Source organism: Capra hircus, chromosome 27 (assembly GCF_001704415.2).
Source record: "Capra hircus breed San Clemente chromosome 27, ASM170441v1, whole genome shotgun sequence".
Lineage (NCBI taxonomy): Eukaryota > Metazoa > Chordata > Mammalia > Artiodactyla > Bovidae > Capra > Capra hircus.
Genome location: NC_030834.1, coordinates 39678509 through 39750597, shown reverse-complemented (window position 1 = coordinate 39750597; position 72089 = coordinate 39678509). Strand labels below are relative to the sequence as shown.

At 41.7% G+C, this 72089-nt stretch overlaps 1 pseudogene; it reads left to right on the top strand.

The window, feature by feature from the left end:
- On the top strand, positions 18661 to 68052 carry LOC102170022 (annotated as a pseudogene).

Below are 72089 nucleotides of genomic sequence, written 5' to 3'. Positions count from 1 at the left end.
CACTCACATAACACAGCATTACTCTGTAATAAAAAATGGGTGAGCAAACAATAACATGACATGTGTGACATCTTAAATCATATGGCTTATCAAAATCAGACAATCTGGAAAGGGTACTTTACTGTGTGACTCCACTTATAGGACATTCTGGAAAAGGTGAAGGTATAGAAAGAGGACCGGCAGTGGCTTCCACAGGAGTAGCAGAGGTGGGGGAGGCTCAATAGATGAAGCCAGGAACTATTTCAGGGCCGTGAAACTGTTTCACATGATGCCTGTCACTGAGAATAGACGACATCATGCAGTTGTCAAAACCCATATATCTTTATAACCAAACATTATCTTAATGAATGCAAATTTAAAAACCATCAGGAGATAAGAGAATCCTGGGGAGGAATGCAGAACGTGAAAAGACACTCTAACTACACCATACATGTACGAAACACCTGCAGGAAAGGGGAAGGAGAAGATGTTCACCTACATTAACTCTGGGAAGGAGTACAGTACGTAAAACTGAAAGGCATGGGACATAAACAGCATGTTATAGTCACTAATATTGTACCCCAAGTGGTTACAGCTAACAGTTCTCATGTTGCTATACATGTACACTGGAATTGATTAATCAATTAAATGGATGGCAGAAAATGGGAGGCAGGCTCCTCACTTTTAGAGTGGGAGCTTACAGGTAAACAAGGAAATACGGTTACAACAATGCAGGTGGTGGTGTATTAGAGTTGGAGAAATCTGTGAATTCGTGCGGTGCTTAATAGGGATACAGATAGTTACACAGAGAAATATTGATAAATGAATAAACAAATATATATATACACATATATATTAATGGGCACATATATGTTTCTAAGTTGAAAGTGAAAGTGAGTCACTCAGTCGTGTCCGACTCTGCGACCGCATGGAATGTAGCCCACCAGGCTCCTCTGTCCACGGGATTTTCCAGGCAAGAGGACTGGAGTGGGCTGCCAGTTCCTTCTCTAAGTTGAGGGGACCTAAAATCTATGACACCCCAGAAGTAATGAGCACACCCAGTCCCCAGGCTTTGTTTACTAACACCTACTCTAATAAAGTGAACCAGGGCTCCTTGGATAATTGACTGATTCTTAGACGGGTGCAGGAAATACACATGGTGAATCTTGAGATTGTCTAGTGCTAGAAAGCAAAGGAGTACCAGCTTACATACACAGTGAAGAGACACAGGATTCAACTGCAAGAATTCCCGACAACCAAAGATGGAATGATTTGAGAAACGAACAAATAAATAAAACACAGTGGTACGACTATAACCAATAGTGTAAAATATATCAATTCACCAAGGAGTCTGTATTTGTATAAATAAATGAACTAATTAATTAAAATAGAGAAGAGACAAATCTCTCATGCAGTACAATTTCAAATAATTTGTATTTGAAATATAAATTATACTCTGCAATTAGGAAGATGACCATAACTCCTTAGGTTGTGTGTCGTAACTTCTTCCCAGGAATGTGGGACAGAAGTCAGTGGAGGAGGAACTTTACAGCAGAGAAACCTTCCAAGTGCTGCCTCACACAGTGACCAAGTTCAACATCTACAGTGAGGATTCAGGCTGACAGTTCACCCCGATACAACAAGATGAAAAGGGCACGTTACCTCCGTGACCTTCCTCCCAAATACCCACAACCCCAGTCACGTGATGAAAAAAGCGCCAGACAAGTCTCAGATGATGGAGCACCTCATCATCATTAGAACTGGTTCTCAAATGGGCAAGGGCCCCCAAAGCAAAGCAAGTCTGAGAAACTGCCTCAGACAAGAGGTGTCTCAGTGGGGGCAGGACAAGCATATTCACTACTTTCATGGGATCCTGGGACAGAAGGAGTACATTAGACAAAAACTGAAGAAGGTGCAATAAAATATAGGCATTAGTTAGTAACACTGCATCATTATTGGCTCACTGATTGGAGCAAATGATTGATTAGAACCAATCATTGATTTGAAGCAATGGAAGGTATTAGAGGGGAAACTGGACGATGGGTACATGGGAACTCTGTGTGCCGTGGAATTTTCCTATAAATCTAAAACTGTTCCAAAATAAAATGCTTATTTAATGACATAATTCCAAGTGATTTTTTTCTATCAAAAACACCAATACCAACTGGTAAACAGTAAACACTTCTCAGCCTTTGCTTCTCAGCTTTTGGCTAAAATCTAGTGTAGCATGGGGGCTTCCCCTGTGGCGCTAGGAGACTTGGGTTTAATCCCTGGGTCTGGAAGATCCCCTGGAGGAGGAAACGGCAACCCACTCCAGGATTCTTGCCAGGAGAATCCCATGGACAGAGGAGCCTGGGGGGCGACAGTCCATGGGATCACAAAGAGTCAGACACGACTGCATGAGTAACACACTTCTACATTAAGAATTGTATCGGTCTGTGACAAGTGAATTTCACACACACACACACACACACACACACACACACAGAGTTATCTCAGTAACTGGTGTGTTGTTCAGCTGACCAGGGCATGAATCATGTTATTCTCTCACCTGGAAAACCACAGTGACATCTGATCCTGCCAAAATCCTCCAGTCTCCCGTCTTCCAAAGCACACACAGTCAGAGACATCTATAGCCCCCTCTCCTTTAGCTTTCCCTCTAATGGGTTCCTCGATACTCTGCAAGGGCACTCCGGACCAAGCTGTGATAAACCCCTCAAAGACTGTGAAAGTGTTAGTTGCTTAGTCGTATCTGACTCTTTTTAACCCAATGGACTGGAGTCCACCAGACTCCTCTGTCTGTGGAATTCTCAGGCATGAATAGTGGAGTGAGATGCCATTCCCTTCTCCAGGGGATCTTCCCAACCCAGGGATCGAACCTGGGTGTCCTATAGTGCATACAAATTATTTATCCTCTGGGCCATCAGGAAAGCTTATTACTCCTATTACTGAGATCAAACGACTGAACATTTAACAGCTTTAATCTCCTGGACTGGATTGAATTCATCTTCAAGAAATATTCCGGAAAAGACAAAGCTAAAAGAGAGAGAAAAAAATAATTGGCTGACCTCTTGCGCTCACGTGGGTAACTTCCAGAGACTGTGGGGGACGTATACCTTAACATTCTTGCTTCTGAATCAGTTCTAGCAACTGACTCTCCTGAACTGTCACAGGAGGAAACAAAGCATCCTCTTTTTGGTAAGTTTCCGTGAATCACTGAATGAAACACGTAACTGATTTACACTCTGCGCATCACCTCTTCTAACCACAAGGACACCGCGCAGCCCCTTGGCAGCCACCCACAGGTTTCTGCTTATGTTATGTCTTCTGACCAGAACACAGCGACTTAGCCTGTTCACCTGACAAACACCTCATGCCTTAAGTCTCAGCTGAACCAAGATTTCCTTGAATTACAGCTTTCCACAACCTCCTCCTTAGCCAAGTGGAGATGCTCACTTGTTGGCCTACTACAATTAATTTCAGGAATATGTTTGACGATCTTCCCTACTAGGCTAAAAGTATATAAAGATCACGGGATGCTGTCTAATGTAAGACAGATCAGAAGCACTAGAAAGTGCACTGGCTTAACTAATGAAGGAAGGAGATACAGGACGGATGGGTGTATGCATGTGCTGCAGTTCTTTCGGTTTGTTTTCTCCCTATTCAAATATTATTGATAATACATTATCCATTAATCACCTTCAACAGCAGAAAATGAAATGAAGGGATTGCTACTTGAGCCCTCATATTAAATGTATCTAGTATTTACCCTTGTTAACCGCACACACACAGACACACACATGCACACAAGCTTATGCTGAACTACCAATAAACAAAATGGATGTGCACTTGCCCTTACTTGTTGAGAAAAAAATGCCAGTATCTGAGAGAGGATGGCATGCAATCAAACCTGTCTTCTTGGGTCCAAAACAATTCTATCTACTTGCTAATTCATCCATCACAGGGAGGAAAAAATTCTGTCATATTTAATCTGTATATCCTCTAAATATAGACATGTGATTTTGAGTAATGCATCTATCTCAGTAAACTGCCATTAGAACCAATAACGTGAACGTCTTATGGAGTTTATTAAATGTGATGCTTTGCACGCTTCAGGTCCCAGGCTCACAAAGCTTTGAGAACAATAACTCCTAAATCAAGTAAAAAGGAAGATATTTTCAGCAACTGTCTCATTTATTTTATAATATCTGTTTCAAAAAGAAGCAAGTCCCAACTTAGAAGAATTTGAAGTTAGATTTTTTTACATTGTGATTTGATCTGTTTGTTCAAAATGTTACTACTGTCTAGCATTTTAAAATAAATATTTTATACAGTATACCTATCATATTCCACCTTAATTAAAAATAAAAATTACAACTGACCAAAAGCAATTTCTACTGAAATGGTTACAATTTTTAAAAATACCATTTATTTAAAAAGTCATTGACTCCTAATATTAATACCATTTCTTCACTTAAGCAGATTCTGAAATCTGAAAGACTTTCTGAAACTATGTGAAAATAGGAATAAAGTTGGGATTTAATTAACCTTGATGTCATTTTCACTGTTTTAAAAGGATATCTTTCATGAAAATTTAGATATTATTAAGCTATCTTATCAGTCTCTAGAATGATTAACTTTGAATGATCTCTACCTTTGGTTCTGTTAAATAATCAAAATATAATGAGGTATGACAGATATTTTTAAATTCCTGTAATTTTAATACATGGCTCATCAAATCTGACAGCAACACGGTTTGGCAAGAGATACACCTTCCCACTGTGATGTGTTATTATTGATAACTGTTTAATATTTTGTCCAATGCATTATAACATGTAACACTGACATAGCAATAATAACACCTAAGAGTTACGTAAGGTCCCCAGAAACCAACTGCAAAAGGGACAGGCAATCTCAATGCAGACGCCGCTTTGGACTGAGAAGGCCTGACAAAGCGACGCTGACTTCCCAGAAGCAGAAGTGAGCACGCCGGGAGCCAGCAGAGCCCACGAGGGTGGAATTCACAAATGCCTCTGATGGGATGCCAACCTGGCACCTCCTAGGGGTGGCTCAATTGCAAACCCAAAGAAAGTTCCCACAACAAAAATCCTCTTCCAGCAGAGAAGCAAGAACAGCAGTGAAGCAACTTACTTCAGAAACAATTGCATCTATCGTTTTGAATGTGAGTTTTAGGTCTTAAGCAGCTAACCATGTCTCACGTGCGAGAATTCAGAATAACTGCACAAGCACACTCGGCCTGTATGGACTGCTTTCAAGCCAGAATATCCAAGTATGCTGAGCTCAGTAAAGACTAAAACAATACGGCTGACATCTACAAACAAATAAATGCATAACTCTTAAAAAACAATCTATTTTCTTAAAGTATAAAGAACCATTTTTTAAAAGTAACTAAAAAAAAAACAACTCTACACTGATAATATAGTGATTAGTGAAAAGTGTCGTTATCAAAAAAGTTTAGTACAGCAATCCCTTTAAAGCCCCTAAAGTATAGAAATTCCTTTAAAAACGTCAGTGTGCTTGTTTGTGGAGGTCTATCTGCGGTAATTCTGTAAGAAAGTGCATCATATGTGTTCATAGTTATTGCCGCTGGCTGGTGAAATTAATATTGAATTTGTTTTCTTGTTTTTGCCTAGCTGTATCTTGATTGTTTCTATTTATGAAGTACTATGTATATAATTATACTTTAAACAAGTAAAACCACATAAAATACTATATAAAATTTTTTAAATAAATAAGGACTGTTTTTAACAGACCGTATCTTTGCATTATTTTTGCATTTAAGTAACTGAGTTAAAGATCTCTAGCATATTAAAAAGAATTCATTTGAATCAGTTCTGATGAGATGGGTGAAACTGGAGCCAATTATACAGAGTGAAGTAAGCCAGAAAGAAAAACACCAATACAGTATACTAACACATATATATGGAATTTAGGAAGATGGCAATGACGACCCTGTATGCAAGACAGGAAAAAAGACACAGATGTGTATAACGGACTTTTGGACTCAGAGGGAGAGGGAGAGGGTGGGATGATTTGGGAGAATGGGAATTCTAACATGTATACTGTCATGTAAGAATTGAATCGCCAGTCCATGTCTGACGTAGGGTGCAGCTTGCTTGGGGCAGGTGCATGGGGATGACCCAGAGAGATGTTGTGGGGAGGGAGGTGGGAGGGGGGTTCATGTTTGGGAACGCATGTAAGAATTAAAGATTTTAAAATTTAAAATAAAAAAAAAATAAAAAAAAATAAAATTACTTTTTGATACTCAAAGTTTAAATTATGTAAGATTTCTCTGGGGATGACGGATTGAGATAGATTTTTTTAAGTGGACACTGTCTTTATAATAATCAAAAATTTACACTTTAAGAGCTAATTGTTTTTGCTACAAATTTGAATGGAAATCTGTCCCAACACAATAGTACCTGTCCATTGCTAACCCAAATTATACAAACGTGATTCTTTATCCTCATTACAGGCATTATTCCTCTGTATTATAATTCAGTGATACCCCAAAGGCAAGCAAGGAGAGTGTATGAGGCATTTGTAACGTGACTACACTAAGTAAAATAAAGACTGCCATTTGGCCAGTAACAGGGACAGAGTCAGTGCCTTTCGCAGACCTCCATGAGCTGCTCCCCATATCTTGGACTTCCTTACAGTGTCTGTGTCCCAGAGATACGTGCACTAGCTCTTGGAAAGTGTGCATGGCCAAAAGATTTGAGAATAATTTATGCTGACATGATATCACACAACTGTCACAAGAACTGCCAGAAATGATGCAGACACACACATATCTAACTCACACAGACACAGAGAGGAAAATTATCCCTTCTCTCCATACATTGAGAAAAAAGGAATTTTCACATTCAGTCCTCAAAATAGAGCATCCAATTATCCCCTTTCCTAAAGAGAGACGTAGCTACTCAAAGTCCAGGATTTCTATTCTAATCTTCTCCAGAGCCCCACCATTTTGCAACACAAAAGACCTCATGGCTGTCAATTCTAAGAGAGAAGGGAAGCCCCTTACCTTGACTTAAAGGTGATTTATCAACCAAGAAAATAAAGGTGACTACCTGTGTGTGTAGCATCAAGACCACCCACGGTCTCTAATTGACTTATCTCCTACTAAAATCTAGCCAGCCCAAGCAATGCTGAACTTTAGGATTAAACAACATGAAATCTACAAGGATGCTTAAAGTAGCTTGTCAATTAGTGATTTTTTTTCTACCTCTCCAGTAGTAATGTACAGATGTGAGAGCTGGACTGTAAAGAAGTCTTGAGCATCAAAGAATCGATGCTTTCAACCTATGCTGCTGGAGAAGATTCTTTGAGAGTCCCTTGGACTGCAAGGAGATCAAACCGGTCAATCCTAAGGAAATCAAGCACGAATACTCATTGGAAGGACTGATGATGAAGCTGAAGCTCCAATACTCTGGCCAGTTGATGCGAAGAGCCAACTCACTGGAAAAGTCCCTGATACTGGGGAAAATTGAGAACAAAAGGAGAAGGGGGCAACAGAGGATGAGATGGTTAGATAGCATCATCAACTCAACAGATGAGTTTGAGCAGACTCCGAGAGATAGTGAAGGACAGAGGAGCCTGGCAAGCTGCAGTCCATGGGGTTGCAAAGAGTAGGACACAGCTTAGCAACTGACAACAGCAACACAGTAATAAAGGAAAAAAATCCAAAGTATAAAGTCGAATATAAAGGACTCTTGGCACTGGTACTGGCCAATTATTTAATCACAATTTTGTGAATTAACCAAATAAATAGATTGGAGTGTTGAAGGTCAGTTTCTCTTCCTTCTGTAGATATAAGCATGGCTGAACAGACAGAAAGGCAGGTAGGACTGGAAGAAACAATAAATTCTATGGATACATTAGCCATCATGCCCTTGAAAACTTTAGAGGTGGGTACATTCCAAAGAGTGATTTTGAATATTAATTATAACCTTTATTAAAATTTTTTAAATTGCATTAATTTTATTCTTACTTCATCAACTGATGTGTAATAGTAGAGTTGCATTTAAGTAAAGCATTTTCTAAATTTATTGAGGAAGGACAAGCTACAGATCTCATTACCTTATTATACTCGTCTTTCCACAATCAAAACATCAACTCCACGAAGCCTGCAATTCACCCTGACATAGATACGAAAGAAATGTCTTCAAAATGCTTAGCATAAGCCTCTCTAAATCCTTCTTAATTAACGTCTGATTTCTATCCTGAGCCCCAAAATTATTAAATTACTTAAATAAAAGATAATAAGACTTTTTGGGGATTAAAGCTGTTCTTCGTATTCTTGCCCTAGTTACTAGCCTTCAAGATCATCAATTTATGATTCTGTCTTGAGAGGAAATGCTGTTAAGTCCACAAACAGAGGGTGAACATAGATTCTGGTTGGTCAGAGGCAGTCTCATCTTTTCTTTGGGATTTTGGTGCGGGCTTCATCTAGTACATCCTCTTCTTCTCAAAACGACCTGATTAGAATGATAAACCACATGGCCACTTTAACATATATGGTAGGGTTCCTAGGTGAAATTTGGCGAAAGTTTATTGGTCACGGAGATGAGTCATGGAGTTACGGCTCTTCCTAATTTAGGGACAAACGGTGCGTCAACAAAATCGAGGGCCACAGTAATAGACTTAAATCTTACAAGACAAGCTGGTTCCCGTCACTACGTGACGACCCTGTTTCCCAGTTTCCTTATATAGTAAGAGAATAGGTTGATCTAAAAACACCCCAAACGAACTTGCACATTTCATATGGAATGATTCTAGAGACCCTTTCAAGATAAGTGTAGCCTGGGAACATCTTGGGCAAAATACTAATTAAACTGAGCTTTTTCTCCTTGAAAATAAACTTCTAGGATAATTTCAGAAATATTACTAATTTGTATTTTATTCTCTTCATATCTTGCTTCAGAGAAAGGGACACTTGCTCTATTAGAAGGTAGCCTAATAAAACCAGGCTTCTCTGATGATTACCTGAGGCAGGAGGGGAACTTAGCTCAGAACAATTACCCATTTTAAATGGGCCTAACTCCATCTTTCTGTATCTCAGATTTCTAATTTGACACAAAATGCTATCTAAATTGCTTAACAAAAATTTTAACTACAAAAAATTTCCTTTCATTAGTATTTTTCCTACCAAAATTCAAAATCTCAAACTGATCAAAACCTACTTTTCGAAACTTTTAAATGTATCTTCTACCAAGCCAAATTCCATATAGATGTGCAAAGGTGATCAAGACCACATTAGTCTTTAAGGGATGTTGGGTGAGTGATATCATAATATTAGCAACTCGCAAATACTTTTTATAAATATTAATATAAATTATGCAATTTCTATTGTAATAGACAAAATAGAAATTATGTTTCTCTTGAAAACTATAGATCTACTAAAATTTCCAAGGACTTTGATATAATACTACTTAAAAGAAGTACTGGACTTATAAAGACTTAAAAGTAAGAACAGAAACCATAAAATTCCTAGAAGGGAACACAGATGTAAGACTCTTCAACATAAATCATAGCAACATTTTTTGTATTTGTCTCCTATGGCAAAAAATAAATTAAGCAAAAATTTTAACTAGGATGTAATTAAATTTAAATGCTCTTACACAACAAAGTACACCCCTGACAAAGTGAAACAATACTTACTGAATGGGAGAAAATATTTGCACATGATGTGACCCATACATACACTCTATTTGTAAACTGCTGTGTATCCAGAAATTTTTTATCTAATTCCTTCTAGTTTTTTAAGAACTTATCTCTTAATATTTTGCTATTTATATTTAATTGCAAAATCAGATAATCATGTTCCCTGCAAATTATTAAATTTGTCTCTTTGTTCTCTTTTTTCATTTTTCTACTCTGTAATTCATGTCCATGTCTTATTACTTTGCCTAGAACTTCTGGTTCTATGTTGAACATTCTTTCCTTGTGCTTGGTGTTGAAAATATTCTTGAAAAATTTTTAGAAATATTGAGTCTAAAATGATTGTACTACACAGGCCCCTTGCTATAGGATACTGTTGTGGTCTCTGTAACATTAATGAAACTGCTTTTCATTTTTAATTTCTGAGAACCTTTATCATGGATAACGAATCAAATACTTTTTCAGCAGGCATTGAGAGGGCTGTCATTCCCTAATTCAACTGATGTGGTAAATTACATTATAGTATTTTTTGATGTATTTTGATGTAATTTTTCAAGGCACCTATTCATAATCTTGATATTTTCTATTAAAAAAAAATTTCTATCAGTTTTAAGTTTATTGTCACAGGTAACTCTGCTTTTCTTTAACACTCTGAAATTCCATAAGAAAGAAGAATAAGGTCTAACAATATAACATAAGAATCTCAACAGATTATCGTGTGTTTAGTATTTGGAAACTCTTGTCTAGATCACCCCTCTTTTTATTGATGAGCTATTACAGCTTTTTAAATTATCAAATTTCGTCACTGGGCAACAAGTGAGCCGTGGAGGAACACAGTCCCCAGTGCTCAAGAAGAAAGGCCCTGTAATCACCTTCTAAATTCTCACCAATTTTGTGAGTATTCATCTCTTCACTCCAGTTGAGGACAGCTCAGAGGAATAATTGTTTGCCAAAAGCAGTTGGAAAATTGTGACTTCTAAATTGGCTATTTCTATGCAAAGTGTTTTGGCCTTTTTAGGAGGCACTGTGTTAGGACTTTCTAATTAACTTCAATTTGCAAATCATAGTTGACTCTAATTTGCAAATTCTATGTATTAATGTGAGTCAAGAATAGTTAATATTAAGTGTTGCCTAATCAGCTTACAAAAATAACAGGAGCGTCATCAGCTTGTTATTTATTAATACAAAGAACACTTGGAACTCAGTGTGGTTCCAGCCAAACAATAAATGAAGACAGTCTTGCTTACCAGAGAAGAAACAGAACAGCCTAAACCCCCATCTGCATAAGCCCTTCTCAGGGAGTCATCTGGTTAGAAGCCTGACAGAGGTCCTGCCCGGGAGACAGACTTGCAGTGGCAGCGATATCCTGTGACCATTCATGCAACAGTTTCGCTCAAGCCTGTCATTATAGCAGACTGTGGCCCTTCTATTCCCATTCACAAAATGCCTGTTTCTAAAATCTAACACACTTTATACATTTCAGTAGCAAGATTTTCAAGGTATAGTCTTAGTCATCATTAATTTATGGACGATTCCTATATTCTAGTCAAACGGCCAGGGAAGGGAAGGCAGTCCATGTTTATTTACCTTTGTGCCCACTTTCCGATGTTTTTATCCCCTTTGCTGGTTTACAAAATCTTTCAAGGCTGAGACTCTATTTGATTACTTATTTCATTCTTTTTCATTTCTCCAGGCATAGATCTGGAACAGGGTGAGTGTATACTAAATCTGACATAAAAAGATAGTGATGAAGGGATGAAGGAAGTCTGTATACAAAGAGAAAGTCTAATAAGAACGCAAATTATGTTGTAATGGGAGACTGGTGGACAAACAGCCAGCAGAGAAGCAAGCCCAGAGGACAAAGATATGCAAAGGAAAAAAATGAAAATGCATGGTTGAACAAATTCCTGCATAGATTCCAATTCCTTAATTTTAAGTTCCAACGAAGCTCTCCAAGTCTATAAAATAATCTATATTCTAGATAGACTTGTAGGGTGATAACAGTATAGTATTACCACAGAATTAGTGTGCTAACATTGAATTTTGGGAAGCAACTGAATTCTCAATAGTTAACATCCATGAGTATTTTAACTGGTTTGAAGGCTGGTCAGTAGTCAAGAATACAATCTACGCTTCATCTTAGACCAAGAATTTTGGTCCAAGAACTTTTACTAATACAGGAGTGATGAAAGAAGCTATTCCTAATAGAGAGCAAACACTGTCAGTTTCTGTTCATACGCAAGAGATCTTCCGTCTTCGGAAGATAGTGGAAAACTACCCCCTAAAGCCTTTTCAGAATGACAAGGGAATACTGAATTGTGCTTTTAGTTTCAACAGCGCCATCTATTGGGGTCCGGCATCTATGTCAGCTGTCAGCCTTCAGGTAGGTTTAACTGTTTTGCTAATCATTGTTAATTTACAAATACAGCTGTAAAACATCTTTGGAAGCTAAAATGCGTTGTCTCATTTGGAGCGGTATCGCTCGGTGCAACAACTGTAACTAGTGGTGGGATAAAAGAAAACCATCAGGAAAAGACACGATGAACTGAAGGAAGCGTATTGATTACAAATGCCACTGAGCATTCGAGGGCTAAGCCCTTCACTCTGTGGACCGTCAGATTTTAGAAGCATTACATCAGCATTCCCACTGCCTCCCACGACTGTGTGTCCTGGGTCTACAACAGCCGTCATAGCAACTGAAATGGCCTCAGAATTCAAATTACTGTGCTCTTTCTAGCCTACCTATTAAATTTACTTTCTTGGCCAGCTGTCTCTGGCCCTAAACCCTTTTCTGAATGTTCTTATTAAGTGTCCTTATTAAGGACACTTATTAATAATGTCCTTAGTAGGTTATCTAGGTAACAATTAGATAATATCCTTAATATTCTATTTATATCAATTTAGAATTACAATAAAATTTTGATAGCTATGTCAAAAGCTTCTGCTTTTCTACACGGTTGATAGCCAAGAGTATCTTCTCTACAAATGACAAGGGCAATCTTTTAAAGGGTTTCCCTGGTGGCTCAGCGGTGAAGAATTTTCTTACAAGGCAGGAGATGCAGGAGACCCGGCTCGACCCCTGGGTCAGGAGTTTCCCCTGGAGGAGGGCATGGCGGCCCACTCCAGTATTCCTGCCTGGAGAATCCCAGGGACAGAGGAGCCTGGCGGGCGACCGACCATGGGGTCGCCAGGAGTTGAACACGACTGAAGCAACTAAGCATGCCCACACTCGATCTTTTAAAAATGTAAGTCAATGACTTTATAACTTTAATGTTTTCTTAGAATCAGCTGCCACTGATACACTAAATATGAATCACAGGTCCTATATTAGTTAAGTATTTATGTTTCCATACCATCAGAAATAGCATCAGAGAGCAGACACAGTACTGAGCACGGCCAGTAGAGGACGCTCTCTCAGTTGATAACCAATTCTCTGTTTTTTTTTTCTTAGTGAGTGAGTGAAGTCGCTCAGTCGTGTCTGACTCTTTGCAACCCCATGAACTGTAGCCCACCAGGCTCCTCCATCCATGGGATTTTTCTGGCAAGAATACTGGAGTGGGTTGCCATTTCCTTCTCTAGGAGATCTTCCCAAGCCAGGGATCAAACCCAGGTCTCCCGCATTGTAGGCAGATGCTTTACCGTCTGTTAAAAATCTATTTAAACATACTGTCCTCAACCTAAATGGTATACCCGTTTCTAAAGACAAAGATTAAATCCTTTATCATCACATTATTTAACATTTTCGCCAAGATTGTCATCCAGTCATTTAGACGTAAAAAATGTTGAGGTGTACAAACTGAAGCCAGAGAAGCGGTGTAATTCTTTTCAGGTAATATAGCTGCATTCCTTATTTCAGGTTTAATTGTGCCCCGTCCCAAAGATACGTTGAAGTCCTAACCCCCAGTGCCGCAGAACGTGACCTTGGTCAGAAGTGGAGTTCTGCATATGTATTAACAGCTAGCTGAGATGAGGAGTGGAATGGGCCCCAATCATATGAAGAGAGAGGAGCCCAGGGGAGAAAGCCCACGTGAGGATGAAGGCAGCGAAAACTAGGCGGGCGAACGATGCAGAAGCTGCAACTCGGCAATGCAGAAATGGAGGTTTCCCTAAGATCCCACCAAGAAGCACCGAGTTTCTGGACAAGGAGCATTTAGCTATGAACTTGGAGGCATAGTATCAAGGCACAGCATCTGAATCAAATTACGAAGATTTTCTAGACTTGCTTTCATCCCCAGCGTTATCAGTACCTGGCTGCTTTCTGCCAGCCTCATCCAGGTCCATCCAGAATCAGAGGGAATCGCTGAAGAAATCTCTGAACAGTTTTTTCCTGATGTCCTGAGCCTCTGACTGCTTAGCCCACATGGTTCAGTAGAGGTCAGAGTGGGGGCCCCAAGGCCCTCTTCCTCTTTCACCAAATCTAACCTGAGACTGGACTTCAACCTTCTCCAGGAGACGTTTCAGAGGACTTGCCTCTCAGAAGGAATGCTTTGTGTCACGCCCTTCATTGCTCATTCTCTGCGGCAGCCTGCATTCCAATCCCACCTCCTGTGGATTAGTGATCTCTCTCGGCTAAACTGAAAGTTATTTGAAGACAGCGAGGCCGTGTATTTATTCTGTATCCCTTGGGAATCCTGAGAGGACAGAAAGCAAACCTGAGGAGTATTCTCAAAAAAGAACACAAAAAAGCAGAATGAATCACGGATTCAGTGACCGTCCAAAAGCAGAACGTTTTATCTGTGTCACGATAGCCTTTTCTGGTCTTCACAGATAAACACAGAGACGAGGTAACGGGATACTCCGCTGGCTTGTGATCAGAGAGCAGTGATCACCTCATTGTGTCTTGGGCGGCTTCCCCGCTAAAACACCAGGAAGATGCAGGCTTCCAGCCTGCGAGAGCGGGTCTCCGTGACAGTGCTGATGATGGCTTTGTATCTGAATCCACTCACCTCCCCACACAGTTGGAGATGAGTGCATCTTACATAAGTCATTTTAAAAGCTATTTAAATTCGGCCAGTTTCCACAGCCAAGAAAGCAATAAGACAAAGTGATGGTAACGGACAGATACCGCACGGGTGGACTCCCAGGAGAGAAGGTATCCAACTTTCTCAGTGGAATTCTGATGGGTTTCCAGCCTCACTCTCTGTGTTGTCATTAAGACAAGGCTGCAGAAAAGAAAGGCAGGGAATAGCAGGCTGAGTTGGAAATGATTGTTCGGGCTTCAAGGAGGCAGCCTGAAAATCGGAATACTCCTGTGGTTGTCAGAAACTGACTCCTTTCCAGTCAGCTCATATTAAAGGGGAGTCACTGGGGTACTGAGACCTGGAGGAATACTTTAGCGGGGGGGAAGGGAAAATAGAACAGAGCAGTGAATACTGAGAAGCTGGTTCTGGTAATGTTTTCCCTTTGGCTCTCATTTTCTCTATGGCTTTTCCGTAGCATCTGATACTCATCTCTTTATCAGCCACATTCAGTGAGTGGTACTCACACTGCCAGCACCTCCAGCCCAGACAAACCTGCTGCGCACGCACATCTCCCCTTTCAGATACACTCGTGTTGAAACACCTCCAGAGGTTTCTTAGGATTCCCACCAGGGAAAAGTGAATACCTCCTTGTATCTACGGCATTTTACAACCCTCTTCTCCTCTTTCTAGTTATCCTAAAGCTTTGCAACATCAAAAGAATCTCCTCTTAATCAAAAGACTGAGAACCCCAGCCAGAGGCTGCTGACCCCAAAGATATAAGAAAGAGCGTCCTGGCAGGAAAGGTTGTTAAACGCCAAAATGATTTAGCAATGAAGGTTGTGGAATCAGCTCCCCTGCAAACCTTCACATCGAGGATAAATCAGGTCCCCGCAGAACTGCTGACACCAGGTGACTTCTGAACAGGCAGGGTAGACTAGTTCCAATGCCAGAAATTAACTAGTATGAAAAACTGGCAATGGTCAAACAGCCAGTTCTTTCCAGTCCTGGCAATGGATTTATTCACCAACTTAAAAGAACTCATTGGTGTTAAACCTCAGCCTGACTTTAGCACTTTACAAATGATCTTTTCAGACCAGACTACTTCTTTTACTCAGAGAGATGATCTTATCTCTCATGGAATTTACCCAATGTCTTCATCTGTGTGGGCTCTAGGAGACCAAAAGGCATGCAAACCCACCCAGTTCTGCGGGACCTCTTAAACAAGTCAGTGCAACTAGTTGGCTCCATTGAGAGTGGAGAAAAAAAGGTCATTACTAATTTATTTAAAGAATTGCTTCTTTTCAGAGTTTCTGAAAAGTGGAAACCATTAGTTAATGACTCGGTATATAATTAAGGAAACCATTACTTAATAACTCAGTATATAATTAATAGGGCCTCAAGGGGGCAGAGTGGTAAAGAATCCACCTGCCAATTCAGGAGACACAGGAGATGCAGTTTTGATCCCTGGGTCAGGAAGACCCCCTGGAGAAGGGAATGGCAACCCACTCCAGTATTCTTGCTGGAGAATCCCTGGGGGGGGGGGCGGGCTACAGTCTATGGGGTTGCAAAGAGTCAGATGTGACTGAGCATGCACTGAGCATATGATTAATAAAGCGTGAACAAGGATACTTGTTCCTTACTACCTTGAAGAATCAAAGATAAACACATTAGGCTCCGATGTTGCCTCCAACAGGCTGAGAAGACATGCAATCCAAGAACTGATTCATTAAACTTAACAAGTAGAGGGGCTTCGAGTTATGATAATCCAAATGTTAGCAGGACTGAAACATAGGGCATTTGAGAGGATCTCCCATTAGTTCTTCACAAGACCTAAATCATACTTTCAAGGTGAAAGTGTTATAGGCACTCAGTTATAGGACACTTCCGACTCTCTGGAACCCCATGGACTGCAGTCTGCCAGACTCCTCTGTCCATGGAATTCTCCAACAAGAATACTGGAATGGGTAGCCATTCCCTTCTCCAGGAGATCTTCATGACCCAGGGATTGAACCCAGGTCTCCTGCACTGTAGGCGGATTCTTTACCATCTGAGCCACCAGGGAACTTTACTTCTTACCATAACTTTGGTCTTATTTTCTCAAGAATATGTTCAATTGGGGTACTTCAGGAAAATGTACTTTCTTTATAGACACAAACCTTTCATCAGGCTCAAGTATTTCTCTGCTCTCCTAACCTAGAGAAGTGAAATGGACCACAAGCCCCTAAACTGATTATATTAAGTTACACCTAAATGATCCCATTTTTCTTACTTTCTACAAGACCTCACCTTAGTCCCAGGTATTGCATCCAACCTGAAGGCACCAGTGATGGGGGAAAAAAAGAGAGCTATCCTAAAGTTTTCCATAAAGAAATAGAGTTTATAGTTTATTATCTCAATCATTATAATAAGGGCTTATGATTTATTCACAATCACAAAGACAGTAAGGGATGAAACCAGACTATAAATAATTTTTCCTTCAATCATGTCAGAGTATATCCCAAAGTTCTAGATGGTTTTGGTTTTGTTTTGCTTGCATTTTTTTTTATGTCTAAAGCCATCTTGTCTCATAAATACTTTCTGTAACTATTTGTGGAGTGCATGTGAAGAACAGAGAAATATGGAGGAAGTTAAGATGAAAACCCACCATTAAATACTCAATATTGTGTCCACTGTATACCATGCTTTTATTTTTAATCCGTGAAGATATTTATAAATAATAATTAACACAGTGGGAGTGACCTTGTCTCTTGCACAACATTTCTCTTCCCTTATAATAATTTCTATCTGATCATCTGTGTTTGGTTTCTTCCCATTCCTCTGAATCCTTCAGTTTTCCCATAAAATCGTCACTCTAAAACCCACAATTAATTTTGCCATCCCACATCCTTAAAGCCTCTCACCGCCTCTTCACTGCCAACAGAATAAAATCCCAGTCCCTTCACATGGGGCACAAGATCCACAGCAACGCGGCCCTAAATCACCTTCCCATCCTGACCCCTCACTATCTCTTCTCTTGAGTAAAACTACACCAAGTGTTTCACACTTCCCTGGGCATAGTGTGCCACTTTAAAATTCTACATGTGTATCCAATCTAGAATGCCCCAGCTTTTAGTACCTGGAATAATTCTCTTTTTCTCAATGGTCCAAATCAAATATTATTTATTTCATCATGGTTTTTCTAATTCCTATAAGCAGAGCTCATTTCTCATAGCTCTGGCTACTTCCTTCTGGTCCATACGCTTTTTCCCCAGTAAACTTCCCTTATTAAATCATGGACTTAACACAGTGGCTGGGATTGGGGAGGGATAAACAGGCAGAACACAGAGGGTTTTTAAGGCAGTGAGTCTATGCTGTAAGACATAGGAATGGCGGATATATGTTACTGTATATTTGTCCAAACACATCAAGAGTGAACCCTAAGGTAAACTAGAGACTTGGGGTGATGACGATGTGTCAATGGAGGTTCATGAACTACAACTGATCATCAGTTGAAGGATGCTGGGAAGCGGGGAGGCTGTGCGTGTGTGGGGAGAGAGGATATATGGGAAATCTCTTTGCCTTTCCCTCAATTTTGCCATGTTTCTTAAAGGCTCTAACAAATTATCTCAATAAAAAGTCATGATATTGACTGAATAGTGTGTGTGCGCGTGCACACATCCGTGTACACACGCATGTTTATCTTAGACATACAGTCCTACTGGCCGTGTGGCAGGCACCGGCGACAGTCTGACACTGTAGACATGCACCATGCCTTAGAGAGTCCTGCCGTGAGCCCCACCAATGCTCATGCCCCCAGACTAAAATGCTCTCACAGCAGCATCTTCATCGAGAGCTGGCACTGTACTTGCAATGGATTGGTCTTTGCCCAGACACACTATGGTTTTTTGAAAGAACATACACACAGTTTCTACAATTATATTTAGGAGAAGAGTCATTCGTATGTTTGATTTCTGCTGTGTATTCACTGTTCGAAGGTACTGCAAGACAAACACAACAAAAAATGTCATTGAGATGTTTAGAAAAAAGAGAGACACTCATGACAAAATTTCCTATGAAAGATTACTCGGAAGGAGAAAGTCATAACGCGTCAGTTCCAGATACCCAGGACGACGTGGCAGTGTCCAGGTAAGTGATATAGACAGAAATCTCCAGAGGGCGCCACGGAGACCCCACGTTCCCATCACCATTCTAGCCTCTGCCTCCGGGAAGAGTGAGGCGCGAACCCAGATCTTGGGGTTTAAGGTAGGGCCTTTTCTAAGCTACAGAAGAACATGCAAAGAAGATGAATTTTCCAAAAAAGGCAAAGTGTACTGAGATAAGCAGGATGAATTTTCTCCAGGATCAAAGGCTTTGATAGATAAACTCAGCTTAATTTACTCTAAGGAGCACAGAAGCTACAAAGGTGAATAAAATCCATTGTCAATCTGGTAGTGATTTATGATCCACGGGGAAAGTCGATCTTATTAATTGGTAGTTTTACACAATGTGGCAGAAGGCTTTGAGAAAGGCTTGCATTTTAAACTCAAAACTAGTTTACAGATTCCTGCCATGAGGTAAAATAATTCAGGAGCAGCTAAGTAAGAGTACTTTCTATGTACTCTGACAGTAGAGCTGGGCCATTTTATTTCTTAGAATTATATTGAGAAATGAGTTCTTAATGAAGCAGACATAGCCTCAGTAAGACTATCTATCTAAAATCAAACTCTTTATTCAAATGTGTATTCTCAAGTAAGAATAATAATATCAATTCAGATTTATTATATGAGATATTACAAAATAATACAAAACATATGAATTGTGTGTTTTCTAAAAAAATTGTCACAAGGCAAAAAGGAATAGAAGTTCCACACCATCTACCTGTCTATCCACCTAAACACAATTTTGAATGAAGCAAATATCTCAGACAGCTATAGCGCTACTTCAGGGTGTTAGTGAAGTGAAGTGAAAGTCACTCAGTCGTGTCCGACTCTTTGCAACTCCATGGACTGACAGCTACCAGGCTCCTCAGCAGATAGTCCATGGAGTTTTTCAGGCAAGAGTACTGGAGTGGGTTACCATTTTCTTCTCCATGGGATCTTCCCGACCCAGGGATTGAACCCATGTCTCCTGCATTGCAGGCAGATGCTTTACCATCTAAGCCACCCTTCCCTGTTAGGAAGGGTGTTAGAGCCCTTAGTAAACAAACTTTTATTTAGTTTTGTTCATATTGCTTATTCACAAAGATTTAAAGCTTTCAAATACCAAAATGCTTTCTGACAATCAAAATTTGTCAGTTATAATGATACAGTGGGAATAACTCTGTAAAGGACAGTCTATGATAGTCTAGCATAGATTTTCTGGAGGGAGGTAGGAGAGGGGTTCAGGATTGGGAACTCATGTACACCCGTGGCAGATTCATGTTGACATATGGCAAAACCAATACAGTATTGTAAAGTAAAATAAAGTACAATTTTAAAAAAAAGACAGTCTAACTTTAAACTGTCTATGTACATGAAAATAGAATATACACCTACAGATGACAACTAGAATAATCATGGTACACATCTGTTCTTTGTGAAGAGATTCAATAAATACAATTATTGTCATAGCTCTTTAACTATACTTTGTAGCTTATAAAATACTTTCACATACATTAATTAATTGATAAATATTTTTTAAGGACTAGAAGTAATATCTTCAAAACTATGAAAACTGAACTGTAAAATCAACACATGGTAGACTGTCTCAAAAGATTATCTTAGAGTCAAAAAATTTTTCTGGCAGAAACGAAAATAGTCATGATATGAGTTACCATATAGAGAGTATAAGCTGTTATCTTGGTGACTTACCAAAGGCCATACTATTCCCCACTGTATCCACATCCAGCTACAGAATCCTCATAGGATGCTCCAGCAGCCCTGGCCAATAGGATTATGAGAGTCAAGACTCAAGTCTCATCTAGATGAGACTCATTACCATCTTAGATTAGGATGAAGCAAAAGACCAAAAAAAAAGACAACAAAACCCTTTTTCAGTTTGCACAGTGATCTCAGTATAGGAAAAACAAAGTGCCAGCATTTCTAGACCTACAGAGAAGAAAGCTCCCACAAGAGCAGAAAGGCTGGGCTTCCCCCCGACCAGGGGCATACCCAAACCACAACTACTTACAGAGCAGCTCTATGACAAGTGACCTGAAGACCAGCAGAAAGGCATTCCACAAGTAAAGATACATCAAGAAGGAACCATGTTGCAATAGCCTAGGAGAAAAATCCTGGCTTTTCCGGAAAAAAGAGAAGACCCTAGTCAGAGAAGCTCTGATCCTGTGAAGTGCTCCCGGATCAGAGTTGATGGAAGATGGAGAAATGGAGGTAACTGCGTGGCTGTGTCTTCATACACATGAAACCAAAGCAAAGAACACGGCTGGACTCAAGCAGAGAGGCACCTTACAAACACAGAGGCGATCCGCTGCTAAACGTGCCACCTACACTCCGCGGAAGAGACGGGCTGTGAGGGACACTGTCCAGAATGAGGCTGTAGAAACGCAATCAGCGCCTTCAGTTCAGTTCAGTCCAGTCCCTCAGTCCTCTCTGACTCAACCCCGTGCACGCCAGGCCTCCCTGTCCATCACCAACTCCCGGAGTTCACCCAAACTCATGTGCGTCGAGCCGGTGATGCCATCCAGCCATCTCATCTTCTGTCGTCCCCTTCTCCTCCTGCCCTCAGTCTTTCCCAGCATCAGGGTCTTTTCTAATGAGTCAACTCCTCGCATCAGGTGGCCAAAGTATTGGAGCTTCAGCTTCAACATCAGGCCTTCCAATGAACACCCAGGACTCATCTCCTTTAGGATGGACTGGTTGGATCTCCTTGCAGTCCAAGGGACTCTCAAGAGTCTTCTCCAACACCACAGTTCAAAAGCATCAATTCTTTGGCGCTCAGCTTTCTTCACAGTCCAACCCTCACATCCATGCATGACCACTGGAAAAACCATAGCCTTGACTAGACAGACCTTTGTTGGCAAAGTAATATCTCTGCTTTTTAATATGCTGTCTAGGTTGGTCATAACTTTCCTTCTAAGGAGCAAGCGTCTTTTAATTTCATGGCTGCAATCACCATATGCAGTGATTTTTGGCAGGACTTAATTCAAGTTGAAAACTGGAAAACAGATGTAATTGAAAAGAAGTGTTCCCCCTACATGACAAACCAAAGGACTGGGTTTGTATCCATTGGAGCTGACTTCAAAGACATTCAACTAACAACATGGAAGAAGAAGGCCAGAAAAATTAAGGTTACAATTCAAATTTGTACAGAATTTAATGACACACAACTGCAGAGACTTTTCAAAGAGGGAATTTCTTACTCTACAAGGAGCTTTCCTGTATGTGCCCATGGTCCATATTAAAGAATAAAGATGACATCAATAAGTTTTTTAAAAAATAATAAGACAATAATAATTAGCTATTAATAATAGCTAACTTTTACTGAGAACTTCTCTGTGCTTCTATGAAGCATTTCACTTGAAACTCATAATTAATCTCTGAGGTAGATAATTATTGTTCATCCACGTACAAATAAAAAAACAAAATTACTGACAACTTGTCAAAAGCTAGAAAGTGTGGCAAGGTTCTTTTAGGTAATAGTTTCTATACCACAGTGGAAATGTCTCCTTATGCCCTAGACATAGTTTTTTAATTGCATTTTATTTTTAATTGGAAGATAATTATTTTATGATATTGTAGTGGTTTCTGCCATACATCAACATGAATCAGCCATAGATATACATAAGTCCCCACCCTCCTGACTCTCCCTCCCACCTCCCACCCCGTCCCACCCTTCTAGGTTGTCACAGAGAATCAGGTACGAGTTCAGTGCATCATGCAGCAAATTCCCACTGGCTCTCTGCCCTAGACATAATTAATGGCAGAGTTCCTAATCTTACAAGGTTAACGTGAAGAAATGCTGTTCCTTTGCTTTATTTCATTATTATTATTATCTTTTAATATTAGGGTCTTACTACATTTGATTGTGATATACTTTCCTCTGAGCCCCATTTAAAAAGGAAAACATTTTTTTCCTCAATTTATTTACCCACAGCAGATTTCGGAACCCTAATCCCTAAGGGTGAGATGGAGTCACTGTAGTAAGAGTATATTCTTCAGAATCTGGAGCAGTGAGAACCATACACTTCCCACCTGTGCTGAGCAGATCTAAGGTAGCTGGGGCTGTGGACCCTGCCTGGTGTTTCTTTAGTGAACAGCAGGAACACCAATTGTGTGGTAGTTTGAGCCTTCTTTGGCATTGCCTTTCTTTGGGATTGGAATGAAAACGGACCTTTTCCAGTCCTGTGACCACTGCTGACTTTTCCAAATTTGCTGGCATATTGAGTGCAGCACTTTCACAGCATCATCTTTCAGAATTTGAAATAGTTCCACTGGAATTCCATCACCTCCACTAGCTTTGTTTGTAGTGATGCTTTCTAAGGCCCACTTGACTTCACATTCCAGGATGTCTGGCTCCAGGTGAGTGATCACACCATCGTGATTATCTGGGTCATGAAGATCTTTTTTGTACAGTTCTTCTGTGTATTCTTACCACCTCTTCTTAATATCTTCTGCTTCTGTTAGGTCCAGACCATTTCTGTCCTTTATTGAGCCCATCTTTGCATGAAATATTCCCTTGGTATCTCTAATTTTCCTGACGAGATCTCTAGTCTTTCCCATTCTGTTGTTTTTCTCTATTTATTTGTATTCATCGCTGAGGAAGGCTTTTTTCTCTTCTTGCTATTCTTTGGAACTCTGCATTCAGATGCTTATATCTGTCCTTTACTCCTTTGCTTATTGCTACTCTTCTTTTCACAGCTATTTGTAAGGCCTCCTCAAATAACCATTTTGCTTTTTCACATTTCTTTTCCATGGGGATGGTCTTGATCCCTGTCTCTTGTACAACGTCACTAACCTAAGTCCATAGTTCATCAGGCACTCTATCTATCAGGTCTAGTCCCTTAAATTGCACTCATCTCACATGCTAGCAAAGTAATGCTCAAAATTCTCCAAGCCAGGCTTCAACAATATATGAACTGTGAACTTCCAGATGGTCAAGCTGGTTTTAGAGAAGGCAGAGGAACCAGAGATCAAATTGCCAGCATCCACTGGATCATCGAAAAAGCAATAGAATTCCAGAAAAACATCTATTTCTGCTTTACTGACTATGCCAAAACCTTTGACTGTGTGGATCACAAGAAACTGTGGAAAATTCTGAAAGAGATGGGAATACCAGACCACCTGACCTGCCTCTTGAGAAACCTATATGCAGGTCAGGAAGGAACAGTTAGAACTGGACATGGAACAATAGACTGGTTCCAAATAGGAAAAGGAGTCCGTCAAGGCTGTATATTGTCACCCTGCTTATTTAACTTATATGCAGAGTACATCATGAGAAACGCTGGGCTGGAAGAAGCGCAAGCTGGAATCAAGATTGCCAGAAGAAATATCAACAACCTCAGATATGCAGATGACACCACCCTTATGGTAGAAAGTAAAGAAGAACAAAAAAGACTCTTGATGAAAGTGAAAGTGGAGAGTGAAAAAATTGGCCTAAAGCTCAACATTCAGAAAACGAAGATCATGGCATCTGGTCCCATCACTTCATGGGAAATAGGTGGGGAAACAGTGGAAACAGTGTCAGACTTTATTTTGGGGGGCTCCAGAATCACTGCAGATGGTGACTGCAGCCATGAAATTAAAAGACGCTTACTCCTTGGAAGAAAAGTTATGACCAACCTAGATAGCATATTCAAAAGCAGAGACATTACTTTGCCAACAAAGGTCCATCTAGTCAAGGCTATGGTTTTTCCTGTCGTCAAGTATGGATGTGAGAGTTGGACTGTGAAGAAAGCTGAGCGCTGAAGAATTGATGCTTTTGAACTGTGGTGTTGGAGAAGACTCTTGAGAGTCCCTTGGACTGCAAGGAAATCCAACCAGTCCATTCTGAAGGAGATGAACCCTGGGATTTCTTTGGAAGGAATGATGCTGAAGCTGAAACTCCGGTACTTTGGCCACCTCATGCGAAGTGTTGACTCATTGGAAAAGACTCTGATGCTGGGAGGGATTGGGTGCAGGAGGAGAAGGGGACGACAGAGGATGAGATGGCTGGATGGCATCACCGACTCGATGGACGTGAGTCTGAGTGAACTCTGGGAGTTGGTGATGAACAGGGAGGCCTGGTGTGCTGCAATTCATGGGGTCACAAAGAGTCGGACATGACTGAGCGACTGAACTGAACTGAAGTGAACTGAGGAATGCCAAGGTGTCAGAATTACAAGCATTTGCTTTCACGCTATTTCAGCTAAATATCTTTACTCTGATACTCACATAGTAATCCTAATTTCACATGGAATTTAGCTTACCATGTAATATTCCAAACTGTCAGGAGATCCCAAAAAGCACAGCAATTTTCCAGCTATCTTATTTTATCTATCTGGGGAGCTCTGAAGAGACTAGGAAAGACTGAGCTTCTACACTTAGAAGGCAAAGAGTCGACAGTCGGACCCTGACATTTCAAGACGTCTCTTGGGGGCAACCAGGACACCTCATTGTGTGTATGTCTTTTCCTCCCACCTGATTTCTGTCCTTTATAGGAAGGGATTTGTTGCCTTATCACTGGTGATTTTAAAAAAAAAAAAGATAAGGTAAACCTCCTGTCATGTTCAGTTCTAGGATTCTATAGCATATTATATAGATGAAGAAAAATTCCTAGACTATAAGCCATAACATAAATCACCTAATGAATGAATGTGTGCCCAGTCATATCCAACTCTGTGACCCCATGTACTATAGCCACCAGGCTCCTCTGTCCATGGGATTCTCCAGGCAAGTATACTGGAGTGGGCTGTCACGCCCTCCTCCAGGGGATTTTCTTGACCCAGGGACCCAGGGATCAAACCCATGTCCCTTGTGTCTCCTACTTTAGCAAGCAGAGTCTTTATCATTAGCACCATCTGGGAAGCCCAGTGAAAAAATACATAGCCTAAATGTTCATTTCACCCATCCGAGACGTCCTCTCAGAGTATACGATGTGAAAAGAACTCTACTATGTATTTCAACGGTAACTGCTAACATATGAGTATGATTAGCGTATGGAAACAATTCTGTAAGGCATGCAGCAACAGTCAAGATCCTGAGCACAAAGCTGGAAGAGTATTTGTTTCAAACCATTGTACTGTGTGCTAATGTTTTCATCAGTCAACTGGGTTTAAATCTAATTGTCATACATATTAAATGGCAAGTCTGACAGACAAGGTTGCTCTAATTCATCCTAATTAATACAGTCAGATTTTAAAGGCCAAATTAGCATTTTGAATACAGTTAATATTTTTGCTTATATGTGTCCAGGCAAGTAAAACAGATCTAAAATGTTGACAATGCTGGGGTTTTTATTTATTTTATATATACTACTTTTGGAATAAGGGACCAAATGTTTTTATTTGTATCTGCCATATTGGTTTATTTTTCCATTCTTCCTATAATAGTAGAAATTGCATGGTCATTCTATCATCAAGCCTCAGCTCATGCTTTTTCCTAAACTTGGATAATCTTGTTCATAGTCAAGACACTTTTATGAAGTTATAAATGATATAAACAAATTCAAAGACAAGCAACAGGGCCAAAAAAAACTGCCAATACTAAAATATCTTACATGCCAGGCAAATTCTTAGCATTCTTAAAATCACAACATAGAAAATACCTCTAAAAATCAATTTAAAAAATTAACATGGAAAGAAAAAATTGGCAAAACAAATGAACACGCATTTCTCAGAAAGAGAATCATGCCCATTGAACATGACAGAAGGAATCACAGATTAATATAACAATAAAATCAATTTTTACTGAGATGTTTGGTGAATTCAACAAACATTAAAAGGCTTTACATTACTGACATCAAGACAATACCCCTCTCATACCAAATACAAAGAGTGTTACTTGCTGCAGTAGGGATTATTTTTTTGGTAGCACTCATCAAAATTCACCCTAAGTAATGCCATGTGGAAAAATAAACATGTGCATGAATTACATTGAATGCCGTTCATCATAGTAGCACTGGGAAATCTAAGTTTTCTCAATAAAACAATGGCTAAAATATGGTTCAGCAATATCACAGTGCATAGTCAATGCATGTTCAGTCCTGTCTGACTCTTTGCGACCCCACGGACTGTAGCCCTGCCAGGCCCCTCTGTCTATGGGATTCTCCAGGCAAGAATTCTGGAGTGGGTTGCCATGCCCTCCGGGAAGTCTTCCCAACCCAGGGATCGATCCCGTGGCTCCTGGATCTCCAGTACTGGCAGGCAGATTATTTACCACTGTGCTGCCTGGGAAGTTTAGCAATATCATGGTACTTTATGCAGCTGCTAAAAAGAATAAGGTAGGGTGTGTATGTGGATAAAGAATGATGTACATCAAACATTACAAAATGAGTTTACAGGTCAAATAATCATAGGCATGATAATTTAAGGATCATTTTTTATGATCTCTGGTTATTTCCTACTAAAATATTTCCAATTGAACATATAAGTGAAATTACACCACATATATTCAAGTTTGAGTGTTTTGTGTTAATCCGTTTTATACAAAGCTTCTTTTTGCTCTGCGCATGCCTTGGCCCACTTGGATTTACTTTACTGCTAGGGGTTTCCTCATAGGGGCTTTACCAATAGGGGCTTCCTCAGTGGTTCAAATGGTGAAGAATCTGGCTGCAATGCCAGAGACCCAGGTTCAATCCCTGGGTCGGGAAGATCCCCTGGAGAAGGAAATAGCTAACCAATCCAGTATTCTTGCCTGGAGAATCCCATGGACAGAGAAGCCTGGTGGGCCTCAGTCCAGGGGGTCACAAAGGGTCAGACACAATTGACTAACTAACACTGTCGATACTTTCACTTCCTTTTCACTATGCTATGATCCAAATTGGCTTAAAAAACAGTTACATAGGTTGACAGAATATTAGAATTGGCAATAGCAATAGAAATTGATCTATATGAATCAAATCCTGAGTTACTTATAAATATACATGAAAAAATTGGAATGGTACATAACTGGCTAATTGTTTTTAATTGGGGGAAACGTTCTACTTTATAGAAATTATTTTTTCACAGTAGACTTCTAATTTTATTTTTTTTTTAATATGAGAACAATGTCAGGGAACATGAACATTCTTGGAAATATCTACAAGAGTCTTTGAGACTCTCTGGTGGTCTCCTCATTTTAACTTTACTTTTCATCAAGAACCAGCATTTGACAGAAATGTACCACTATCCTTATCCATCCTTAAAAATATATATTATTAACATTTAAATCATATATTGCCCTGTTTCCCACTATACATGTGCTCTATTTTCATCATATTCTGTTTAAAAGGATTTTAAATCCAATGTGTCAAATTAAAGAAAATGAAACAAGACTGAATACATTTCTGAGCTAGGACTGTGAAGACACGAGCACGGAGACGGAAACAGAGTTGATCTTCATCTTGAGAATCCCATTGGCCTCCCTTTTCAGCAAAGTAACAATTAGGGATCAGTGTCACCTAGGAGAGCAGCTTTATTCCTCATTTATTCCTCATTTCTCTCATTCTTATCAAATAGTTATTGTCCAATCAAAGAGCAACATTTATAGATTTGCATGCTAGTTCATTATACATTAGAGGGGGCACTGAAATAATCTGACCGGTGTAACAGTGCAAGAAAAGAAAAATAAAAAGTAGACCTAGACAAAACACTGAAAATTCATCTAATATGAAGTTTGGAAACTTCAGCTATTACTAGATCCAGGTCTACAGTCTTCTAGTTGTCAGTTTCAGAAGAATTTCAGCTGGGAGTACACTATCTTCCAAGGGAAAAAGAATAATTTAGGGGATGCACAGGCATTTAAAATGGGAAATGTACTTGTAAACACATTTTAATAAAGAATCGAATAAAAACCCAAAAATGATGGCACTGCTTCAAACCAAAATCAGTGCACAATTCTGAGGACAACTCCCCAAGGTTTTCATTAAAAAGTGGTTTCTTTTGCTTAGTTCTTCTAATAATTCACCATTTTTGCTGAGTACCCCAAATTCTCATGCATGGATTTGCCGCATTATGAACTCAAACTGGCTTGTTATATCAGGGACTTCTTCCACACAAGTGAGAAGTGTGTGTGTATATACACACATTTTTTCAAAGGGCAGGAAAACTTTTATAGGTCTAGAATATTTGTATGACAAATCCTGTTAATTTACATGATCACTCATTTATCATAAGTCAGTGACACTGTCATTTATTCAGTAATCTACTCACCCATTTTCTCCCATCTTTTCACAATGCCTTTAATTCATTAGGGCATTCTAATGACTCACCTACACTTTTTCAATCACTAGCACATTTCCTTTCCTGTGGTCTGATTAATCTTCTAATGGGGGATCTTAAATTTAGTTCCACTATGAACACTCACCCAGGGCTCCTCTCACTCTGTACCATCCCCCGTGAAGCCCAGGACTGTGGTCCATGCTTAACATATTCACAAACTCCACACTTTCCCATCTTCAAATCTTGCTTATGCTGTTTCTCTCTCATTATACCCCTTTCTCCCGCCAACTTGCCATGCTCAAATTCCACCCATCTTTCAGTACCCTCTCAAAAGCATTTCAGAAGAACTCTGCAATTCCATGGAAAATCTTTTTTTCTCGTTGCCCTTATATCACCTCCCCTAAACTTTCTTGGCTTCCCAGGTGGCTCAGTGGTAAAAAATCCACCTGCCAATATAGGAGATTCAGGAGACATGGGTTCGATCCCTGGATCAGGAAGATCCTCTGTAGAAGGAAATGGCAACCCACTCCAGTATTCTTGCCTGGAGTATCCCATGGACAGAGGAGACTGGTCGGCTACAGTCCATGATGTTGCAAAGGGTCAGACACAACTTATCGACTAAACAACAACTAAACTTGCTAATTAAAATGGGATACACTCTTAGTTACCAGTACTTATCTACATTAAAAACAAAATCTTCCTTGGTACATAAGTCTCCCTCAGGGCAAGATCCATGCCTGATTGATTTCTGGATTCCAGGCAATGCTTAGAATAAGGGTTCAACAAATAATTCTCAATGCATTAAGATTTTGTACATAAAACCCTTTTTTAGTAATGCATCTAGAAAGTGCAATGCCTTAAGAATCCAGAACACTTGACCTATGCTGCCTCATTCTAATTTGCAGATTAGAAAACTGAAACAGAACTGTTATCAGACCTTCCCAAGATTATACAGGAACTTTAAATTGGAGCTAATATTCAAATTCTGTTTCAAAAACATTCATTTGTACTGAATCTCTTAAGGCGAAAATTACATAACGCATGAATCTATTAGTGGTCCTCACACACCTCGCTGATATCACAGGGGCCTCTGAGATTTCTGAGATAGGCCAAGAGCAATGCTATTCCCTCCTTCCCTAGAATATGAGAGATTTCATCTTACTATGCATCACTGATGAACATCCATAAGAATTCACCAACTTCTGTTTAAAAGAGAGAGAATTTAGGTTTCAAGCAATTACAGCAAACACAGCTACATCAATACAATCTTTTAGAAAGACAAGTGCCCTCCCTAAAACATCCCCTGATATAAATTCTACCATTAATTCCTTAAAACCATAGTGCATCAGTCCTTAAGCTAACATCTTTCTCTCCTTTCTGCCTTTTTCCTTCCTGTTCCTCTTTGTTTCTCCTTTTCCCTTCAAGTTTCCCATTAAAATTCAAACATGCATGAGAAAAGTAATACCTCAGTAAGGATTCAGTTCAATAATTCTTACTGAGCAAACAAAGCCACAGTGGATTCTGAGAACACAGAGATAAACAGAACACCAGCTCTGTCCTCCGGGTAATACAAGGCGGATGAGGTTGCCACTCACTCCGCCACAAGGGGATGTTCAGCCAGGCTCCTAACAGATAAAACTGATAAACAGACCAGCCTTAAGAAAGATCTCTCAGAGGTCAGCAGCGTAAAAGAAAGGGCGTTGACATAGGTAAAAACTGGGATAGTAAAAGTACGGATGTGAATTGCAAGCTCCCAGGGTATCCTGTGATAAACAGTCCTTAAATAATTAATCTTCCATTCTATATCATACTGGTGCTGCCGGAGGGTGGACCACACACAGAGGAAGATGGGAGGCAGAGGTGAAGACATCAACAGAGAGAGGGTTGGCATGATGACAAGCCAAGCCAAGGAAGAAGAAAGGAGAGGATGCTATGGAGAAAAGATGCAGGCAAGGCTGGCTCCACAGAAAGGAGTTCATTTTACATTACAAAGAAAACCAAACCAAATGCAGAATGAAATTTATATAGCCATCATCTCAAATTCCTTGGAAACTTCAGACTCTGTGATGTAGATCTTTGGTTTATTCACAATATTTTAAAAACCTCTTTTTCCTCTGTTAATATTTTTCTAGCTTTATTGAGATATAAATGGCAGTTAACACCATGTAAGTTTAACGTACACAATTGAATGACCTGTATCAGCAGGTATGTATACACAGGGTATGTTCAACACAGTAAAGCAATAAAAAAACTCTGATGATAAGGAATCTGGAGTGCCACAGGAGACCAAACCTTTTACCAGAGTGATTTCCACTCCGTGTGGTTAGACAGATATATCATTATACATGATTAAATATTTAAAATGAAAATATCAATAGTTCCTAATTAACCCCTCTGGCTAGAATATGAGACATTCCACAAGAGAAAGTTCTTGGAGTTGGGGAAGAGGGAATGCAATCAAAGGACTCAGATGCCATACAAACTGCAGATCATCAATTTAGAGAGAACAGCCAGAAAGGCAAATCTCAAGGAGACAAGACCAAATGGAAAGCGACGATGGAGGTGGGCAGGATCAACTCAGGGAAAGGGTGTCTTACACTTCAACAAAAAAACTTTCAGGCAGAAACAAAACAAAAGATGTTTTAGAGCACAGTGTACACGAAAGCATTTAGGAGTCATGGAGGTTTCCTCATCAGCTGTATGACCTTGAACAAGTTTTTGAGACTCCAAACTTTGGTTCCAGACCTGCTCAGCTACCATGTCGCCTGCCCCCTGTCTGTGGGGGTCACCCAGACCCAGTGAGATGAGAGGGAGAAGTATTTAGGACGGTTAGGCCGTGAGGACAGGAGGTGGGGCTTAGGGAATGGCGTATCCTAACCGGTGAAGGCGTTTCTAACGACCTCCCACCAGGGATGCTGCAGAAACCTTTCACCGCTCCCCCATCCTTCATCAGGCAGGAAGAAATGAGCTACGAGTCAATGAAAGCCCAGATAAAAGCCCCTATGGAACCACAGTCAAAAAGGATGAGCCACTCAAACGTTGTTCTTCTCTCAGAAAGGGGGAAAGAGAACAGTCTAACTTTCATGTTCTTCTAACACAGAGGAGGCGTCAGAAAGCTGCAGGTTCGGGAAGTCCACGTTTGCCCCCGCAGTCTTGCCTACATGGACCATAGTTTTCCAAAACGAGTGTGCAGCCTGGTGCAAAGGGGAGACAGTTTGAACCAAGCCAGCAAGGATGACTCTGCGGGGAGCAAGGCATGCTCGCCTGAGGGACGAAACAGACAGAACAGGCTCCATCTTGAAAGCAGGGCTCCATGTTGGGCTGGGCCCTGGACTTGGGGCTCTACGCCCAGTATCTATGGAAACAACACACCAATGGAAAACCAGACCCCCAGATGGAAGAGCCCCAGGGCTTCTACCTAGACTCTCTCTCCCCTAAAAGAATATGCTAATTATCTCTGTAACAGAACAAAGTCGTAAATCCCATTATGCTTATCGGGGTATGACCACAGGCCTATTGATAAATGTCCACTGTTTAGCTATCTAGGCTTACCACGCTTGAATCATGGGTTAACTTTGATCGTATCTCTCTTTTACCTTGTGCAGACTAGTTCCAAGGAATTTGGGGAGAGGGGTTTGAGCAAGTACACTTAGGGTATAAAAGGTTTACACAAAAACTGGTCGGGGTCCTTGGCTAAGAGGAGACTCTGCCTCGGGCCGCCGGTGTAATAAGCTGCACTCCACTATCTGCACTGTCCTCCTGAGTGAGTTTGCTTCCCGGAATGCGTGGCTACAACAGCCTACTTGTTAATTAATTTCTGCGGCGGGGCATCCGTGTTCACAGGGCTGACAGCTCCCTTCCCACGGCCCTCGCTGGGAGTGCAGAGTGTGTGAAGGGCTGCGGGGACACCCACCACACCGGCCAGGGAAGCCCAGGCAGGGGCCCTCGCAGGGAGAAGCCGGGGAAGGATGGACTTGCTCAGGAGCCTTCACTCTGGGCTTACGACTAAAGCCAAATACAACTCCCTCCTCCCAGTTTGCCTTAACGTGTTTTCATTTTGAAATTCAGATTCACTGCATCCTGAGACAAATGCGCTCTGCCTTCCCCAGGCTTCCCGGCCACCTGTGGGAGCTATCTCCCCAGCAAGGGCCGGGCCCAGCAATCCTTTTTCCTCACAGTTTGAGCCAGTGAAGATGGACTCCTCAGGAGTTAAAATGGAGCTTCCTGCGATGCATGAAAGGAGATGCTGGTCTGGGCATACCTTAGAACCGCTTCAATGTCAGTGCAAGGAGCTCGGCTCTTTCAGCACGACTGGCAAAGCATAGTTTGGAAATCATTTATGAAACAGAGGGAATAGAAATACGTGGACTTTAAGGATGGTGACTCTCTCTTTTTAGAGAATTTTACCATGTGATGTAAAGGGACCAGGATTTGTGCCGCCTTTTATCTGCTTGCTGGGGAAAAAAAAAGTTCAGGGAGGGGGCTCCCCTGCTGGCTCAGATGGGAAAGAATCCGCCTGCAATCAGGAGACCTGGGTTTCATCCCTGTGTCCCAAAGATCCCCTGGAGGAGGAAGTGGAAACCACTCCAGTATTCTTGCCTGGAGAAAAATTTCATGGACAGAGGAACCTGGGGGCAGTTACAGCCCATGGGGTGGCAGAGAGTCAGACCCAACTCAGCGACTAACACTTTCCCTAGGAAAAATCTGCTCCCCCAACCCTGCCCAAACCAGCCTCCCAGAATCAGTGTAAATCCACCAGCACTTCTCCAAAAACAACACAAAACAAATGTGCATTCTAGAAGGAAGACCGGGGGGACCTCCTCTGGGGAAGCAAGGCGGCAGAGTACTTTAAAGGATGCTTTAAAGGAGCCTGAGCGGCGAGCAGGAAGCTCTGCCCCTTTCAGTGGCCCCCAGCTGGGGGCGCTCAGTGCAGCCGGCAGCCTGGTCCTCCACGCACATGTCACGCACGTGGCTTCCTCACGGAATAGCCATGTTCACAAAACCCTCCCGGAGCTTTCGGCGAGAGTGCTGGATGCATTAGTTCTGCAAACCCCTAAGACAACCTGTGGAGTAGCTACTGCTATCATCCTCATTTTACATGAGACAGTATGTGGGAAGTCCAAGGCCACAGAACTGAGGGGCGGGGCAGTGCAGCCTGGCTCCTAAGCAACGACGCACATTAATGCCACATCACTAACGTGGATAGTCATGAGCAAGAAAGGATGAACTATGGAAAAGAAATTCAGTCTGTGGGCTTGATTTTTGATGGTGGTTAAAATGTGGAAAATTCTGAGAGAGATGGGAATACCAGACCACCTGACCTGCCTCTTGAGAAATCTGTATGCAGGTCAGGAAGCAACAGCTAGAACTGGACATGGAACAACAGACTGGTTGCAAATAGGAAAAGGAGTACATCAAGGCTGCATATTGTCACCCTGCTTATTTAACTTATATGCAGAGTACATCATGAGAAACGCTGGGCTGGAAGAAGCACAAGCTGGAATCAAGATTGCTGGGAGAAATATCAATAACCTCAGATATGCAGATGACACCACCCTCATGGCAGAAAGTGAAGAGCAACTCAAAAGCCTCTTGATGAAAGTGAAAGAGGACAGTGAAAAAGTTAGCTTAAAGCTCAACATTCAGAAAATGAAGATCATGGCATTCGGTCCCATTACTTCATGGGAAATAGATGGGGAAACAGTGGAAACAGTGGCAGACTTTAGTTTTTTGGGCTCCAAAATCACTGCAGGTGGTGACTGCAGCCAGGAAATTAAAAGACATTTACTCCTTGGAAGAAAATTATGACCAACCTAGATAGTATATTCAAAAGCAGAGACGTTACTTTGCCGACTAAGGTCCATCTAGTCAAGGCTATGGTTTTTCCAGTGGTCATGTATAGATGTGAGAGTTGGACTGTGAAGAAGGCTGAGTGCCAAAGAATTGATGCTTTTGAACTGTGGTGTTGGGAGAAGACTCTTGAGAGTCCCTTGGACTGCAAGGAGATCCAACCAGTCCATTCTGAAGGAGAGCAGCCCTAGGATTTCTTTGGAAGGAATGATGCTGAAGCTGAAACTCCAGTACTCTGGCCACCTCATGCGAAGAGATGACTCATTGGAAACGACTTTGATGCTGGGAGGGATTGGGGGCAGGAGAAGAAGGGGACAACAGAGGATGAGATGGCTGGATGGCATCACTGACTCGATGAACATGAATCTGAGTGAACTCCGGGAGTTGGTAATGGACAGGGAGGCCTGGTGTGCTGCGATTCATGGGGTCACAAAAAGTCGGACACAACTGAGCGACTGAACTGAACTGAACAAACCACAGCTTGATCTCTCTGGATCTCTTAATGCTCAGCACTTCGCACAGTGGATGGTCAATAATGGGTGCTGAATAAAAGTCAATCACATGAATCCATGCAGAGAGGAGTTTCTCAGTGACAGAGACACAGATATAGAGAACAGATTTGTGGACATACCCGGGGAAGAGGAGGGTGGGATGGATTGAGAGAGCAGCATGGAAACAGACACATGACGGCATGCAAAGCAGCCAGCCAGGGGAGCTTGCCGTGTGACGCAGGGAGCCCAAACCCCAGCGCTGTGCGACAGCACGGGGTCGGGGTGCGGGTCAAGATGGGGGTCGTGTGCACGCCCACGGCTGACTCATGGTTGTATGGCAGGAACCGACACGATATTGTAAAGCAATTGTCCTCAGATTAAAAATAAATTAATTTTTTAAAAAGGAAGAGCCTCCATGATAAGACAGTTTTTGAAAAATCAAAACCAGCAGAAACCAAAATGGATGCAAGCGGACTTGACACAACTCAGGAAATTGCCCGAAAATCCCAGAGAAACCTTGCCAGTGTGGAGAGTGGGTTAAGTCCAAACAAATTAAGCACCTTGACTTGAACTTAGCATTAGCGCCCAGAAATGCAGATCTAATTAGTGGTTGACCTGAAATTTTTACACACACGCACACACCAACACACACGTACTCTACGCCCAATAAACATTGTTGAAACGGTCAGCTTAGCTCTGCTGCTGCTGCTGCTAAGTCGCTTCAGTCGTGTCCGACTCTGTGCGACCCCAGAGACGGCAGCCCACCAGGCTCCCCTGTCCCTGGGATTCTCCAGGCAAGAACACTGGAGTGGGTTGCCATTTCCTTCTCCAATGCATGAAAGTGAAAAGTGAAAGGGAAGTCGCTCAGTCGTGTCCGACCCTTAGCGACCCCATGGACTGCAGCCTTCCAGGCTCCTCTGGGATTTTCCAGGCAAGAGTACTGGAGTGGGGTGCCACTGCCTTCTCCAAGTTTAGCTCTATCCACCACCTATTGGTCAATTTATCAATCACCTATCTATTATTTATCCACCAACTTATTTATATATCTGTTAATAGCTGAGGATGTATAATCGTATGTAGATTTATTAACATGAATTAAGTTTTCAGTGTAGCACTGTACATTAATAGTACCAAAAACTAGATAACAAGGATATATTTAGGGAAAGCACTTAAAATTTCTGACTATTAGAATGCTGGCATCTTTGATTTTTCATTGGATGATTAGAAGGGCCTTTTGTTTGTTAAAAAGCACAAGCTGATTATATGATACGTGATAAAAGGTCACTGACAATTGATAAGTCATTTTCAAATAAGTCATTTATTTTAAATTACTGCACAAAACAGTATTTTATTCTTAGGTACAACCTATTATGAGCTATAAGCCCAAATGACACACTAAAATGTGTCCAAAGGTTAATTACAAATGAATGCTTTCAAAAATATAAGAAATTAGTAACTGAAAGTCAAATCTGTGTTACTATACAGACAGCTAAAAATGGAAAGAGCACTGTTATTGAATTGTTGGCAAGTGAATACAAATTGGGAGACAATTGTTCACCTGCCTTCATTTTATCCCACGTACAATGAAGGCTACATCCTTGACCTCAACCTCCCCAAAATGGAAAGGAGACTAATTAGTATTTGTGAAGAGTTTATAATACTTCGGCTTAGAGAAAAAGAATGATAAATGGTGCCTGATACTGCAAGTGTTGTTTAATTTTAGTAATAAATAAAAAAAGAATTTTTACCAAAAGGATAACTTCTGTCCATAAGGACTGAATAATTCAAGGATGATTCAGAAACAGCTCTACTGATTTTTTCCATCCTCTAGGAAAGCAGGTTTTCTTTTCTCTTCACTTTTACCCTGGAGAAATATATGCAACCTGGTTTCCTTTTTGCACAGAGGGAACAAATATTGAAGCAGGATTTAAAAAAGAAAATCAGAAAAAGCTGTAATACAAGATTATGTTGAACGTTGTTTGAGCACTGATATTATTCTCCAAGGAGTTGCTGTCTAGACTAACGCTGTGTGTTTCCTGAGGATTTGATGTAAAGTTAAGTTAGGGCAGAGGTTCTCAAACTTTCACAAGCATTTGGGTCACCTGCAGGGTCTGTTAAAACAGGTTTCCACAATCCTTAAGTCCAGGCGGGGGACAAAGAATTCATACTTCTAACAAGTGCCAGATGATGCTGATGCTGCTCTCTGGGAACCATAATTTGAGAAAGAACAAGTTCGGAAATTCTGTGGTTTCCAAACCAGAGTCCGTGTGATTCACCCACGGAGCTTTGGTAAGAATGCAGATTCCTGACCCAGGCTGAGGTCTGCAAAATCAATGTCTCCAGGACATATGATTTAATAATCTGCCCTGGTTATAAGCTCATCAGGCAGCCTTGATACACAGTTCCAGAAGCTAGTGAATCAACCATGTCATTCAGAACTCCCAAGTCAGGAAGCCAAGGGCTGAATCAGGTCTGACACTCTTTTCGCGTATTCAGAAGTTCTGCCTCGCTCATCTGTGACGATCCTCTGTCCCCACGCTGGTGACAGTGCCACGCCCCAGGCTTTAATGAAGACTGCAATCATCAGTTCCCAAGGAAAAGATCTTTCTATTAGGCCTCTCTCTGAAGCATGCGTGTGTATGTGCTAAGTCACATCAGTCGTGTCCAACTCTGTGACCCTGTAGACTCTAGACTGCCAGGCCCCAGTCAATGGGATTCTCCAGGCAGAAAAATGGAGTGGGTGGCGACACCCTCCTCCAGGGGATCTTCCCGACCCAGGGATCAAACCTGGGTCTCTTATGTCTCTGGCTCTGGCCAGTGGGTTCTTTACCACTAGCACCACCTGGAAAGCCCTCCCTGAAGCACCTAAAGCATGAAAGAAGCAGTATAGCATACGCAGTCTAAAAACACAGATTCTGGAGTCTGACTACCTGGGCTTGAAGGGAGTCGTCATTCACCAACTGCAATAACCTTGGACAAAGTTTCAAACCTTCTCTGGCTCAGTTCTCCTTCTATGAAATGGGATCATAGGCCCTCCCTATTCAGAACCAACTTAAATGGAACAGGCAAAGAACCTAAGCTAGAGTAGTGCCTGATGTAATTTAATTTTTAATGTAACTTTTACATTTATGATTGGATGCTATTAAGTAGTTTTAGCTCAATACAACTTTTGAAATAATTTTTTCTGCAAGAGAATATGTTCCTTCAGTGAGTTATTCTTCCTGCCCTCCAGGTGGTATTCAAATACAGACAGGACAATCTCTAGAGCAGGGTATTTTAGATGTGGTCCATGGCTGGATGAGGGATAGCAAAGTATTTCAAATAACCGAGAGAGAGAGAGAGAGAGAGAGAGAGAGAGAGAGAGAGAGAGAGAGAGAGAGAGAGGAATCTGGGGATAATTTTTCAAACTCCTGGCTGAGTGGGTGCTTTGTCGTTTTTGGCTTGTCCTACGTCCCCCTGCTGTTCAGACTATTTGATTGGACACAAGTTTCCCAAGTGGCTGCTGCTGCTGCTGCTGCTAAGTCGCTTCAGTTGTGCCCAACTCTGTGCGATCCCATAGACGGCAGCCCACCACGCTCCCCCATCCCTGGGACTCTCCAGGCAAGAACACTGGAGTGGGCTGCCATTTCCCTCTCCAATGCATGAAAGGGAAAAGTGAAAGTGAAGTTGCTCAGTCGTGTCCGACTCCTAGCAACCCCATGGACTGCAGCCCACCAGGCTCCTCCATCCATGGGATTCTCCAGGCAAGAGGACTGGAGTGGGGTGCCATTGCCTTCTCCAAGTGGCAACTAGTGGTAAAGAACCCGCCTGCCAAGGCAAGAGACTCAGGAGATGTGGGTTTGATTCCTGGGTTGGAAAGATCCCCTGGAAGAGGATACGTCAATCCACTCCAGTATTCTTGCCGGGGAAATCCCATGGACACAGGAGCCTGGTGGGCTACAGTCGGCGGGGTCACAAAGAGTCGGACATGAGTGAAGCTACTGAGCAGTGCACACAAGCACAAGGTCCTGACAACCCCTCTGTAAACAAAATCAGGAGAGGGTCGGCCTGGCTGGGACCTGGAACTGCAGCTACACACACTGTCGATCATAAGGCTTTAGAGAATAGACACTTTCCTAAAACTTAATTGTTCTTGATAAGTTTCATTTGCTTAAGCCCTCTGTTTGTCTCTTAAAAATGCAAACATTACTGGCAAGAGATGCAAACAACATGGATTCTAATAACTTTAAAATAAAGGCTTATCATTCAATAAGGCTTCATCCCTGTGGATGGACTTACAGGATTATTCCAGAATCTGAGAGTATTGAATTTTGTGTGTCCTAGTGATGCACTCCTTCCCCACCACACATACACCACACCCCCCAAAAAAAGGGTGAGGGAGAATTAGGCTAAGGAACAATACTGAGAATATTAGCACAAAATTAAAGCTGCATTTCAAAGTTTTACCCCTCTTGAGTTATACTGTAATGATCATTGCTGAAATATAAGTTTTTAATGCCACTTTTTGTTTTGAAAACTAGAAAACAAATTAAAACAAGCTTCAAGAACTAGTCAAATAAAATATATTTCTTGTATAAAAAAACATTTTCAATGCCCACCATTAGGAAGGATATAAAAACGGAAACAAACTGTATTGATAAAAATAAAATTTCAAGAGTCATTTCAAAATACATAAATAACAAAATGGCAAAAACGTATGAACTAGAATTTTTACTTACAGGAATTTCTTTAAGGAAACTATAATGTATGTGTTTTCCTCTATTTCCTCTTGACCTCTGTAAGCAGGCCAAGAAGCAAGAGTTAGAACTGGACATAGAACAGACTGGTTCCAAATTGGGAAAGGAGTACCTCAAGGCTGTATATTGTCACCATGCTTATTTCACTTATATGCAGAGTACATCATGCAAAATGACAGGCTGGATGAAGCACAAGCTGGAATTAAGATTGCCAGGAAAACTATCAATAACCTCAAATATGCAGATGACACCACCCTTAGGGCAGAAAATGAAGAACTAAAGAACCTCTTGATGAAAGTGAGAGAGAAGAGTGTAAAAGCTGGCTTAAACTCAACATTCAGAAAACAAATATCACGGCATCCGGTCCCATCACTTCCTGGCCAATAGATGGGGAAATAATGAAAACAGTGACAGACTTTGGGCTCCAAAATCACTGCAGATAGTGACTGCAACCATGAAATTAAATAATGCTTGCTCCTTAGAAGAAAAGCTATAACCAACATAGACAGCATATTAAAAGCAGAGACATAAATCTGTCAACAAAGATACGTCTAGTCAAAGCTTTGGTTTTTCCAGTAGTCATGCATGTATATGAGAGTTGGACTATAAAGAATGCTGAGCACCAAAGAATTGAGCTTTTGAACTATGGTGTTGGATAAGACCCTGGAGAGTCCCTTGGACTGCAAGGAGATCCAACCAGTCAATCCTAAAGGAAATCAGTCCTGAATATTCATTGGAAGGACTGATGCTGAAGCTGAAACTCCAATAATTTGGCCACCTGATGTAAAGTACTGACTTATTGATAAAGACCATGATGCTGGGAAAGATTGAAGGCTGGAAAAGGGGACGACAGAGGATGAGACGGTTGGATGGCATCACCGACTTGATGGACATGAGTTTGGGTAAACTCCAGGAGTTGGTGATGGACAGGGAGGCCTGGCATGCTGCAGTCCATGGGGTCACAAAGAGTCAGACATGACTGAGCGACTGAACTGAACTGTATGTATATATAGAAAATAATGTTACATGACAGCATTTTAAGTACTATTAAATATGAAATGTCCAATAATAAAGTATTGGTTGAAAGTTATGATATATACATAGAATAGAATCCTGTTTTTATTAGACTACAAATTGAAGGAGTAAATTTATTAATTTGAAATTATGTTGTCCTGAAAATTATCAAATGGCATTTTTAAGGGAAAAACCATATTGACAAAATCTGTAGTATGGACTCTCATTGTGAGAGCAAACCAACGGACATTATCATTAAATTAAAATATTAACAGATTATCTCTGCATGGTGGGTGTTGGGGGTTTTTCATGTCTTTTTGCTTATCCATATTTTATGTATTTTGTAAAATGAATGTGCATTTTATAACAAGGAAAAAGGAGCATCTTCCTTGCTTTGCTTGATGGAACAAGGAAGAGACCCCTCATGGACCCTTGACATTTTAAATTCTATTTGCCTGTTTCATTCCTGACTATAAGCTGAAACAAGAGAAGAGACAAACAGGCACCGACTTCTTAACCATTTCCAGTTCTCCCAGCTCTCCTCATAGGATTTTTCTTTTCCCTATTTGGGCACTAATATTGGCATTTTTGCAGCTTTCACTGCTTACCTGTCCACGATCCTGATTTGGGACAGGACGACTTCAGGAGATTCTCAGAGCACATTGTGAAGAAGAGATCTTTCAGTCAATCTACACTGAGGGATCTTTCAGCAAAAGTTTGCACAAATCCTCAGTTCTTCTTCACGGAGGAACAAAGTAACAGCGAGATACCTGCATTGGGAGTCAATGAGATCTTCTTTGTGAAATACGGTCTTGATGTTTTAGGCCAGTGGAGTGGAAAGTCCTATGTTTGATGACTAAGGAAGTCACTGTGGTCATGGGGATGGATGTGGGTAATGTCCAGCAGACACTGATGATGTGCATCCCAGGGAAGTGAGCAAGGACCCCTTCTCTCAGAGGAGCTTCCATGGCAACAGGATAGCATCCAGAACTTAACCAAGAGGGAGACAGGAAAGAACAGCCTTTATTTTTTCAATTGCCTGCTCTTCAAAACGAGGCTCAGTTAGGCACAGTTGAGTGTTGTTGTTGTTACTGTTGCCACTATTTTAAATCTAAAATGTGATGGGCTTTTGAGCAGCCAATCAAGCACACCACTGTGAGCTTTTTCTCAGCTATTTAGCATTAAACATCAGAGACTTGGTGATGCTGAACTGCATCTGACAGTCTACAGGCCCAATCACACTATGAGAATTCCTGACAAATAATGTTTACACAGCTGGAATGCAGTCAATTGTGCTCTGTCTCTGCGATCTACACACAAAACATCACAGCACTGATTACAGCACAGTACAAAATGCAGATGCGATGTACTCGGATGTGGTAGAAATAGTTGCACACAGGAAGTCTGGAGTTGGAGAAGAAGAAAATGTTAGAAGTGCGTTAATTCATTCTTCTTAGTGGGATAATTGATATAATCTCAAGTATATAAAAAAATGAAGAAATTACTTAGTGATAAATATGATCAATAAAACATTATAAACTAATATGCCAACAAATAAAATTGCCAGATTTAAATGTGTATATATACATGTGTTGCATATGTATGAACTAGCTAGGTGTATGTATGTACATCCCTGGTGGCTCAGACGGTAAAGGTTCTGCCTGCCAATACAGGAAACTTATGAGACGTAGGTTCGATCCCTGGGCCGGGAAGATCCCCTGGAGAAAGGAATGGCAACCCACTCCAGTATTCTTGCCTGGAGAATTCCATGGACAGAGGAGCCTGACAGGCTACAGTCCATGGTGTTGCAAAGAGTTGGACATGACTGAGCAACTAACACTATATATATATCTACATTTATATGTAGATATCAGTTCAGTTCAGTTCAGTCGCTCAGTCGTGTCCAACTCTTTGCAACCCCATGAATCACAGCACACCAGGCCTCCCTGTCCATCACCAACTCCTGGAGTTCACTCAGACTCAACGTCCATCGAGTCAGTGATGCCATCCAGCCATCTCATCCTCTGTCATCCCCTTCTCCTCCTGCCCTCAATCTCTCCCAGCATCAGAGTCTTTTCCAATGAGTCAACTCTTCACATGAGGTGGCCAAAGTACTGGAGCTTCAGCTTCAGCATCATTCCTTCCAAAGAAATCCCAGGGTTCATCTCCTTCAGAATGGACTGGTTGGATCTCCTTGCAGTCCAAGGGACTCTCAAGAGTCTTCTCCAACACCACAGTTCAAAAGCATCAATTCTTCAGCGCTCAGCCTTCTTCACAGTCCAACTCTCACATCCATACGTGAACTTCATTTTAATGGTTGTTTTCAGTGCCTCACTTTGAGGCAAACACGTTTATGTCTTGCTGGCCGACTCTGGGTCTGCACTGCTGGTTTTATGAGTCCTGGCTTGACTACCACCAGCACAGCTCCAGATCAGTCCTCTCCCATCCTCCTTGATTCCCTCTTATTGTTATTCCTTCCTGGAAACCTCTTTTGCCCTAAAACAGTGGCTTTAACCACTCAAACAGACTCAGACTGTGGCTCGTACTTGTGAGTGACTTCTGCTCCCCATCCTTCTTCTTCCTAGGAAACTGTTATCCCAAAGTGCCTACATGGACGAGCACTGTTACTTGCCTGACACCAGTGGAAAGCACAGCACGTGTTCCTGTCCTCCAGTGAGGGACCCTGGGACTCACAGTGTCTTTCTTTAAATAGACCTACCCCAAACACATATTGTGAAAAAGTCAATGAATGGAAACCCATCTTCAGAAGTGGCCTCTCCGGGGGATTCCATGGTGCAGAAGTGCATCATCTGTGGACCAGTGGTTCACAGGTGTGAAGACCAGGCTTGCAGGGATGGGAGTCCACATAGCTTCCTGCAGGCTGTCGTAAGCAGCCTCACTTCAGGGACTGTGACCTGAACACACTCCAGGTAGGGCCGCAATTGCAGAGGAGAAACCCAACGAGTGGGGAAGTAAGAATTAGTCATTTCACTGCAAAGTTTCAAGCTCTTTGGTGTCCCCAGTAGCCACGTCTGTCATCTCCCACAGATGGTTTTGGACTTGCCCTGTGGTGGAGTCAGCATCGCCCTGACTTCAGAAATATCTTGTTTACTACTTTTCAAATGTACTCAAGGAATGAATCATCTGGTTTATTTTGTCATCCCTGGTAGCTAAGCTGGTAAAGAATCTGCTTGCAATGCAGGAGATCCCGGTTCAATTCTTGGGTCGGGAAGATCTACAGAAGGGATAGGCTACCCACTCCAGTGTTCTTGGGCTTCCCTGGTGGCTCATAAAGTAAAGAATCTGCCTGCAATGTAGGAGACCTGGGTTCAATCCTTGGGTTGGGAAGATCCCCTAGAAAAAGGAATGGCAACCCACTCTAGGATTCTTGCCTGGAGAATCCCCATGGACAGAGGAGCCTGGCGGGCTACAATCCACAGGGTCGCAAAGAGTCAGACATGACTGAGCAACTAAGCACAGCACAGCACAGCTGACTTAGTTCATCTGTGTATGTGTGTGTATATAAATATATGTTTGTACGTAATTATATAGGTGCATGTAGGCATGGTCTATGCATACACATATAAATGTATCTAAAAGTACCTTTTTCAGGGAGTATAGTTTATTTTCTTTCCAGTTCAGAAGTTGTTATTACAAGTGTAGCTCTAGGCAACCTGCAGCAGCCAGCAGTGAGAGCAAATGCACCGAGTGTATCTTCTTTTCCTTAAACTTTTTATTTCATATTGGACTATAGCCGATTAACAATGCGAGTTTTAGGTGAACACTGAAGGGACTCAGTCATACATATATGTGTATATAAAAGTATTTTTTAAAAGATGAAGCTGCTACAAAGCACAGCAGCTTTGTTATTGGTTTAGTTGCTAAGATACCCCTTCCCTTCTCCAGGGGCTCTTCCCAGCCCAAGGACTGAACCTGGGTCTCCTTCACTGGCAGGTGGATTCCTTACCAATGAGCCTCTTAGGAAGCCCCCAAAGCACTGAACTGAAATCTATATAAACCAATATTTATATAGATCACTTGATCTATATAAATCAATAAGCGCTGAGTCATCAGCAGAAGGGCTTTACAGAGCAGAAGGACAGGGCCTAGAATATTCTGAGCAGAGCAGCACATAGACACATGGGAGTTCCCGCTAAGACAGCCTGACTCGGCAAGACACTCTTTCCCACACCTTGGTGGTTATCTGTGCACTTTTCTTCCTGATGGTTACAGTTTCAAGTCATATCATTCTCCAGTGTATTGCCTGGGTCTTTTCTATTTTGTGATCACTGAACCTTGCTATAAAACTGTACTGCGTGAGTATAAAGTTTGTGAGCTCTGATAATAGACTTTTCACTTTGAGTCCACAGGATACCACGGCTATGCTGGAATACGACGTGGGTATCTGAAAAGAAGGACTGAAATGGATGCTATGGTCTTCAATTAAATTACCTCACCATCTCTTTCTGAGATACCTTGCTGCACTAAGGAATCAACAGTCAAATGAACTCAATCTCTCAGAACACATGCAGGGGAATTCAATATACCGACTCTTAGGGAGATAGCTTCTACCATCGAAATAATGCAACAGAAGGAGCCAGAGAAAGAAGTTACAAAACATGGGCAGAGTAAAGGCCTCTATTTTCCCACTGGATGGAGACTTTCTCTTTGCTAATTAATTAATTTTTCCTTTATGCGTGACTATTTTTTCACACCCTAACCAAAATGAAAACAGAAGACTTCAAGACTCGAAAATTAAATGGTCGTTGTGTGTCTGTTCCTAATTATCAGGCCACTTCTCCGAGGCTCACTTTGATCTCCATCAAAATCGGGCGATGCGTCTGGATGACCTCTAAGATCATGTTCAAACTCCAGATCCTGTTAATTGATGACATTCCTGCTGGCACTCTAGGTGCAGCACCTCTTCATCTCCCTTCTGTCTCGAGATGGCAACACAGGTCTGTCAAATCCTGTTTCACACACGAACACACGCACTGGTACTAAACACTGAATTTAGAGCCCTAAAAACCAATTCGTCAGAACATCACACACTTTCCTTTTCTAGAACTGTAGAATTTGGGAATAATACTCTTTTTATCAATATTGATATTGGCAAAATCGATTGGCTGATGGGAATTTTCAGCCAGATGAAATACACAGCTATTTTGCTGGAAAGAGAATGGCTTTATCTGATTTTTGTCTTCTTCAAAATCATCCAACTCAGTCCTGAGTCCATTACCAGGAGGAAAGGTAATTTGGGAAGACCTGGAGATGAGATTTTGCCATTCCTATGATTTCACTCGGTGCTATCTGGATGATATCGTCTTTTATGTTACTCTTAAAATCCTCAGACACAATGTCCTTATCATTTAGGGATTAATACATAAGGATATATTTAGATACAAGATACACTTCATATTTAAAATCAAAAATATCCTCTTTATTATTGCCTTTCCCACACAACTGCTTATCCTCTGCTAGTGATGCGATGCTACCTGGGGAAAGTTGTTGGTATATTTCCTCCCTAAACAATAAGACAAAAAAAAAAAAAGGATTTTCTAAGAGAAGCACAGTGTATGTTTGGAATAATCAGAAATTCTATGTCCCTCAATCCCCTCCTCTCTCAAATGAAGGGTTTGGATTAAGATCCCTTTATGTGCTAACATTCTAAGAAAACCAAGCATTTTATTCAGTCCATCAACAAACTTCAACCTAAAGTAAAAAAGTCAGACTCAATAGTCAGGAGCATCCAGGTCCACATGGCAAGGATACATGAGATGCTGAGTCTGAAGAAAACACATGGGTCTTCAGCTTCTGCAACTGATGCAACAAGACACCATGAACGATGCTGACCCTTCAGTTCAGTTCAGTCGTTCAGCTGTGTCTGATGCTGCAACCCCAGGAACCACAGCACATCAGGCCTCCCTATCCATCACCAACTCCCGGAGTCCACCCAAACTCATGTCCATTGAATCAGTGATGCCATCCAACCATCTCATCCTCTGTCGTCCCCTTCTCCTCCTGCCCTCAATCTTTCCCAGCATCAGGGTCTTTTCCAATGAGTCATCTCTTTGCATCAGGTGGCCAAAGTATTGGAGTTTCATCTTCAACATCAGTCCTTCCAATGAACACCCAGGACTGATCTCCTTTAGGATGGACTGGTTGGATCTCCTTGCTGTCCAAGGGACTCTCAAGAGTCTTCTCCAACACCACAGTTCAAAACTGTCAATTCTTCAGTGCTTAGCTTTCTTTATAGTCCAACTTTCACATCCTACATTACTATTGAAAAAACCATAGCCTTGACCAGACGGACCTTTGTTGACAAAATAATGTCTCTGCTTTTTAATACGCTGTCTAGCTTGGTCATAACTTTCCTTCCAAAGAGTAAACATCTTTTAATTTCATGGCTCCAATCACCACCTGCAGGGATTTTGGAGCCCAGAAAAATAAAGTCTGGCACTATTTCCACAGTTTCCCCATCTATTTGCCATGAAGTGATGAGACCAGATGCCACAATCTTAGTTTTCTGAATGTTGAGCTTTAAGCCTACTTTTTCACTTTCCTCTTTCACTTTTATCAAGAGGCTCTTTAGTTCCTCTTCACTTTCTGCCATAAGGGTGATGTCACCTGCATATCTGAGGTGATTGATATTTCTCCTGGCAATCATGATTCCAACTTGTGCTTCTTCCAGCCCAGTGTTTCTCATGATGTACTCTGCATAGAAGTTAAATAAGCAGGGTAACAATATACAGCCTTGATGGACTCCTTTTCCTATTTGGAATCAGTCTGTTGTTCCATGTCCAGTTCTAACTGTTGCTTCCTGACCTGCATACAGATTTCTCAAGAGGCAGGTCAGGTGGTCTGGTATTCCCATCTCTTTCAGAATTTTCCAGTTTATTGTGATCCACACAGTCAAAGGCTTTGGCATAGTCAAGAAAGCAGAAATAGATGTTTTTCTGGAACTCTCTTGCTTTTTCCATGATCCAGCGATGTTGGCAATTTGATCTTTAGTTTCTCTGCCTTTTCTAAAACCAGCTTGAACATCTGGAAGTTCATGGTTCACGTACTGCTGAAGCCTGGCTTGGAGAATTTTGAGCATTACTTTACTGGCATGTGAGATGAGTGCAATTGTGTGTTCGTTTGAACATTCTTTGGCATTGCCTTTCTTTGGGACTGGAATGAAAACTAATCTTTTCCAGTCCTGTGGTCACTGCTGAGTTTTCCAAATTTGCTGGCATATTGAGGGCAGCACTTTCACAGCACATCTTTCAGGATTTGAAATAGCTCAACTGGAATGCCATCACCTCCACTAGCTTTGTTTGTAATGATGCTTTCTAAGGCCCACTTGACTTCACATTCCAGGATGTCTGGCTCTAGGTGAGTGATCACACCATCGTGATTATCCGGGTCGTGAAGATCTTTTTTGTACAGTTCTGTGTATTCTTGCCACCTCTTCTTAATATCTTCTGCTTCTGTTGGGTCCATACCATTTCTGTCCTTTATTGAGCCCGTCTTTGCATGAAATGTTCCCTTGGTATCTCTAATTTTCTTGAGGAGATCTCTAGTCTTTCCCATTCTATTGTTTTCCTCTATTTCTTTGCACTGATTGCTGAGGAGGGCTTTCTTATCTCTCCTTGGTATTCTCCGGAACTCTACATTCAGAGGGATAGATCTTCCTTTTCTCCTTTGTTTTCTGCCTCCCTTCTTTTCACAGCTATTTGTAAGGTCTCCTCAGACATCCATTTTGCTTTTTTGCATTTCTTTTTCTTGGGGATGGTCTTGATCCCTGTACAATGTCACAAATTTCCATCCATAGTTCATCAGGCACTCTGTCTGTCAGATCTAGTCCCTTAAATCTATTTCTCACTTCCACTGTATAATCATAAGGGATTTGATTTAGGTCATACCTGAATGGTCTCGTGATTTTCCATACTTTCTTCAATTTAAGTCTGAATTTGGCAATAAGGAGTTCATGATCTGAGCCACAGTCAGCTCCCAGTCTTGTTTTTGCTGACTGTATAGAGCTTCTCATCTTTGGCTGCAAAGAATATAATCAATCTCATTTCAGTGTGGGCCATCTGGTGATGTCCATGTGTAGAGTCTTCTCTTGTGTTGTTGGAAGAGGGTGTTTGCTATGACCAGTGCGCTCTCTTGGCAAAACTGTATTAGCCTTTGCTGTGCTTCATTCCGTACTCCAAGGCCAAATTTGCCTGTTACTCCAGGTGTTTCTTGACTTCCTACTTTTGTATTCCATTCCCCTATAATGTAAAGGACATCTTTGGGGGGGTGTTAATTCTAAAAGGTCTTGTAGGTCTTCATAGAACTGTTCAGCTTCAGCTTCTTCAGCGTTACTGGTTGGGGCATGGACTTGGATTACCGTGATATCGAATAGTTTGCTTGGAAATGACCATATTTTATTCTGTCATTTCAGAGATTGCATCCAAGTACTGCATTTCAGACTCTTTTGTTGACTATGATGGCTACTTCATTTTTTCTAAGGGATTCTTGACCACAGTTGTAGATATAATGGTCATCTGAGTTAAATTCACCCATTCCAGTCCATTCTAGTTTGCTGATTCCTAGAATGTCAATGTTCACTCTTGCTGACCCTTGCGACCTCACAGGTGAGTCTACCTCCTAGCTTTCACATCTCTACTCTGGTGGTCATTAGCTGCTATTCCCCTTTCAGGAAAGGAAAGAAATGGTCAGAAAGGCAGCTTCACACTAGGCAGCCAAACATTCATCTTCTGACAGAACTAACCAGGATTACCTGCCACCAGGTCAAATCAAATGAGATATGACATATGATGAGATACCTCTATTAACTACATTAACTACACTCCTCCATTAACTACAATCCATTGAAAATAACAACAATGATAACAATAAACTGTTTACCAAGATATGATTGACATACAGAAAGCTCTACATACTTAACGAACGTAATTTGCTGAGTTTGGGATAAGTACACACTAACGCCGCATGGACAGAGAAGCCTGGTGGGCCACAGTCTGTGGGCTTGCAAAGAGCCAGGTGACTGAGCGACTAAGTGTGTGTGTGATGCGTGCACACACACAAAACCATCACTAAGAACCTATGCCATAAGCAGCCATCCTTCCAAACATTTCCTCCTGTCCTCTTTATTTTTTGTGATAAGAACACAACAAAAGATCTACCTCCTGGCACATTTTCACTGTACAGCATGGTCTCACTATCAGCTCTGCATTGAACAGTAGATCTCTAGGACATGAAATCTGAGCAGACAAAAAGGCCAAGTGCATTTTCAGACTTTCTCAAAGTCTGCCTTGTTTCTCAAGTCTAGAAATGCACCATCTGCCCCGTCACGTCTTGCCATGCTTCCCCACGGCTGACAGTCTGACCGACCCCTGGGTCTCAGGACCCTCACACCCCACATGCCAACCCTGCTCTGCTGGGAGTAGGCAAAGGGCCCCGCCAAGCATCCTCAGGGCCCCCGACAGCATCGGACAGCACAGTAGAAGGGTCATGGAGAAAGCAGCTGCCCTGGGGATGTAGCCAGTGGGGAGGAGAGATGAGAAGAAACCAAGTGCAGGAGGATCCTTCTCTCCCCGCTCTGTGCATTACTCTGAGCTGCACGAGGGCCCCCGCTTACGCACATTCACAATCCCACACTCCAAGAACACACCTGTCCACAAATCCAGTGCCTCTCTCAGCTCTTGATAAAATGGTGGCCAATAAACAACCCAATCAAAAAATGGGCCAAAGAACTAAATAGACATTTCTCCAAAGAAGACATACAGATGGCTAACAAACACATGAAAAGATGCTCAACATCACCCATTATTAGAGAAATGCAAATCAAAACCACAATGAGGTACCACTTCACACCAGTCAGAATGGCTGCGATCCAAAAATCTGCAAGCAATAAGTGCTGGAGAGGGTGTGGAGAAAAGGGAACCCTCCTACACTGTTGGTGGGAATGCAAACTAGTACAGCCACTATGGAGAACAGTGTGGAGATTCCTTAAAAAATTGCAAATAGAACTGCCTTATGACCCAGCAATCCCACTGCTGGGCATACACACCGAGGAAACCAGAATTGAAAGAGACACATGTACCCCAATGTTCATCGCAGCACTGTTTATAATAGCCAGGACATGGAAACAACCTAGATGTCCATCAGCAGATGAATGGATAAGAAAGCTGTGGTACATATACACAATGGAGTATTACTCAGCCGTTAAAAAGAATTCATTTGAATCAGTTCTGATGAGATGGATGAAACTGGAGCCGATTATACAGAGTGAAGTAAGCCAGAAAGAAAAACACCAATACAGTATACTAACACATATATATGGAATTTAGGAAGATGGCAAGGACGACCCTGTATGCAAGACAGGAAAAAAGACACAGATGTGTATAATGGACTTTTGGACTCAGAGGGAGAGGGAGAGGGTGGGGTGATTTGGGAGAATGGCATTCTAACATGTATACTATCATGTAAGAATTGAATCGCCAGTCTATGTCTGACGCAGGATACAGCATGCTTGGGGCTGGTGCATGGGGATGACCCACAGAGATGTTGTGGGGAGGGAGGTGGGAGGGGGGTTCATGTTTGGGAACGCATGTAAGAATTAAAGATTTTAAAATTTAAAAAATAAAAAACTAAAAAAATAAAAAAAATATAAAAATTTTTAAAAAAAATAAATAAATAAAATGGTGGCCAGTGCAGTAACAACAGGACAAGCCTTCAGCGTTTTCTTCTCTCACACTCTCCCTGCATCCACACCCTTATCCTTGGGACTCCCAAGTAAACTGAGAACAGACTGAGGTTTCGCTTGCTCTCTGCTCCATGGGAGACCCAGGCTAAGACCATCGGTGCCAGAGTGCTTCTAAAAAGCAGGTTCTTCAGAGAAAACTTTGCAGCAGGATTGCTCGTCTACCCAAAAGCAGTAGGGGCCCTTCAGAGGAAAGCACCCACAAGCATATATGGAGCTTCTGCGCTGGCCAGGACACTGGTCCTAATTCCCTGTAAGAGACAGTGTTGCCCCAATGCAGCAGAACCAGATGGGGAGGATTAAAGGTGGAGGCCATGTGGGAACCTCTGTGCACTTCCATGTCCTGGCAGTGACTGTTTGAGGGGAAAATATAACAACTACCGACTAACAAAGGGAGATAAACTGACCCCTTAGGCTCAAGGTCTGGTCACACCACAAGGCAGTAAATCCAGACGGGAAAACCTAGAAGAGGTAGCAAGGAGAAGGAAGATGAATTTCAGTTTCGGCCTCAGGCCAGCGACAGCAGTGGGCATGGTGGTTTGGATCACTACTCTTTTAGCCCAGGTTTATAAGAGGTACCAACCAGCCCTGAGCTTGAGAAAGGGGAGAGTCCGTCACCGGGTTGGAGTCGTAACCTTGACACTATTTAGGGAAGGAGTGAAAGTGCTTTCATCCCCAAAGGAATAAAAGAACCGAGACCCCTATTCTAGCACGCACACCAGAAAGGGAGCCCAGGGGTGTGGGAAGGAGGTGCACACTGTGGATTTGTGAAACACAAGCTTCCTGAATCATCAAAGTCTTTAGATTATTCTCAGTGATCCCCGCTGGATCAGACACTATCATGACCACCCATGCTCTTGTTGGGATTCTTGAGCTTTGACACACTGGGGTCTACCTGCCCCAAAGCACCGTCCATTATGGTCATAGATGGCCTGTGATCATGACTTCCCGGCTCCCTCAGCGTCGGCTGAGAGGTACTGACACAATCAGGTCTTCATAGCAGTGAAACTCCACCAAAAACTCAACCTAGAGATGAGACTCTCCACCCTTTTCATCCTCAGGGGGACTGATCCAAGCCATGGGCTCTCCTGGCACCTTCCTGGAAATGCCTGCCACTTGCCTTGTGTGAAGCAAGCAGGTCTCATCAGCACCATGCAGTCTGCCTGCAGCGACACTCGAGGACACGGCTGCTGCAGTACCACTTTCTGTCTTGACTAAGACAGCTGGTTTAGAAATCGTTGTGTATCATTAAACTACGATCAGTGAGTAGTCACGTCAGGACTGGTGTCTACACAAGGCAGGAAGATGTGAAGACAAGGGCTTGTAGTGTCTAGAACAGGAAAGCTCCTTGAGGCTGGAGAATGTCAGCATGGGAAACAACTGGAATTCACCAAGATTCACTTTTGAATTTCAGAGATGAGAAAGTTAAAGCTTAAGGCCATCTCTTGCCCTTCCCAGGGTTATAGGGCTTACACAACAGTACAACTCAGACTAGAACTCATGTCTTGGGAGTCTTAAATCAGACTGCTTTCCACTGCACCAGACTATCTGCAGCAAGGGTTGGCTGAATTCCCCACTACTCCCAAGAGGTTGGTTTCTACAAACTGTTTATTTGGCCCCAAAGAAAATACGGATGTCATGTCAGGCCATCACATTAATGAAGATGATTTACACATAACTGAGATTTCTGCATGGACCCAACTCTGAAACAACAATTACAATTACCTTATTCTCCTTGTTACCAATGCGATTCCATACACAGAATCACACACGTTTTACAGAGTTCATTCACTCACCGTTTCCAACTTTTCCTATAGGAACACATTCAAATTTGTGGTACATAAGTCAGTTTTGCATCTGACCATTCCCCAATGCCTGATCATTTCTTGGTAAGCAGTTAAAATTGAATTTCTGGAGCTACAAGCTTGGGTATCCCATACCCTAGGCCATTTTCAGTAATTCCTAAAGCCCAGCTTAATTTTTACACAGTTTGATAGCCTCTGTGCTTAAGATTACTGTGGGGAAATTACTGTTTCAAAGCACCCAAGAGTACCCTAGTGACTGAAAAAAAAAAATGAATGAAATATTCACAAGTGCCTGACATTCTCCCAGACAGTTATGTTCACAGAGCAGGAATCGGAGTCATTACAATGTTCTGTGACCTTACATAACACCTACGGACCTCAGTTCTTCCATCCTAAAATGAGGACTTGGAGCAGATAATGTCTGTGGACTGCTTAAACACTAACATTTTATGATTCATCATGATTTTCTCCTTCACGTATTTTTCCTGTTCTTGTTTCATTAAAGTTCCATCTCCCAAACTCTATTCTGTCTGTTTACAGATCTATTTTTAAGATCACAATACCTTGCTCTTCTCTCAAGAAATATTGAAAGTTTTAATTAACTTTGATGAAATATTTTGATATGAGTTGCTGTAGGAAATTAGGCAATTTGCACCACCCTTAGATCACAGATGCATTAGAGTGTGGCAGGTGGGGATTCGGCACACACAGCTTCTCAAATGCAGGACTCTCAAACTTCAGATCATGCTCTCAGCTGTTACATAATGCATGAGAGCATTGTATTAATAGGAGCAACTTGATAAGTCTAACAAACAAAAGGAAATGTACCTAATCCTCAGAATACTTGCAATTCAGCTCTATCTTTCATGTGTTGAAATGCTTCTGTGTATCTTGGATTTATACAAAATAGACTGATTGCACTTAATACATTCTTAAAATCTTATTTATCTACCATTACTATTAAAGAGGAAGACAGTAAACAGGCCTATAATAAAAGGACAAGAAAAAAGCAAAAAGAGCAAGGCAAAGGGAATTAAAAGGAGTGATTCGCTTGACAGCATTGAACTCTAGCCTCTAGCAAATAAATAAATAATAATAAAAAGAAAGAAAATAAAAAAGGATATACATACTATATAGGTAAGTAAAGCATTAAAACATTTTTAAAATCCTTCTATTATATTTAGACTCTCATGCAGATATAAAACGACCTTAAGCAACTCACTATTTTTGCTTAAAGTAGGTATCAGAAAGGGCTATTTGCCAAAAAAATTTGACAAATCAAAGCCTGTAATCTCCCACCTTCCTTTCTGTGCCCTTTCAAATCCCAACTTCTAGATGGCTCGCGATTCTCTTTCACTTTCTAGTTAACAAAATTTGGCTACTTCGGTTGACCCCTTCTGAGGTAATTTCTTCCAATTTTCCCTCTTGAAAATGTTCGGTACTCTAAAGCTGCTCCTCACTTACTCCCTGAGGACACTATTGACGCTTCCTCAGTGCGAATAACTGATCATCACGTGAGATGCCAGGAGAAACGGGCCTGGGACAATGCTACCCTGATGACTGGGGAAAGCTTCTGTTGGCAAAGGATGCTCCACGCCCCACACGACAGAAAAAGAAGGGGCTCAGCATCCTGGCAACCTATTTCTGAAATGATGTCAATCCCTGATTTAGACTGATCTTGTTAGAGTTTCCATGTTCCCACTTCAAAGGCTTTATTATAGGAGTGTGCAATAGTCAACCAATCCTCAGATTAACTCCAGGTTTAATGAAACTTGATCTGCCAGTTCTCAGCTCGAGCCTTTGGAGGAAAGAGCCATTACTTTCAATTTCTTGGTCGATCCCATGGTCTTTATTACTCTGATTGTGTACTAACCTCAGAGAGCAGAACCAACCAAGGGATTGTAGATAAAGGGAGGTGGATTGGATTTTAATTGAACTTTAATTTACAGAGAAGAAATACTGAAACTGACGAGCAAAAGAAAAGCTGGTTCCTGCAAATGTGAACCTATGACCAGAAGTATTTTAAGTCCCAGAAATGTAAGAGATGGACCTTCCTGGCCATATTAAGTAGATTTCCTGACGGAAATCAGGGAACAATTGTGCTTTTCTTTCCACACTTGGAGGCTCCTCTCTTGCACCCTAAACAACACAGGCTCCCTCTTAGGTTTCCTCCTTTTTTCATTCACAGATTGGGGAATCCCAGTCACACCACTTATCAACAGCCCAAAAAATGGCAGAGGGTGGTGTCGATTTCCCAGGTCCCTGTATTCACCCAGTAATTCTCTCTGCATTTTTTCCTACCCCTGATTATTCTGCATAACTCCATTTTTAATGCAGATGTGTCTCAAAGTTCTATTCTTGGTCCTACTATTTTCCTGCTTCCTAATCTGACTTTGGCCACCTGATGCGAAGAGCTGACTCACAGGAAAAGACCTTGATGCTGGGCAAGATTGAAGGCAGGAAGAGAAGGGGATGACAGAGGATGAGTTGGTTGGATGGCATCACCGACTCAATGGACATGAGTTTGAGCAAGCTCCAGGAGCTGGTGATGGACAGGGAGGCCTGGCATGCTGCAGTCCATGGGGTCACAAAGAGTCAGACACGACTGAGCAACTGAACAACATCTCTGTCTGGACAGTCACTCCGTTGCCACATTTAAGGTCTGATATCGATTCCCAGGCAAATCTCTCTCAAAATCAAACACTCAGACTCAACATCTGCCAAGCTTCCTGGTTATCTTCCTCTTTTTTCTTAAAGGTTGAAAGCATCTCCCCAGCTAGAAAACTCTGAATCTTTTCCCACCTTTTACTCATCGCCCACATTCAATCTGTCAATGGTTGTTATGAGCCCGCAGGGATGCTCTTTCACTTTGTCCTCATTCTTTCCATACCCCAGACTGACGCCCTAGTTCAGACACTGCCTCCACCCTGACCGGTCTGACCAGAGCCCTGCCTACCGCCTGGCCCCTCAGCCCGCATTAGCATCACCGGGAGAGCCTGCCACAAGTGCGGAACCCCAGGCCCCACCCAGACCCACCCCACCGAGTCAGAAGCTGCTGCAGCAGGATTCCCTGGTGCTTCTTCTGCTCATTTACATTCGAGAACACAGCCTCACGCCTGCGCTTCCCCTCTTTCAGCCTCCCCCCGCCCTGGTGCCCCTTTTAAACACGGGAGACTTTCAAGATCGAAAACAGAGGTCGAGCATAAACACGGCTACAAACAACAGGACCTGGCGCCCCTGAAAAGGCTTTATACTGGAAGCCCTACTGGTTCACTGGACTGTGAATCTATTCATGTGGGTCAAAAAAAACTATGTGGTTTTATTGTTGGAGCTTGATAATATGCATGTGATATGTGAGAAGGCTATTTCCCTTGCCTTTTTCTTGTTTTTATTGTCATTTTTCATGTTTTTGAGTGTTTCCCCTGGATTTTATTATTTTTACTTTTTACATTTTCTTCCCCATAATATTGAGAACAAATGCATATGCCTAATAAAGCTTGCTTTTTAAACTCAGAATTGCAGCACATTTATAACTGAACTGAGACAGAACTGCCATCTCTTTTGGATACGTGACAAAATACAAGTCAATTAAGGAAAGATAGATTATTAAGAAAGAGCATATTTGGAGGCAATTGACTAGACATAAAAGTATGACCTGCAATATTATCTCACATTTTGCATCAAAATAGACTAAAAAATGGAACAAAGATTAAAAGCCAGTATTAAACAGAAGGCTTAGAATGGTAGAATGTATGTGTAACCCTGGAAAAATGCAGACCTTTCCAAACACTAGTGTATGAAAACAAAACAAACATCATGAGAAAAGTCAAAAGGCAAACAGTCCATTAAAAAAACATTTGCAACCCACACAACTTTGAAAGATTTCTATAACTAATTTATAATTAACTCCTTTAAATTTATAAGTAAAAAAAAAAACAATGATCCAATCAAATATAGGCAAAAGTAGTAAATCGTGAGTTTATGGGGGAAAAAATACAAAAGAATTTCAATATAAAAACAAGATGCTCAAATCCACTCCCAAAAAAAAAAGTGCTTATTAAACTCCTCCCAGCCTCCTTTATTTCACGGATAAGACTGTCAAAATTTGAAAGCTGTATCTCTCACTGTTGGTAAAACTACTGAATAAGCACCATAAAGAATATAAGTGAACATAATTCCTGCAAGTACCAATCCTTGATAACTATCAAAATTAGAAACTCAATATCTTTTTAACTCAACAGCCCTAGTTCTTGCAATTCTTGAGGTTTCCTTGCTACATGCAAAGTGACAGATTTACATTGTTTGTAAAAGATTAAAGCCACTAAAATAACAGCAGGAAACCAGTAAAATAAACTACAGTACTTCCATAGCCTTTAGCTTTTAGAAAATACAGAAAATTTCCAAAATGCATATTTTAAGGAAAAAAAGCAAAACAGGAAACGTGTATAAAGTTTCCTACATGCTACCTTTTGTGTAAAAGGGAGGGAAATAATAATGTACATTTATTTTTGCATAAAAAGCCTTTGGAAGGATATCCATGAAAAACAAATAAAATTGGTTACCTGTGGATATTGGAGTTTGACTATGAGCTGAGCAGATGGGAAAGATATACAGTATGCTTTTTTGGGCAATTTAAGTACATATATGTATGCATATGTATCCATGATCAGTCGTGTCTGACTCATTGGGACCCCAAGGACTGTAGCCCACCAGTCTCCTCTATCCAAGGGGTTTCCCAGGCAAGAATACTGGAGTGCATTCTCATTTCCTCCTCCAGGGGATCTTCCAGACCCAGGGATAAAAGCCGAGTCTCCTATCTCTCCCGCATTGCAGGTGGATGCCTTAGTGCTGTCTCGGGGGAAGCCCCATAAGTACATATACTGTTCCGTAATTCTACAAAAGCATTTTTCAAAGTCTCCACATTTCTACAGGTTATCGCTCCAACTTCTAAACCAATACTCAACCTAACTCTAATCTTCCTTCCTAGTATCATCTTCTACCACCCAGCCTTGCTGAACTGCATGTTAATCCCCTGAAATGCTCTGTACATTTTCCAGGTTATTATTTAACGATCATTCTCACTTCGAAATGCCCTTCCATCCCTCCGAACAGTTTAACAAAACATCTTTGTCCCCACAAAACCATTTTCTCTTCTCCGATTCTTCCCTATTAAAGAAGCTGCCTCCTCTTTGGCACTCTGCTCTGTATGATAATCCGATTGTTCCATTTTCATTATTTAAAACAGGCATTTTACTAACAAAATGTTGGTAACATATCAATGAAGAGTATGAAAATCATAACAAACTAATATTATACAGGCAAAGAATACTTTTACAGTGCAGTTAATGATTATGGTCAAAATACAACTATACAGAGTAGAGATGAGCACTGTAGAATCATTTACAGCAACAACACTCTGATCTCATGGCTTTTTAGCTATCGATGAGAACTTAAGCTCTTTAGCTAAGAGTTTCTCTAGCTTCTGGAGAAAGGAATAGCAACCCACTCCAGTATTCTTGCCTGAAGAATTCCATGGACAGAGGAGCCTGGTGGACTCCAGTCCATGGAGTCGCAAAGAGTAGGGCATGACTGAATGATTAACACTAACTTTTTTCACATTTTTTTTTCTCTAGCTGCAAAGAACTTTTAGACTTTAAAATATGCACCCACATAATGTCTTTCACATCTTTATCACTTGTATTGTGACTTTGATTAATTTACTCTTTCCAGTCCCTTTTTTCACTTAGAAACAGTAGAGTGGTTTCTGTGGAAAGCAAAAGGTATTTCTGAGGTCAAGGAGAAAACACAGCATCCTTGCTTCTCAGGATGACATGAGGGATACATATTTCCTAGAAGCTGGCAATGTTTGGGGCTTCCCTGGTAGTTCAGATGGTAAAGAGCCCCTGGGTTGAGAAGATACCCTGGAGAAGGAAATGGCAACCCATTCCAGTACACTTGCCTGGAAAATCCCATGGACAGAGGAACCTGGCGGGCTTCAATCCATGGAGTCGCAAACAGTCGGACACGACTAAGTGGCTTCACTTTTTCTTTCTTTCTTCTTTGGCAATGTTCTGATAGCCTTACAAATTCATAGAGCCTTCCTGTGTTTTATCTTTTTGCCGTGTCCTAATTACCTTGAAGACCCCAAGTCCCTGAAATAATCTCTTAGGCTCACTGATTATAAAGCCGAGGAAATTATATTTTGTTCTCCCTGGCACATTTTTTTTTTGCCTATTTCTCCATCTCGCCACCCCAATGCAATTTAAGATTCTTTATCTCTTACACTCATGCAATTTAATAATCCCTGTTAATTAAACTCTTGTACTCTCCCCAACCCAATTCCAAAACACTCTGCCAAATATAAAATCTTTGACCTTGCTTTCAAGCTCCAGGAGCCAGAGATGCCTTTTCTAGCATTTTTTTTTTCATCTTTTCCTTCTCTTCTATTATTCATTTAACCAAGCACCGAGGTGGCTTCAAACTAAAAACTATCTGACAATCAATATCACACATCACCACTGAAGACATTTCCAAGACAAGATCACTTGTCTTCTCAGTGATCTCTGAAAAAGCTGGAACTGAAGCGACCTTCATGGAAGAGACTCGTTCCCAGTTCCTAGCCAAGTAGTCACCTCATCTCTAGCCTTCACCGTCTATCCAAGGGCACCTATAGCTGATTTTTCTTTCCTGCTCAATGGTGTCTTCAAAACCAAACATCTCTTCCTTAGCAATGAAAGTGCCATACAGATGGCAAGACCCCTTAATAAATAATTTTCTAAAACACTTAGTGTTTATGGCACACATAAATAGACTTCATATAATAAATATTAGTTATTATCATTATTTTTGTATTTGAACACTCATGCTATATCCCTTCTGATTTTCATAATAGTTTTGATAAAGATTTCAATTGGCAGAATCTAGTAAAGCAGAGTTCCTTCCTATCAAGAGAAAGAGTGCTTCCTACATGCAGATATCACAAGGACTTCTTTCCACATCATGAGCAGTACCTAACCCCACTTTGAGACCTGGAGCAGGTCTGTACTAGGCAGGATCTGCAGAGCAAAGAAGCCAATCATGCAGGTTGAGAAATCCCATGGTCTGCTGGCCACAGGCTGGAGACTCAAGGAAGCGGGTGGTGTGGTTCTAAGGATCTGAGAGCTGGGTGGTCGAGGCAGGAGAAAGTCAGCATCTCCACTCCATGGTCAGGCGGCATGAGTGAGTTCAGCTCTCCTCCAATTTTCCATCCTGTGCAGGCTCTCGAGAGGCTGCCTAAAGCCCACCTGCTATGGGGAGTGCCCTGTGCTTTCCTGAGTCTAGCCATTCGAAGCCCATCTCCCCACAGAATGGGAGGAATGTTTGCAAATGAAGAAACCTACAAGGGATTAATCTTCAAAACAGTAAGTGATCAATCTCACGCAGTTCCATATCCAAAAAATCACCACCAACAATAACAACAAACAACCCAATCAAAAATGGGCAAAAGTTTTAAACAGATATTTTCCCAAAGAAGACATACAGATGGCCAAAAAGCACAGGAAAAGACGATCAACATCACCAATTATCAGAGAAATGCAAAGCAAAGCTACAAAGATATCACCTCATGCCAGTCAGAATGGCCATCAACTAAAAAGTCCACAAACAATAAATTCTGGAGAGGGTGTGGAGAAAAGGGAATGCTCCTAGCTTGTTGGTGGGAATGGAAATTGGTAAGGTCACTATGGTGAACAGTATGGAGGTTCCTTAAAGCCTAAAAATAGAACTATCATATGACCCAGCAATCCCACTCCTGAGCTTATATCTGAAAAAATAAAAATAATAACAATAATTTGAAAGACACATGCACCCCAGTGTTCATTGCAGCATTATTTACAATAGTGAAGACAGGGAAGCAACCAAAATGCCTACTGACAGGAATGAATAAAGAAAATGTGGTACATATATACAAAAGAATATTACTCAGCATGAAAAATGAAATAATGGCATTTGCAGCAATACGAACTGACCTAGAGATTATCTATTATCTACTGTCTATTATCTCTGAGAAAGGAACATCATACGGTATCATTCATATGTGGAATCTAATTTAAAAAATGATACATATGAATTTATTTAAACTAATATATATAGAAAACAAACTAATGGTTACCAAAGGGGAAATGTGGCGGAGGGATAAATCATGAGTTTAGGATTAACATATACACACTACTATTCATGAGATAGAGAATCAACAAGGACCTAATGTACAGCACAAAGAACTTTACTGAATATTCTGTAATAACCTACAGGAGAAAAGAATCTGAAGAAGAATGTGTATAACTGAATCACTTTGCTGTACGCCTAAAACTAACACAACTTTGTAAATCAATTATGCTCCAATAAAATTTTTTTAAATGCTGGAAGCAGATGACATCAAAGATTGAAAAAATAAATAAACATAATATCAGAAATAAAAAAAAAGAAAACAAAGAGACAAATGTCAATATTTCACATACATCCAGAAATGAAGTTTAGCCAGCTATCTGGGCACCCCATGGACAAGTCAAGTTGATGCATAAACTTAATCATCACCGGATCTCCCCTTAGTCACTTCTGTATTTGCCCCAGCATCTAGCCACACACAGCAGATGACTTAACAGAGCAGAAGAAATGAAAGTGTCAATTAAATCACCCCCGTCCCATTTGTCTTCCATTTGAGATGGTGAACCAGTTTTACCATCACAATCCAAGATCTTTCTCTCCAGAAAATAAACTGCCGTTTTCAATTCTGCCCTTCATCGACCCTTGCAAGCTGATTTTTCCTTTTTCAGGAAAGAAAGTTTGAAACGCAGACAAACCTTAAAAACAATCTTTCAAATCTGAAAAAAAAAAAAAAGAAAAGAAAAAATCTTTTGAAAAGGATTGTTTTGAGAGAGGTGGATGCCAGTGGTACTCTGGTAAGATACAGCAAAATGTGAGGGCATCCTCTTTTTCGACTTGCCCAGGGAGGTAGATTTTAATTTGCTGAAAGGAAATCCATAGCAAGTCAGTCTGAGTCAGCGCCATGCTGCTCCCCTCAGTCTGCAGACTGAGCGGCTGATACCTCTCCCGCAGCTCCATCATTGTGAAAAGAAATTTCAATTCCAGCCTCGGCAGGAGCAGGGAAACTCAGTTTGGAAGTTTCCATCTTTCCATACAGAAAAAAAAAAAAGCAAATTCTTTACAAAGAATCAGATTTCGATTTCTCATTAGAGGGGGGCTCTCTTCTGATAATTCTACAATGCAGAATGAAAGCTCCATACGGTTTAACTCTTAGACACATACACAAAAGATTTTTCTCTCTTTAAAGAAAGTACCTCATAAGATGCAGAAAGGATGTTTTTCCCTTCCTATTGCTAAATGTTTTATTTTTCCCATAAGCCTTGTTTTTCCCTTACCTCCATTTCTGAGCTGATTTTAACTGTGAGAATAGAAAAAAAAAAAAAAAAAAGTTTCTCGAAGCCGACCAAGAGGCTTAGCACCTATACGACTTATTCAAACAGGTGTGCCTAACCTCACAGTATAGGAGAAAAGGCGTTATGACTTATTGCCAGTGAAAATTTAACCCTATGTCAAATGTGTCAAAAATAAGGATGCTCCCCTGCAGCCACTTTCCCCTTGTGAAGGAAGCTTTATTTGGTATTTATCATTACAATGGGGCACTTGGTGAATTTCATACTCAAAAAGGACAAAAAAAAAAAAAAGTCACTGCTGGTTACCAGAAAGCACTGAATTGCTTAGTGCACTCAGCTGTCTCACGTGTGGGAGAACAGTCTTCCTTTTATGTTTATTGCACAGAATTCAGAATTGAATAGACCTATGAACAAACTGTTTGTACCCTAATCAATGGCTCACTTATGGGTCTCAGTGAGTGCTTAGAAATGAAATATTAAAGCCAGGGGACTTCTCGAAGACCTCCAAGTTCATAGGAGAAAACTGCTGGGCAAAGTTAAGACACACACACACACACACACAAAAACTGTTCATCCTCTTGACTTACAAACAATGACAGCATTTTTTCCCAGATAGGTCTCTTGGATGTCACCTTAAACAGCATCAAAACTGTTTTAAAGGCTCTGCAAAATCACTTCATTTTTCTTCCTGAACAATTTCCACGGCTTGCTCACTCCTGCACAATACTATTCACTGAGAAACTTCAGACTGGGTCAGGCCTTTTTTTTTTTTTTTTTTTTCCTTTCCCTAACATTGTATACAGAGAAGGAAATGGCAACCCACTCCAGTACTCTTGCCTGGAAAATTCCATGGATGGAGGAGCCTGGTAGGCTGCAGTCCATGGGGTCGCTAAGAGTCAGGCACGACTGAGCAACTTCATTCACTTTTCACTTTCATGCATTGGAGAAGGAAATGGCAACCCACTCCAGTATTCTTGCCTGGAGAATCCCAGGGACAGAGGAGCCTAGTGGGCTGCCATCTAGGGGGTTGCACAGAGTCAGACAGGACTGAAGCAACAGCAGCAGCAGCAACATTGTGTAAAGTAAGAGCTTTCTTGTTGCCCCACAATTTGCAAACAGGTTCCATATGAGTTCAACTGGAAGTTTTCTTCCTATAGGTGCCTGGATTGGGTCAGCTCTAATGACCAAAGTGTGTACAATGGTTTGATGTGTCACTCACACATAATTACATGTCTAGACAACATGCCAGAGCAAACTCTTGCCAAGCAGTTGGGAGGAGCAGAATGCAGAGGGCAACTCACAGGCGGGCTGAGCTGTGAGTCCATATGATGAGGGATGGTCATCAGTTCCAAGCTGGTGCAATCATGAGATGGGAAAGGAAGTTCAAAGCCAGAAGCTGGTGTGGAGGGAATCTCCTCTTTGAACAGACTGACAACAGACTTGGAGTTCATGAGCGCATGTGGGTGAAATTAGCAGAGGTTGACCGGGATGGGAGGTCTGGGATCTCAGGCAGCGAGAAATCCCTGAATCTGACGCAGTGGGGTCTGCCTGGTAGCAGCCCTCATGCCTTTGGTCTGGCCCAGCTGCCCTAGGTGCCTGATCCTCTGAAACGGGTCCTACCAGCAGCAACCATGTCAACTAGGCACCATCCTTTCTTGAATGGATATGGCAGTGTTCAAACCTATACCCTCCATATCTAGGAAAGACAAGGTTCAATCACCCACAACAGCAACACGCAATCAAGAAACACGTCTACACAACCCACTGAAAATCACCTTCAATAGTCAGTGAGTAACTGAAGCTGGGGCCATGTAAATAAGGCTGATCGTTTAATGTTTATGACACGTTACGTTTTACAATCCATCCAAAGCGAGCATTACTCCATGAGTGAATGGCCATTTGAATTTTTTATTGTCCACCAAAGAGTACTTCTGACAGAGTTCTGTGACAGGGATCCGCCAAAAACACTATTTGGCAGCCGACAGCAAAGCGTCTGTGGTTTCCCAAACCTACCTTCTCTGTCTCTCAGGAGCTTAGTGCATGATACTCATGAACTCTCTGTTACAATATTCCACCTGATAATACCAGCAATTATTATATCCAATACGACGCAAATGACTCTTAGATAACACATGGCAAACGGCGGACCTGACAGTGTTTGTGGGCGAAATCAAAGCTTTACTGTCTTATTGATCAGTATTTAAATGTGCAATTGTACCCTTCAGGGAAGAAATCTTAATGGATGTCCGGCTGCCCATCAGAATGTGAACCATCAAGCGATGCTTCAATAAAACAACTCTGCAGAATACACACGCATCATTTCCTGATCCCCACAGCATCAACTGAGTGTCCTCTGATGCTCAGTTTTAAATGGGACTTAGGCGAGGAAATGTTCATGAGTAGGTTTATTTTATTTCGTGTTTGTGCAAATTAACCTTCCATAGGAAGCATCTGCTGTTGGCGCAATTAAAGCCATTGGAAATGTCCTTTATTCAGAAGAGAGCATTGAGTCCCTTCACCTCACTGCTTTGTTTTTCCAGCTCCCCAAGCCAAGTACTTCTGTGTGTGTTCTCAAAATAGGCCAATGTCTTTGTCTGCTCCTATTGAGCTTTTCTGTCTAGAATCAATGGTCTAAGACATTAGTAATAATGGTGCTTCTGGAATCTCGGTGGTACCAGACTTGGAGCTATTGACACAGCATTCTGTTCTATCAAAATAACTTTTTTTTTTTTTGTAAAGTAAGCTCTTTGAAAACAGAGTAAGGAAAACATTTCTCTAATGCACATAATAGAATTACAGCACACACACAAAAAAAGGTTGTATTTAAAATTGCCCATAAAATTGATGGTAGGTTTTAATTTTATGGATGATGAAAATGAGACATAGAAATATAAGCTAATATCCAATTCATAGATGTACACAATGCTCATCTATAGCACATCATCAGTTTCAAAGCGAGTGATTTCATTGCTATAAAGTTCCAGTGATTCAATACAGAGCTGCATGTGTACGTGCTAAGTCACTTCAGACATGTCTGACTCTGTGCAACCCTAGGATTGTAGCCTGCCAGGCTCCTCTGTCCATGGGATTCTCCAGGCAAGAATATGTAATAGGTTCCCATGCCATCCTCCAGGGGATCTTCCTGACTCAGGGATCAAACCCGCATCTCTTACATCTACCTGCATTGGCAGGCGGGTTCTTTAGCCCCACCACCACCTGGGAAGCCCATAGAGCTGCAAACTGACACAAACACAGAACCTCTATAAACATCAAGGGGAAATAAAAGGATCACTGCCAGCATCTACCAGGATAACTGATCTATACAATTACTCAATGAATAGTCAACATGATTAGTTATAATTCAATAGTTATAAAAATGCGTTACATAATTTTGTTCTAAGAAACTAAAAGAAAAAAAGACATTCTGCTAAACAATGAAGACACCTGGAGTGTCTCCAGCCGCACCTGCACACTTGGTGGGAACTCTCACTGATGACAGGTGGGCACAGTTATTTGTCAGGTAGGAGAAGGCTGTCTTTCTAACTGGCTTCAGCCATCATTTTCCTCTGGTAGAGTTTGTCGTGATAAGCATCATAATGGCTTCCTCTGGACAGACTGAACTTAATATTCACTTCGCATCCCACTTTCATTCTTTACCCTCATGTCTTTGCGTTTGACCCATTGTATCCTGCCTCTTGCATGGACAGCTACCACCCACTGAGACTCTTTTACCCTCTGCCCATCTACGGAGCCACAAACACTGCAATTTATGTTCTTCACATATAGCACATATTCACTCGTCATATAGCAATGGTTAAAATGTAGCCATATCTTATTTTCTAGATCAGGAATCAAAGGTATAGGGATTGATCGAAAGTCACATAAGTACTTGGTGTTACACCTGGCACTCACATGATCTCACCTTTGCCAAATACATCACATGTTGTGTACCTATTTTATGTACTTGCATGTACATACGTTACTGTCTATATTCACGCACGCTAAGTCGCTTCAGTCATGTCTAACTCTTTGCAACCCCTTGGACTGTAGCCTGCCAGGCTTCCCTGTCCATGGGATTCTCCAGGAAAGAATACTGGAGTGGGTTGCCGTGCCCTCCTTCAGGGATCTTCCCGACCCAGGGACTGAACCCACATCTCTTATGTCTCCTACACTGGCAGCAGGGTTCTTTACCACTAGCACCACCTGTTTAAGGATGGCAGTGGGGGAATCTCAGAGCAGAAGCAGGAGCCATTGGGCAGTGACAGGGAAAGTGTTCACTGTCTTGCCCATGAAGCCATCATGGCCCAGCAGACCTAATTCAGCAAGAGATCGCTGTGCAGAACCCGCTGGTCTGGGAGCGGCTGGAGCTCTCTGTCCTACACAGAGAGGGTGCAGAGGATGACAACATCTGTCAACAGAAGGTCAAGGACAGCCACAGAAATACTCCTACATCCGCAAGACCAGGGCGGGTGGAAACTGCTTCTATAGAGCTTTCGGACTCTCCCACTTGGAGGCGTTGCTGGATGACAGCAAGGAATCGCAGCAGTTCAAGGCTGTGTCTGACAAGAGCAAAGACGTGGTGTCCCAGGGCTTCCCTGAGCTCACAACTGAGGATTTCCACCACACGTTCACGGACCTGAACGAGTGGGTGGAGAAGCAGCCTCAGCGGCCAACCTGCTGGCCTCCTTTAATGACCAGAGCACCGTGGACCACCTGGTGATCTACCTGCGGCTGCTCCCCTCAGGCGACCTGCAGCAGAACAGCAAATTCTTGGAGCACTGCATCGAGCGTGGGTGGACCATCAGGGAACTCTGCCAGCAAGAGGTGGAGCCCGCGTGCTAGGGGGGCGGTCGCATTCTCATCCTGGCTCTGGCCCAGGCGCTCAGCGTCTCCAGCTGGGTGGAGGGCATGGATCGTGGCAAGGGCAGCACCATGCCCCTCGAGGGCTCCAGCCCAAGGTCTGCCTTCTCTGCTGGTCTGGACACCAAGACACCCTCTACGAATAGGGCTGCCCTCCTCTCTGCCAGGCACTAGCGTACAGAGGGGATTTTGTGGTCGTAAATGGTCACATTTCACTGCCCCACCCCCTTCCCTGTCACACGACCTTGCGTGTTTTATTAAAGGGGACGCAGGTGGTGATTTTAAAAAAGCACAAGCACATTCATCAGTTCAGGTCAGTTCAGTTGCTCAGTCGTGTCTGACTCTTTGTGACCCCATGAATCGCAGCACGCCAGGCCTCCTTGTCCATCACCATCTCCTGAAGTTCACTCAAACTCACGTCCATCAAGTCAGTGATGCCATCCAGCCATCTCATCCTCTGTCATCCCCTTCTCCTCCTGCTCCCAATCCCTCCCAGCATCAGAGTCTTTTCCAATGAGTCAACTCTTTGCATGAGGTGGCCAAAGTACTGGAGTTTCAGCTTTACCATCAGTCCTTCCAAAGAAATCCCAGGGCTGATCTCCTTTAGGATGGACTGGTTGGATCTTCTTGCAGTCCAAGGGACTCCCAACAGTCTTCTCCAACACCACAGTTCAAAAGCATCAATTCTTCAGTGCTCAGCTTTCTTCACAGTCCAACTCTCACATCCATACATGACCACTGGAAAAACCATAGCCTTGACTAGACGGACCTTTGTTGGCAAAGTAATGTCTCTGCTTTTGAATATGCTGTCTAGGTTGGTCATAACTTTTCTTCCAAGGAGTGTGTTTTAATTTCATGGCTGCAGTCACCATCTGCAGTGATTTTGGAGCCCAGAAAAACTAAAGTCTGACACTATTTCCACTGTTTCCCCATCTATTTCCCATGAAGTGATGGGACCAGATGCCATGATCTTCGTTTTCTGAATGTTGAGCTTTAAGCCAACTTTTTGACTCTCCTCTTTCACTTTCATCAAGAGGCTTTTGAGTTCCTCTTCACTTTCTGCCATAAGGGTGGTGTCATCTGCATATCTGAGGTTATTGATATTTCTCCAAGCAATCTTGATTCCAGCTTGTGTTTCTTCCAGTCCAGCGTTTCTCATGATGTACTCTACATATAAGTTAAATAAGCAGGGTGACAATATACAGCCTTGACGCACTCCTTTTCCTATTTGAAACCAGTCTGTTGTTCAATGTCCAGTTCTAACTGTTGCTTCCTGACCTGCATACAGATTTCTCAAGAGGCAGGTCAGGTGGTCTGGTATTCCCATCTCTTTCAGAACTTTCCACAGTTTATTGTGATCCACACAGTCAAAGGCTTTGGCATAGTCAAGAAAGCAGAAATAGATGTTTTTCTGGAACTCTCTTGCTTCTTCCATGATCCAGCGATGTTGGCAATTTGATCTTTAGTTCCTCTGCCTTTTCTAAAACCAGCTTGAACATCTGGAAGTTCACGGTTCACGTACTGCTGAAGCCTGGCTTGGAGAATTTTGAGCATTACTTTACTGGCATGTGAGATGAGTGCAATTGTGTGTTTGTTTGAACATTCTTTGGCATTGCCTTTCTTTGGGATTGGAATGAAAACTGACCTTTTCCTGTCCTGTGGCCACTGCTGAGTTTTCCAAACTTGCTGGCAAATTGAGGGCAGCACTTTCACAGCATCATCTTTCAGGATTTGAAATAGCTCAACTGGAACTCCATCACCTCTACTAGCTTTGTCCGTAGTGATGCTTTCTAAGGCCCACTTGACTTCACATTCCAGGACATCTGCCTCTAGGTGAGTGATCACACCACCATGATTATCTGGGTCGTGAAGATCTTTTTTGTACAGTTCTTCTGTGTATTCTTGCCACCTCTTCTTAATATCTTCTGCTTCTGTTAGGTCCGTATCATTTCTGTCCTTTATTGAGCCCATCTTTGCATGAAATGTTCCCTTGGTATCTCTAATTTTTTGAAGAGATCTCTAGTCTTTCCAATTCTGTTGTTTTCCTTTATTTCTTTGCATTGATTGCTGAGGAAGGCTTTCTTATCTCTTCTTGCTAGTCTTTGGAACTCTGCATTCAGATGCTTATATCTTTCCTTTTCTCCTTTGCTGTTCGCTTCTCTTCTTTTCACAGCTATTTGTAAGGCCTCCTCAGACAGCCATTGTGCTTTTTTGCATTTCTTTTCCATGGGGATGGTCTTGATCCCTGTCTTATGATTATACAGCGGAAGTGAGAAATAGATTTAAGGGACTAGATCTGATAGATAGAGCACATTCATAGTTCTTTGCAGTTCTCAAAGGACTTACAGATACCCTATCTCCTTTTACCTTCAATATAAACTAGTGCATAAGGGGAACAGGGCGGTCTTACACTTTCAAATCTGAGGAAACCTGTCTCTCCAGGGAAAGGGGTGGGATACAGTGATCAGAAGAGGTTGCAAGCCTTGACTATGTGGTTGCAATTCCAACTAGTGTATTTAGATTCCAGCTTTTCAGTTACCATTGTGTGGCCTCAGGTAAGTTGTCTAAGCACTCCATGCTTCATTTATCTTATCCAAGAGAAAGGAAGACCTGAAAAATGAGACCAAACCACTACACACATATTGGAATGGCCAAAATTCAGAACAGTGATGACACTGTGCTGGTGAGCAACAGGAAGTCTCATCCACTGGGGGGCGAACCCATGATGCGATACTTATTTTGGAAGACAGTTGGGCAGTTTCTTACACAACTGAAACATACTCTCATGTGATCCAGAAATCATAACCCTTGGTATTCACCCAAGCAAGTTCAAAATTAATGCTCACACAGAAGCCTGCCCATGCATGTTTATAGCAGTTTTATTCATAATTGTTCATTTTTCAGAAGCAACCATGATGTTCTTCAGTAGGTGGTGAATGGATGAACAAATGTTGGTCATGCAGACAATGGACTAGTATTAAGCACTAAAAAGAAATGAGCTATCAGGCTATGAAAAGATATGAAGGAAACTTACATGCATAATCTTAAGTGAAAAGTCAATATGAGAGGAAAACATACTGTCTGATTCCAATCATAGGACATTCTGGAAAAGGAAAACTTATTAGGACAGTAAAGACTGGTGGATGCCCGGGGTAGGATGGAGGGAGGGATCAACAGGTCATGCATAGAAGTGTTTAGGACAAAAAACTACTCTATATGATACTATAAAGATGGATACACATCATTATACAATTGTCTATAGACATGGAATGTACAATACTGAGGGAACCCTGATGCAAACTGTGAACTATGAACCCACGTCCTCTGCCTGCCTTTTGTCTGTAGAAAAACTTCAAAGAAAAAATTTTATTAGGAAAGTGAGAGAATGCCACAAGAAAGGAAAACAGTCAAGCAAGACAAAAAATAATAAAACTTTAGCCATGAAACAAATCCAAAGAACATTAGCTCCTCCTCAAGGACTGCACATAATATTCTGAGTCATGTCCTTTGAGCTGTTTTCCAGATTCTGATGCCCCCACCAAGAAGATGAAGTTAACTGTGTGCTGCCCACAAGCACGCAGACCTCAGACAGGCCCCAGGCTGGTTGGAACCAGAAGGTTGATGATGCTGACTCTCAACTATCTCACCACCAGCAAATCAGAAGAACATCCCCGAGCTGACCACACGGGGCTCCTTGAACATTGTAAGACACCTCACTACCTGCTCCAGAGGGGACACACAGTCTTGAGGGCTTTAAGTTGATGTGGCCCCCTTGGCCTGACAAAGCAATCAAGCTACTTCTTTGTACTTCATGCAAAACTTGTCACCATGATTCTGCTTGGCATCACTGAGCAGAGGCTGAGTTTTGGCAGCAGCGTGGTGCATCAGAGAGGTTCTTAGGTTTTAAGGCCAGTCTCGCCTGGTGGGGCTGCTGACAATGCAGGAAGCCGTGCATATGTGAGCACCGAGGGTATAGAGGAAATCGCCGTACCTTTCCCTCAATCTGCTATAAACCAAAAACTGCTATAAAAAAAGTCTTTAAAAGTGAGATTAAGAACCTGCTGCAGAGGGTTATCATAAGGACTCAATTAAATGAGATATTTTATAAAATGCACTTGACCCATAAATGGCAGCAGTCGGTTCCCATCTCAGGCATGCACAGAACCAGCTCACAACCTGTCGCCTCCCTGAGGTCCTTTTACTCTCTTTTT